We start from the raw sequence: 72089 nt of genomic DNA, 5'->3' as shown, positions 1-72089 counted from the left end.
TCAATCTCGGCACCTTTCAGGTATAAATATTACCGACATTGCCTTAAGCAAACACATGCGGTGGTGACGAGATCGGAGCAGCGAGACGTGCTGAGGAGCCCAGCAGAGAGCGAAGCCCACAGACGCTGCCCCGCCTTCCTGAAGCGCTGAGAACGAGACGCTGCCTTTCTCCTGCCGAGAAATCCAGCTCCGGCGCTTCCAAGCAGCCCTCGCAGGCAGCTGGAATATCAAGACCTGGGATAAGAGATACCAGCCCTCCATCATTCTAGATCTCAGGTACAGAACTGAATAACCCCTTGCAGAGAATTCTCGAATCAGTCCCTTGGCAAAACAAACTTAACTTAAACTGCTACTTATCTACTCCCGCCCACGTATTAGGCTTAGGTCAGGCACATTGGGGTAGGCGTGGTTAGAAGCACCAGTTGAGTACGATTAGTCAAATGTATATATGTATGTTTCTATTTTATCCATTTTAAAGTATCATATGGCTCAGAAACCATATCAATGCTTTTACAGTATTATTTTATAATTCTGTCTCTACTGTATGCACTTTACTTAACTACAAGTATTGCAATAATAGCGATTCATTTCTCTTGTATGAGAAAAGAGACTGATCAATAAATAACATCTTTTATTGAACCACGCCCATCTCTTATTTCTCTACAAACTGGTGAAACTAAGAATGCATGTACTGACTGAGTAAAATAAGTTGTCTATTGTTTTCACACGACTCTAGAGATACACTCTTGATTAGGGGAGAGCAAAGTTGTCATGTTCTATGGTTGTCAGAAACTAAATCCCTTCTTGTCTATCCAGGGAGGTTAAAATCCTCCTTGCCTATTCGAGAAAGTTTCTAGTGAACTCTGAGCTAGCTGGCAAACACAAAACTTTAAGTCTAATATCGTCGGTAGAAGACCTAGTTAACCTCTGCCCTAGGTCTATACTATTGAAGATATTATTCCAATGCGCAGAGCCTATTGGGATAATAGGAACTACACTACATGGCGCCCAACGTTTGGAAAGGCGATAAAACTAACGCAAGACATTAGAGTAACTCAGTCGTGCTTTTTCACACAGACCCCTATTTTCCCATAATACTCCAAAGACGTCTGGAGTGGGTGAAAGGTCATATCCGCCAAACCTCGCAGGAGGAAACTCCTATGTATGGTTCTTGGTTTATTCAACGTTGAAGGATACACTGTTCCAAAATATTGTGCATCTAATTTTTGTTTCCATAGAAACCTGATCTGCAAATAAATAAAATAATCTTCTTGACAATAGTATGTCAGAAACTGAAGAAGAAAGGGAGACAGCTAGACTAGCAGCTGAACTCCTAGAAGCAGACAATACTCTGCTGGAAAATGACCCAAATGCAATACTCATCCCGGTCAACATAAGGAAATCTATAACCTTAAAACTTATAGAAAATGGACTGACACCAAGAGGTGTTACAGTCATATTCGTAATTGAGGCACACGAATATCGGCAGACAGAGGTATTCTATTCATGGATAAACTTTCCAGCAGCAAACGCTGTAACAAAGGACTTCCACTATTACAAAATAGAGGAACCTCCTAGTGAGTACACTCCGTTCGAGGAAGTGGAAATACCACTCAAATTCCAAGAGCATCTGCTCTTGTTTAATGGCGCCCTAAAACATAATAATCACATCACCAGGCTCGGTCCACTAGGTAGACCAGGAGCAATGTGGCCGGTCCTAGCCGGATATACACCACATCCAGACATTGAAGAAATGCCTGCACCAGAGCTTTTAACACAGCTAAAACAATTAATAAAAATACATAGACAATTAGTCCAATATGTAATGCGGACTTCAACAATCCAACCAGCAATTAAAATTCCACAGATGACCACTCCTCAGGGGAACACAAATAAAATTACACCTCAGAACATACAGTCCTGTCTAGGTAAAGTACCCGCAAAACGGGAACAACTTCCTTTCTGGCTAGCACAAAAAATAACTCAAATAGAGGCGGTGTTTCCAGATACCACCCCTGTTGAGAAACATAGGATTCTGACTATCTGTCTTCCAATGGGAATCGCACCACATGTGGAGGACTGTGACACTTGGGGAACAGTCTTTGCTTCCATTTACACAAAAACACATGGTGTACAATCCATGTCAGTAATACCAGATGTGCTAAAACAGATTCAAGATGAATACGGTCCACAACCCGCCTTAACTCTCGGTATGAAATTACTGAAAGATTTCAAGCAGGTCTCGGCAATATTATTAGCCAACATAAAGGGAGAAGCAGCAAATGTGGCGATTCGCCAGAGGTTAAAAGAGACAAATATAGCAGACCAACCATCTGAAATTGCCAGAATCATAGAAAAATCCTATGAAGAACTAGGAAGAGATAGTTTGGGTGGAATACCAGTGAAACCCCAACTAGTTGAAAGTCCTGAAAAGGTATTTATAAAAAATAATTTAAACAATCAAAAAAAGAGATGGGATGGAAATAAACAATCCAATCCTAAAGAAAAAAGATTCCAGTCCAGAGGAAGGTCTCCTTGGCAGAGAGAAAGATCTCCCGACCAAGGACGCAAGTCTCCCCAACGGTAGCCCTCTGTGAAAAAATACAACCTTAGAAATAGGGATAATATAAAGAAACCTGATAGATATCAAGATATTGATACACGTCCCTCTAAATCTTTTCAGACTTCCTCGCAGAAATCGGAAAGAAGAGGACGATCAGAACAAAGGGAAAAGCACGTCAAGTCCAAAGACAAAGAACCTGCTCATCTGAATAAAAAATTACAATTTCCAAAAAAGAACGTAGCCAGTATTAAAGTAATCAACAATGCCGAGAATACTGAGGACACAGCTGAAAAACGGAGAATGGGCTCAGACAATGCTAGACAGCGCAGCAGAAGTGAGCATTGCTCGCAAAGTCCTTATGAATCATCTGGAGACAGTGGACACGAATGAATACATTCAGGTGGAAACTGCAGATACCAGAGTTAGCAAACCTCATAAAATATATGAAATAACATTGCGTATAGAGGGGGATAAGACTAGAAAAATAAGGGGACTATTTTGGGATAATTTGTCCAAGGGCTATGACATCCTTCTAGCTGAACAAGACTGGCCTCCAGAGTTTGTCAGGGAGTGCCCACATGGCGAAGAAATAATTATGCCTGCCTTCTCAAACCATATTCCAATTCATAAAAAATATACACTTGCAAGAAAGTGGGCAATAGCTCAAGCCCCTGCCTTATATAAAAATCATGTGGGATGGGATGAGGACTCTCCTCCTCACAAAATCCAGTTAAAATCACAACCTACTGCCCAGAGGCAGTACCCGATTAAGCAAGAAGCTTAAAAACAGGTAAAAGAGATCCTAGATCAACTTGAATACCAGGGGGTGATTGAAACTTGCACCTCACAAATGAACAACCCTTTGTTTCCTGTCTCCAAGCCAGACAATTCATATCGTCTTGTTTTGGACTACAGACACCTTAACTCATGTTGCAAAACATTTGCAGTACAAAACTCGCACAGTGCTGCACTAATGAATAACATAGTGCGCAAAAAATACAAAACAACCTTAGACATTTCTAATGGATTCTTTTGTCAAAATATAGCACCAGAGAGCAGATATTTGACGGCGTTCTCAATAAATGGCACGCAAAAGAATTTCTGTTGTTTGCCCCAGGGGTTCAAGAACAGCCCAGGATTATTCTCAGCAAGAGTAACAGAATTACTACAAACATATGATGACGAGGCATTATCTTATGTCGACGACATCTATCTAACAGACGATGACTTGGATACTCACTTGAAGAGAGTGAACACCATAATACTTGGGTTCGCAGCAGAGGGTTACAATTTCAACTTTAAAAAGTCAAGAATTGCCCATCTAACAGTCCTGTTTTTAGGATATGAACTATCAAGTGAAGGCAAAAGCCTGGCTGACAATTTCCTAGAGAAATGTGCTGTAATCCAAGCACCCAGAACACTAAAAAACCTACAATCAATTCTAGGCTTCCTGAATTTCAGAAGAACTTACATTATAAATTATGCAGAGAGAATGAAACCTCTCTATGATCTAATAAAACCAGATTTTAAAAGAATCAATTGGACTCAAAAACACACAGAAATTTTGAGATCTTTACAAACAGATATGTTAGTTAAAACAAAATTACAAACACGTGACAACACACGCAACCTTGTGATTCGAGTCATCCCAGGAAGATGCGGATTCACATACCTGACCTCTAATGAGGGAGAGAAGGTACCAATAGCATACAAATCACACTTGTACACAGAAGCTGAAAAAAGGTTCAGCATTAATGAAAACATTGTTCAAGCGGTTCAAACAGCTGTAGCAAAGGAAAAATACCAAGCAGACGGTAGACAGGTTACAGTCAGAACAGCAGAATCAGCTTTTGAGGCATTAACAACACCATGTAACTTACCGACAACTGCACTAAATCCAAAATGGATACAATGGGTAAATTCTGTTGCTACAGACAAAGTAAAATACTATTTTGACCCAGAAATGAAAGAATTAAAATATCTAGAATATGAGAGAGAATACCCTCTGCCAATCGACATTCTGCCTTTACGACAGTACGCCTGTGTAATACATACAGACGGGCATGCTCAACCCTCAGTTTGGGGAGAGCTGGCTTACAAGGCCACATGCGAAATTGTAAAAGAAGTGTGGGGCGGAGGTAAATTAAGACCTCTACTTACAAAAACACACTCAGTGGAAAATAATTCAGAACAACAAACGGAAATAATTTCATTAAAAATGGAGCTAGATAATGCCGATCGCGAATTCCCGACACTTATTGTGTGCGATTCGTATTACTGCGTCAAAACATACAATAACGATTTGAAGAAATGGATTCAAAACGATTACAAAGATGACACAGGTGCAACAATAAAGCAAAAAGTGCTTTGGGAACAAATAGTTCTTTTACAGAAAGAACTACTAAAAACTCACGTGATACATTCACTGAGTCATCAGCGTGATGGCGTTCACGTTGCAGGGAATTCATTGGCTGAGACAGCCACAGCGGTAGCAACTAAACCGGCTTCCGTAGCTACAAAAAAGCGTGCAGTAAAACACATTGACGGTGAAACTGTGCTGGCGGTGAAAACGTCATCAAAAGGCGACGGTTCAGCACTACCGATCAATTATCCACTCAATTATACATACATAATCGATGCAAACTCCGTTCCTTTTGCTCGAATCCCTGGAGTGGGGGATAGAGTGATTCCAAACACGGACAGGAGAGGCTTGTTAATAGCAGACGCACATATGGGTGAGGGTCTCAGACACCTTAAGCTAAAAGATTCTCTGGAGGAATTACAATCAGTGTACTGGTGGCCAGGCATGAGCCTGCATCATCACATTTTTGTAAAAAACTGCCCAGACTACAATAGAGATCGCAGTTGCGAGCGAGGAGGACTATTACCATGGCACTTCACTCCAGAAAAAGAACAACAATAAGAAAGTACCCATCACGAAAAAGCGTTATATTAACATAAAAAGACTGATTTCACTTATGATGTAGACCCCAGCGCTCGGCTGACGTCTGGACTGTTATAAAAAGATTTGCGAGTCTATAATGGCATATACGCTAGGAGCATGCTACGTTTTGACTAATGTATTCCCTTTAGCCCTCAAGCTTATGGGGAAGCATGGCCAAATGAGCATTGCATAGCGGGACTCTTCTCACTTCCTTCCTGAGGGATACGGGATGGTGTAAAGAAAAAACCAAGACATAAAGCAATCTATAACGGAAAAGGTATTAGGTTCGGGAGCTGGGTGGGTCAAACATCTAATAAGTGTCCAACGTAGTCTAAATAACCTGCCAAGGAATTCTCTGAAAGGGTTCACTCCGTACGAACTATTGTTCTGGACTAGAATGATGATCCAAGATCTTGATAGTCAGACTTCAGTGGTTAAAGACAAAAGCTTTGATATCAAAGATCGTTTGGCTATTTTGCAGGACTTAAATGAAACAAGAAAAGACCTGAGCAACATAAAGTTGAAACAACAGCCAACAACCACTGAAGAGAAACCACCTGTCCCAGCAAGACCTGTCTGGATTCCAAAAGTCGGGGATCTAGTCAGAGAAAAGATCGCGGTAAAGAAGGAATTTGGGCCTTCTTACAGAAAAGCAGTTCCTGTCTTGTCTGTCAATGGGACAAGATCAGTAGTACTACCGCACCTTGCTGGTAAAAAGGAGAACCGAGTTGTATCCATCGACCTGGTTAAACCACAATCATGTGGCCGATAACAAACAGTAGGCCAAGTGGACTCCCAAGAAGTAGCAGAACACCAATGTTTGCTACGAATACAGAGGCTGAAACTGGAAGACTGATCACATTTGGGAAATCTACAGTGAATCAACAAGGACTATGCAACAAAGCAATGGAACTTGAACCTCTTAAAACCCAAATTAAAACTTTTCATCAAGAAACAACAACCTATGATGATGTAACTGCAGACTTTGCTAATGAAACAAAGCAAAATCCAAAAACAATTGGAACAATTGACAGAACAGCATCCGGCTACTTCATCAACTTCGATGATTCATCTGAAGACCTGAGTGAAGCAAAGAAACAGCCATCAACAAAAACCTTTAAAGACAAAGCTAAGGAACTTTTTCAACAGCTGAAAGAAACCTATCTGATCTCTCCATGGATTGAATTTTGGGTGGCCTTCGGTGCATTTATCCTCATTCTTTGGCTCATCCTAGTACTATGTTTGGGACATTTCATTGAGGGGAAATATGCTAAAATGGACACAGCAAGCCAGAAAATCAACTTGGTCCTTAAACCACACACATCTTCACACATCGAGAAAAGAGAACTTTCTTCAGTAAACTTCACAGCCAATCCTATACCAGGCGGTATAGCATGGGACAAAACTGATTATGAAATCTATGGTCCGGTTGAAATCCTGAAGTATCCACACCAATTCAAGATCTCATTGAGTGACTTTGTAAAACCAAGCTCATTTGCGGATGATTGGGACTTTGAAAGTATCAATGATATGATGTCTGATCTTGTTATGTCTGCTAAATTCACAGAACATGATTATTTGCAGGGTTCGTCTAATTATGATCAGATGTTCTGCTACAACCATTATGGTAACCATTATCTACATAAATCTGCTCAACCTAGAAATGTTTTAAATTATAACCAATGGGAACATTGTGCTACTCCTCCAAAAGATAGCTCAAAAATATTTTATGATAAATATTCATACTTTTCAGGGTTTAACACAAGTAATGCAGAAACATTTTATTTCAAATTGTCAAATAAGACAGGTATGAAGACCATGCTTACAAACACAAACTTGATATATTCCGATTCATTCTTTGAACAAATGAATACATTTGGGTTTGATTTCTGGAACAATAATATTGAAGCAAAAACTGTTTGGGGTACAAGAGATTGGCAAGTACAAGGTATAGAATCATTGTTTAGAGCCTGCATGATCCCAGAACAAATTATATTTTTGAACGACACTATTCAACAAACTACCTGTCTTGGCTTAGCCAAAATCAAAGATTTGAACAAACCGTCTATTCCAAAGCCAACAGTGAACAGTAATAGCTCTATAGATGTTGAGATAGACGTAAACCATATATTAAACCAAAACAGAACACATCCTGAATGGAAAAAATGGTTGATCTGGCCCACAGATACAAATAACTGTCAAGACAGATTCCTGAACAAAGAACAGGGGTTCACATTGACTAGGCCAGACCCTAGATATTCCCAAAGACAACATCCAGGGATAGTAACCACCTACAGCATGGGCAAGCTCTGCCTTCAATGGCTACAAACGTCCACACTGGCTGAAATTAAGCAACACCTAACTTTACTTACAGAAGGTGCTGACTTGCGTGATTTCATATTGGAACCACGCAAACAGCGTCAAAAACGTTTCATAGCGGCCTCTATATATGCAGCTTATAACGAAGTTTGGAAAGTAACTCAAATTGAGACAGCAGAAAAAATACGGGAAATTGACCGTATTCATTTGGAAAAATCACTTTCTGTGGTGGACAATGGGTTAATGACTCTGTCCTCCAGAATATATTCTCTGGACAGCATTGTGTCTTCAGCAATCGATATAATATCGCAAGACTTACTGATGTTACAACACGGTCAGTCCCAATTGCGTTCTATTGTACAGCTTGGCTGGACGTTACAAAATTTGCGTTCTGGCTATGTGCCTTGGCGTTTAATCAACACAACGTCATTATTTAATATCTTTAATCTCACTGATAAACAAATCAGTTTGGCACAGAAGGGTGCTGACTATACAATTCTGAGCATTGACAAACTTGAGAGATTACCATTGACAATGTCAGAACGACCTGTCATTGAATGGATAATACATGGAATAATAAATATTCCGATAACTACTTTCCAGTTTCAATTCTGCCAAAAATATATACAGGCAGGCCAGTATGAAAGGTTGGGTAAAGGGTACATTAAGTCAATATGGAACTTGCCCTATACATACGAATGTGTCAGCAATAAAGGCCAGAAAGTGTTTCTCAGTGGCGATAATTGTGCAAGATCACTGAGCGGTACACTTCTGTGTCAGGATATTAGTTTGCACGGAGCCTGTGAAGGGACTTCAAATAACCTTTCATGTTACCAGCTAGGCACACCTGCAACACGAATAGAACCATTCTTTAGGAGACTCTCGAACGGGAGTTACATTCTAATAGTAGATTGCAGATGTTGTAGTTTGCTGCCCGGAAAACCTTATCTCATAAGTGTGACTAGGAAGGTCATGTGCTGTGAACATGTATTGTTCCCCAGCGACTCTGCAGACAGGGAGGCAAGGTTATGGCCCGATTTGAAAATTGCTTCTATTCGAATAGATACTTTAAGCAGAATGAAGACTGTGCTCCTACAGACGCCGACGAGGCTCACGTCATCAAAAGAAACGTATGATCTCCAAGTTGCAAGGACAACAGAAGAGATTCATTCATTGTTATCAACTAATTCCCCCATACATTTCGCAGAAATACTGAACAAAATCTTAAATATTTCTGATACCACTGGTATCTCCAGTGTATTTAAAGCAGTGTTTTCGGGTGCTTTAACTCCATTCAAAGCCATCCTGGGTATTTTTCCAGACTTTGTCCATTCCATTTTTGGCGGACTTCCTCTCCTTTTAGGACTAGTAGCGGGTATTCTATTTTTGATCCTGTTATTTCGCTATGGCAAACCGTGTCACAGACAAAACACCTGCGACAAGGGAAGAAATGATCCTAGCCATTGGCTACCGGGACCGGGTAACTAAAATCCTTGGACTATCCCGGCTTAGAGACCTGAACATGACTTGGCTTCTTTCATTTAGACCAATGTGGCAAAGTTGTGTTATGCCTGTATTAAGATGCTTGCTATGCGGCGAAGAATGCGTGTTGGACACCTGTCTGGCACTACAATCGGATGTGCCAATGGACGCAGATACCTTGTTGGGTCCGGTAACGGCTCATGCATTGTGCTGTCCCCAGCAGCTACCAATCCTGATGACGGCATTCGTGGAGTCTTCACCACTACGATTGAGGGGTAGTGAAGTACAAGATGAAAGCAGCATCGATCAGGTACGACCTTCAGTCAGCTATGCTGATCAAAACATCAATGGAGGCAATCATGCTCAAGCTCATGAATGCATGGTAACAACTTTTTCCGAATTAGTGGAACTTACGCAAGAAGCTGTTGACAGTTTTTTCAACAGTCTAAATGATATGATGTTTTCACCAGAACAGCAGGAATAACTTTGAGCAAATTGGCACTCGGAGTTCCCTACATGCTGAATTTGGCCTTCAACTTTTTAAAGAAAAGCGATATGAAAAATTGTTCTCATAATTTTTTTTCAGACTGCAAGAACTTTTTCCCAATTCCAAAATATTTACGATTTTTGGGACACTTATCTTCTGCTTAAAGTAGACATTATTCTTAGAGAACTAAATTTCTATTTTAGGTAGTCACGAGACATTCGCTATCCTCTAGCACTATTATACATAACTTTATGATTGTGATGAAATGGTCTCGCACTTTTTTTTCTGTATTTAGAGCCATTTCATGTGTAATTTTCGCATTTATTCATGCTGAATTTAGAAATATGCATTATATGTTTAGCATTATTAGACTGCTTGTGCATATAGTATACGTGACAGTATATGTGATTGTGTTTCATATATTTTATAAAATCCAATTTCCGGAATGCATATAAATGTATTTTTGGGGTGGTACGGTATACACAAACGCTACTGATATTCACTAGGCCTAGATTTGTAAATATGGACATAGTCTACGTGGAGTGGGTGTGATGTATTCCTATAGGTACTGTATCGATTCCCCTATTCCTGACCCTGGTTTGGTTAATAATTAACTAGCAGCCATCCAACGGTGCAAAAACCGTTATCTGATTAAGCCACACCACGGCACAGAAGCACGTTATCTGATTAGGTCATAACGCATGCCATCTAATTAGACAAGCGATATTCCTCCAGCCCCTGATAAGGCATACGGAGTTCTCAAAACAAATCAAACCTACAGCGACCTGGGAAATTCCCATAACCATTGTTTTGATTTCACCGAGAACTTCAGCAAAAGAATGTGCGAACGAGCCCGTTCATATGACATCCTTATTGACGTATATATGTCCATCCTTACGTCAATCTCGGCACCTTTCAGGTATAAATATTACCAACATTGCCTTAAGCAAACACATGCGGTGGTGACGAGATCGGAGCAGCGAGACGTGCTGAGGAGCCCAGCAGAGAGCGAAGCCCACAGACGCTGCCCCACCTTCCTGACGCGCTGAGAACGAGACGCTGCCTTTCTCCTGCCGAGAAATCCAGCTCCGGCGCTTCCAAGCAGCCCTCGCAGGCAGCTGGAATATCAAGACCTGGGATAAGAGATAGCAGCCCTCCATCATTCTAGATCTCAGGTACAAAACTGAATAACCCCTTGCAGAAAATTCTCGAATCAGTCCCTTGGCAAAACAAACTTATCTTAAACGGCTACTTATCTACTCCCGCCCACGTATTAGGCTTAGGTCAGGCACATTGGGGTAGGCGTGGTTAGAAGCACCAGTTGAGTACGATTAGTCAAATGTATATATGTATGTATCTATTTTATCCATTTTAAAGTATCATATGGCTCAGAAACCATATCAATGCTTTTACAGTATTATTTTATAATTCTGTCTCTACTGTATGCACTTTGCTTAACTACAAGTATTGCAATAATAGCGATTAATTTCTCTTGTATGAGAAAAGAGACTGATCAATAAATAACATCTTTTATTGAACCACGCTCATCTCTTATTTCTCTACAAACTGGTGAAACTAAGAATGCACGTACTGACTGAGTAAAATAAGTTGTCTATTGTTTTCACACGACTCTAGAGATACACTCTTGATTAGGGGAGAGCAAAGTTGTCATGTTCTATGGTTGTCAGAAACTAAATCCCTTCTTGTCTATCCAGGGAGGTTAAAATCCTCCTTGCCTATTCGAGAAAGTTTCTAGTGAACTCTGAGCTAGCTGGCAAACACAAAACTTTAAGTCTAATATCGTCGGTAGAAGACCTAGTTAACCTCTGCCCTAGGTCTATACTATTGAAGATATTATTCCAATGCGCAGAGCCTATTGGGATAATAGGAACTACACTACACTTTAAGATAAGAACTATGATGGCTTCCTTCCAGGATTTTGGTACTCTCCCATCCACGCTGTATACAAAATTAAAAAGCTCACATAATCTTGGAATCAGCTCTGCCTGAATGATTTTGTAGACCTCGCCTGGTAAGGCGTCCGTCCCTGCGGATTTATTGCTTTTAATCTTATTAATATGAGCCGAAACCTTGCTCTCGGTGATAGGGGAGTGCAGGGCAGCTTGGCTACTTGCAGTGAGACCTGATAGCTTTTTTAACTTTAGTCAATCTCTGATGCTCTCTGGACCGGGGAAGCCTCCTCCTTGCAGAGATCTGAGAATAGGGAAAGGAGACACTTCTGAATGTCTTCATGTTCGCTTGAAGTTCCTCCATTCTCATCTACAATTAACTGATTAATGTTGTTCTTAAGCCGGTCCGCCCGGACTTTCCAAGCCAGGAGGGCACCTGCTTTTTCCCCCGTACTCATAATGCTGCATATTATGTATCAGCCACTTTGCTTTAATTTTTGATTTGAGTTTGCCTCTATAGCCATGACGGAGATGTTCAAGGTCAGCCTTGATGCGCGATAGTTCATCTGTATGTATCTGTGGGGTGTTGAGTCTCATCCTCTCCAGATTCCCTATCGCCTTCTCCAGCTCCCGAAGCTCCAGAGACTTTACCCTATTTTTTTAGCAGATCAGGCTGTGCAGCTACCCCCGAAGGTTTGCATTTAAAAGCATCCCAAACAACATCTAGGGAAGCCGATCCAATATTATTTTCAAAGAAATCTATAGTGGATATTTTGATTGTGCTGATTAGATCGAGATCAGAGAGACATGCCCTCTTCAATGTCCACCTAGGCTTGGGACTCTGTCTGGAGCTTGAGTAGGAAAAAGAGAAGGAGAGAGGAGCATGATCGGAGAGGATACTTGGTAAGATAGTGATGTTCCCAATTCTTTCAAACCCTGATCTATCTGCAAAGATGTAGTCTATTCTTGACGAATGACCATGCTTTTTACTATAAAAAGTAAAGCCTGCATTACTCCCTTCCTTAGTCCTCCAAACATCTATGAGTCCAAGTTCGTGCATCATGTTGATAACGGCACGGCGAATACGTGTGGCTCTGATGTAGTGGCTAAGGTTGGACCTATCCTTTACTGGGTTAATGAGAACGTTAAAGTCTCCTCCTATTATTAATGGGGTAGACCTTCCCGTTAGCTTTACCTGTAAGTTATTGATGTAAGATGGGTCATTGAAATTTGGACCATAGAATGAAACAATAGTTAACTCTCCCCTGCCTATTTCAATCTGGGCTATAATCCATCTCCCTGAATAATCTGAATCTACAGATTTAATGATTCCATTTGCCCCGAGCTTAATTAGGATTGCCACCCCTCTGTTGTGAGAACAAAAGAAATCTATCCATCGGTAGTTAGCAAAAATATTTTTAGATTCCAGGGTACTCAGGTGAGTCTCTTGGAGAAGGATAATCTGTGCGGCCGATTGTTCAAGATATTTCAGAACTAATCTTTTCCTACGTGGGCACCTGAGTCCATTGACATTCCAGGATGTAAATTTAATTAGTTTACTCGTATTTTTCTGTTTTTCTATAAGGAACAAACAATTCCGGAGAGCAAAATCCTATAATATATAGAACGCATGATTTCTAAAACAAATTCGAGATTGAGGACATTTTTTATAATTTTCTCCCACTGCCCCCACTCCCGTGCTATCCCTCCCTCACCTACCCCATAGCCCACCCACCCCAGTGCAACTTCATACCAACTCTGGGAAACGCTCCCTAATTCTCTGAGCATAGCCCTATTGGCGGGGTCCCCTCCGAAGCAAAAAGAGCAAAAAATATTAATACAACGGCCCTACCCTACACTCTCTAGAGAGACCTGCGACAAAAGTTAAATTAAGTGGACTCCATACAACAAAAGAAACAGAATGCTGCCATAAACCTTAAATGTCCCCCCCATAACCCGTCTCCCTAAACTAATCCTCACACCTTCCTTTGATTTTGTCAATTAGTGTATCCACTTCTGCAATCTGCCTCATATTATACATGTGGTTGTTCCACATGACCCGGAGAGTTGCCGGAAATCTCATTTGAGCCTTAGCTCCTAATGATGTCAGGATCGACAACCTTTTACCCATCTCCCACTGCTTATTAGCAGTGATATGCGAAACATCAGACCTTATGAGGAATGAGAATGGGCTAGACAGAGAGCTACATTTTATCTGGCCGATTTTCAATGCAGAGGAGAGGATTTTTTCTTTTAGTGAGTAAGTTAAAAAAAATAACTAGAATCTTTCTTGTCTTAGCTTTGGCGGGGTTTCTTTTATATGGGTCCCGATGGACTCTCTGAATATCGAGCCCCAAATCAATTTCATGTGAATCCTGAAGAACTGTGTCCTTTAGGAGAGAGATTACAAAAAATGTTGTATCACCCCCTTCCAGATCTTTAGGGACGTTCAGGATTCTTATGTTGTTCTTCCGGGCATGATTTTCCAAACGTTCAATGTCGTCCTTCAAGTCCCTATTCTGCAGGGCTAGATTTCCCACTCCAGCCGATGAGTTGTGCATAGCTTCCTTAATTTTTGGAGTTTCGAGTTCCAAGAGATCAGTTCTACGGGATACATCTTCCACTTTTTGTGCCAGGATTTCACATGAGGACTGTGTGGCTGCGTGATTCATTTCAGAAGTGGTGAATCTTTTCCCAATATCTTCCCTCAGAGCCAAAGGATATCAGCCAGGGACCCTACCTCCGTTACTGGGGGTCCATCTTCATGTGGTGGCTCTAACGGAGTCACCAGAACTGGAGCATCTAATGATGGCTGAGAGGATGAGGAAGTAGGAACCGCGGCGGAGTCGGCCAGAGACATATCTCGAAGGGGGACGGACTCATCGCCCAAGGTAGGCTGATCTTCCAAGACCTCATACTTATTAGATATTCTTATAGCGGGTGGATGAGGACTGACTGAGCAGCTGAAATTTCACCCTGAGAAGTTTGAGGAGACCCAAGCACTGCTAAGGAGATATCCGGGAGTGGGAGAGATTGAGTACTCCCCTGACAATCCACATTTTGCTCCTGGGGATCTGAGCTTTCTGGGCTGACATGAGGGTTTTGTTGTGAAGGGCCTTATCTGAAGAGGCAGATATAACTTTATAAAAGGACTTCAATGAGGGAGTAACTCTTACTTTTTAGACTGATATTTTTTTCCCCTTCCTTTTCCTTTACCTCCTGTAGTTGTAGCCTCAATTGCGCCCTTGTCTTTGCACTGCCTTGGTCTCGTTTCCGTTACTGGGGGTGAGGTATGAAAAGTTTTATCAGCCACTTCTTCCTCAAAATGATCTACCCAATTTCGTAGGGTATATCTGCACACAGATCTTCTATGAGTACACTGTGGCTGTGACTGAGGCTGTAACTGTAGCAGCATAGGGGGGTTAAGCTGGATATTGCTGAGGTTTTTTTCCATGCACAGTTCTTCACACCAACATGGCTTGCATTGCAGCCAGTCAGTGTGGCCCATGCAGTTCCAGTGTTAGTACAAAGTCTCTATGGTTGAGGAAACATGGCGTCCGGAGCTGGGCGGTCGCGGACGTGCTCCCCTCCGAAGCATTTTTCATGTCCCTCCATAGCCCTGTCCCTGCACTCTCTTTGAGATGAGACCGAGCGATTTCAGATCTTTTGAGCTTTAACATATGCTGCCAAATAATATTATAACCCCCCCCCCCCGAGTGCCTCAAAATTCCTGCCGGTGCACCTGTGGCTTCCCTCCCCTGATCTGAGCTGCTCCTGCTGCCGGAGGCGTTGGCGGCAGTTCCCCCGCTGCACGGCATCTGTGTAGCCAAGGACAAAAGGCTGGCGGCGCCGCATTGTGTCGGCGCTTTGATCCTGCATTTTTTCCTGGAGCAGGGAGCTGCTGCTTAGCGTCTGCGGTGGTTTTGGTCAGCGGGGCACTCTGAATGGTGCTTCGGTCTCTGCAGTCAGGGCTCTTTCCCCCCGAGCTCTGGGTGCCACGTTGGAGTGGAGGAGGCGTACCCCCAGCCTCCAGCTCGAGGCATTCTATGAAGTCAGCACTGGTGATCGTGTAGGAGAAGCAGAAGCAGTGAAAAGCTACCAGCTGGAGTCGTCAGTCTCGGAGAGTGGCAGTACAGTAGGAGGGGACCGGGCTCTTTCTGGATCTTTGCCCAGGACTGTGCCAGTTTCTAGGCTGTATACAGTAGGCCTTTCTAAGCATTTAAAATCTACGATTCAAGTCCAGGCACAAGTTTTGGCTCAGGGATTCTGCCAGGTTGGAATGGGCCCTCTTGATCTTTCGGGTCGACTGAGAGTTAGCTCTCCCTGTACCTTAGCGGTTTGTTTGCATAGGGAGACAGTGGGACCTGCCCAAAGGGAGGGGGCCCAGAGCTGCATGGAAGGCATATGCATGGTTATGGCAAACTTGGTTCCACTCGCGGGGAAACAGCACTCGTGGCTCAGCCCGCTTTGTAAAGGCTGTTTCCTCTGCCAACCTCAATGCTCTAATGTAAAACAGTCAAACTAATCCAATCTGAAATCTCAGGGAGCGTGAATATTTCAGTTAAAAAAAGAAGTACATTTGTTTTGCTTGATATACTAAAAATATATTGATTTGACATATATGAGAGTCGCTCACTGATCATTATTTTCTATCTTAAAAACAGTGTTTGCTCGGATGTTTATCAGTCCCAGGACTTGAAATATTCTCAGAGACCCTTTCTCATATTTCCCCAGAGACGTCTGGAGTGGAAAGGGAAGTATCCACCACAGCTGAGTAGGCAAAAAATCCTATTTATTGGCTGTAGCTTTATCAAGCTTGAAGGACAGACAGTTCCTTTTGTGCATAAAATATTTATCTCAGTTTCCTTAAAACTTCTTCCTTCTTCCTGACAATGGCTAACTAAGACACTGCTGTGTGAGCACAGCCTGTCATAGTCAGGGATGAGGAAGAAGAAGGAGAAATTAACATTTCAGAAAATGTTAGAACTGCCCTTACTTTAAGACTAGCGGACTATGAGGTCTAAGCTAGGGGTGGGACAGTAACTTTCATGATTGTGGCTCACGAGTCATAAAGAACAGAGGTATTCTATTCATGGGTTAAATTCCCACAAGCAGATGCACAATCAAATACATTTCATTCTTACACTGAAGATGAAACACCAGAGGAAAACTGTGCATATGAGGATATTGAAATTCCGCTCAACTTCCAGGAGCACATGAAGTAGTTTAAAGGCTACCTTCCCCATACAAGAAATAAAACAAGACTAGGTCCACTCGGAAGAGACAGGCCACTTGGCCTGTCCTTGCGGGTGACACACCAAATCCAGACATTGACACAATGCCAGTAGCAGACTTATGTACACTTCACAAAGAAATAATTAACTCTACAGGGACATGACACAGTTCGTGATGAGACCACTCACACTTCAACCAACAAGAGCTGCACAAACAAATCAAGTTCAGAGTTCAACAACTAAAATTACTCCACAAACGCTATACGCAGTTATGGGTAGAAGGCCCACCAAATGTGAGTAAATGCCATTCTGGATAGCTCAGAAAACAACACATGCAGTATTTCCACACACAAGTCCTCCAGAAAAACACAGAATGTTAACAATCTGCCTATCAATAGGGATAGCTCCCCAAATAGAGCATTGGTGATCCACGTTATAGCGGGTCAATCTGGGTACACTCAATGAATGCGAAACAGTACCCATAACATACAAATCACATTTGTACACAAACGCTGAAATGAGCTTTGCTTCCACAGAGAAAATTCTGACAGCAGTACATTCTGCTGTATTAAGAAAAAGAGCACTGGCTCAGGGGAAACTAATAATTGTTGTGACTCCAGTACCAGCCTTAGAGGCTGCTACAAAGGCAGGCATTCCTAATGTGAAAGTCTTACATCCAAGATGGATACAATGGGCTAATTATCTCACTACAACGGATGTAGAATACAGATATGACCCAAGACTAAAAAGACAAGCATCCCTGCAATATGGACAAGAATATCATTCCCAAATGAAATAATGCTTCTAGATCAGTATGAAGATATTATTTACACTTACGGATCTGCTCAGCTGGCCATAGGAAGTAAACAGCAATACAGCACTGCTTGTGCGATTGTAAAAGGTTGAATGCAGAAAGGCAAGTTCCATCCCATCGATACGAAGACGCAGTCTCTAGGAAACTGCACAGCTCACTTGCAGAATTAAAAGCCCTATTACTGGCACTAATAAATACGTAACAAGAATTCCCCACACTCATAGTGTGCGATTCTTTTTACTGCGTCCAGTCATTCAATGAATATTTTCTCTACTGGGGTCAAAATGGGTTTAAAGACTCAAAGGTGGCACAATTAAGCATAAAATGCTATGGGGAGTTGAAAAATGAACTACCAAGAGCTCACGTGATACACACGCTGAGTCATCAACGTGATGGCATTCAAGTTGAAGGGAATTCTTTGGCTGATGAAGCTGCAAAGAGGGCAGTACGTACTACTTACGTAGCTGCAATCACTTGTTCAAAAACAAGAATAGACGGACAGACAATGGTAGCTGTCATTGCTTCGCGCAAAAACAGCACCGTTTTACAAAAGGTTTTCCACTCAAATACTCCTACAAGTTGGATGCAAACAATATTCTGAATGCTCAGATTCCATGAGTGAGGGATAAAGTAATACCAAACATGGATCGCAGATTAGGTTAAATACTAGCTGCACACGAGGGTCTAGGTTCTGCACATGCAGGGATAACAGCAACAGTTTTACTAATGAAACTGCCCTGTTGGTGGCCTGGTTTAAAAAAAACGGATGAAGAGTTTTGTCTTAAAATGTGACATCTGTCAGCAGATGAAGGGTTCCACCGTGGCATGACCAGCGCAAACACCTTTACTAATATCAGACAGACCACTAGCGTGTGTCTATCTGGAACACTGCGGCCCACTACATTCAAATGGGGCTTACAAGTATATCTTTGTGGCAGTGGATTCATGCTCGAGATTACTATGGGTAGGGCCTCAGCGCTCAGCTGACGCTTGAACTGTTATAAAAGATTTGGAAGTCTTTATTGGGACATACACAGGTGGCACATTACATTCTAACCGGGACCCGCATTTAGCTCTAGGGCTTACAAGTAAGCCATGGAAGGTTTGACTGTAGCATTGCGGTACTCTTCTCCGTACCATCCCCCAGGAAATTTGGTCATGGAGAGGGAAAACCGGGTCTTAAAGCAGTCTTTAACAGCAAGAGTATTAGGTTCAAGTGCAAGTTGTGTCAATCACCTATATGGGGTACAGCGTGCCCTCAACAACATATCAAGAAGTTCTCTAGGGGATGTCCCCTCTTATAAAGTCCTATTTGGGACGAGAATGTGGGTACCTGATCTAGATTGCAAAGGCACAGTGGCGGATGAAAAACCATTTGACATCAATAAACGTTTGTCTGTCTTACAGGATCTGAATGAATCCAGAGCACTGCTAAGCAATATGCAGGTCAAGCTCACGGCCACTGGGGAAGTCAAATCAGTCACAGCAAGACCTGTCTGGATCCCAAAAGTCAGGGATCTGGTCAGAGAAAAGATCGAGGACAAAAAAGAAATTGGGCCATCCTGCAGAAAGCCTGTACCAGTCCTGGGTGTTGAAAGAACAAGAACAGTACTTCTTCTGCCTCTTACTGGCAAAAAAGAAGACAGATTCATCTCCATTGATCTGATCAAACCACACTTGTGGGCTCCTTGGTAGCTGACGCTCTCCTTCCACCACCATTAAGGAAGTACAGACAGAAAGACTCATAACATTTGAAGAGTCACCAATTTGAAGTAATGGAATTTCCAACAATGAAAAGGAACTCCTTCCTCTAGAAACAGAACTTCAAAACACAGATGAAAGACAAATATTAATAAGTCCAAACACCGACATCTACATCAATATGCCTCAACAAGAGACACCTGCCAGTTCAACACAACCTCCTGAGATACCAAAGATTGATAGAACTGCATCTAGCTACGTCATCGATTTTGATACCTTCTCTCTTGAGCCCAGTGAATGTAAGACAACGCCAGCCCCAGTTACCCGTAAGCAACAAATGTGTGCATTTTACACTTTCTTACAAGAGACTTACTTAGTATCACCTTGGCTCCAGCTCTGGATAATATCTGCAATATTGTTTTTTCTGTTCTGGATTGGTCTAGTAACTGTCCTTTGCTTAATTATGAATGGAAAATATTCTCAGAACACTCTGCAGTATCTAACGGAACTTGGTCCTGAAACCTCATACATCATCTCATCATGAACAAAGAGACTTGTTTTCCATAAACATTACAGCTGTTCCAATCCCTGATGGTATAGTTTGGGACAAAGTTGATCAGGATGTATATGGCCCCACTGAAGGTTTAAAAATACCACATTTATTTAAGATTTCTCTAAATGATATTGCTACCTCCAGTGCATTTTCTGACGATTGGGATTTTGAAACTGTCAATAATATGTTGTCTGATTTAGAAAAATCTGCTGCATTTTCAAGCAATGAAATGTTAGAAGACACATCTGACTTTGATAGTATGTACTGATAACATCATCATGGTCATCACTTTGCACGCAAATCAAGTATTCCTCATAATGTTTTCACATACAACCAATGGGAACATTGTCCAATACCGCAAAAAGTTAGTTCAAAAACTTTTGCACAGAAATAATAATATTTTTTAGGGTTTAACACTTCTAACCCAACCTCATATTACTATAAGGTTGCACCTACATCTGCACAGAAAAATATGCTGACTCACACCAAACAGATTTATTCTGCATCATTTATTGCCCAACTGTCTGAACAGGGTTTCGACTTATGGAAGGACACTATAGACACATAATCAGTCTGGAGTTCTAAAGAATGGCAAGTTCAGGGAACAGAAGCACTATTTAGAGCCTGCCTCATTCTACAACAAATGATATTTCTGAATGAAACTCTGCAACAGACTTTCTGTCTTAGACTAGCCAAGAATAAAGAATTGAACACACCACGGTTTACCACACCTTCACACATCAATTTTACATCAAGTGAAGGGGATACAATAAATGACATCATGCAATACAATACGTCAGACCCCAATTGAAAGGGAGGGCTAGTTGGGCCCCGATGTATGTCATTACAACGCATGCCTTTACTACGCAACTTTCACAACGCAAGTCGTTACAACGACTTGCGTTGGGGGGTGCTGGATAGTGAATAGTTTAATTTACTAATCCAACTCCAGTCCCCGTAGATAGTAGGGAAGGTTTTGGATAGTAAATTAACTATTCCCTATCCTAGAGCGCCCCCCCGCGCAAGTCGTTGTAACAACTTGCGTTGTAAAAGTTGAGTGGTAAAGGTACTGCGTTGTAAAAGTTGTGTTGTAAACGCTGTTCCCCGTTGGGCCCACAGACACAAAGAGATGTCAATCAAAATTCAAAGGTACAACCAAAGGATTTAAGTAAGTAAGTAAGTAATCCACATTTGTAAAGCGCACAATCACCCGTAAGGGTCTCTAGGCGCTGGGGGCCGTCGGGAAGATTAAGCAAGCTATTGCCCAGAGTCACATGGTGCTGGACTAACCTGTCGTCGGAGCTGGGGATCGAACCCTGATCCCCAGATTCCAGCGTCAGTCGCCCTGGCCGCGGCGCCACACCTCTCCCCTGTTTAGTATCTAAAGGCCAGACTAACGAAACGTACAAAGAGAACATCCGGGGTAGTGACATCATACTGTATTGGGAAGTTGTGTCTCGATTGGTCAAAATCCTCAACACTGTCCCAGGTTAAACAGCACTTATCCTTACTTTCAGATGAGGTGGATTTAAGGGATTTTTTACTAGGCCCCCTAAAGCAACGTCAGAAATATTTCTATTATGCTGTAGATAATGAAATCTGGAAAATCTCCTAACAAGAAGCTGCGGAGAGACTTTGTGAAATAGATAAGTTTAACCAAGATAAGTACAGTCTGACTATATAAACTTTCAGGATTTATTCGCTGGGCAACATTGTATCTTCTGCTACTGATATACTAGAACAGTACTTGTCCATTCTACAACATGGGCAATCTCAACTACATTTTATTATGCTATTAAGCTAGACGCTGCAATCATTGCATTCTGGTGAAGTGCCTTGGCGATTTATCAACAGTATTCCTCTATTTTCATCGTACAATCTAACTGAAAAACAGATTATAAAGTCACAAAGGGGAGCAAAATATACAATGCTGCGTATTAAAAAACTGGACAAGTTACCTTTTACTGTGAAAGTGGCCATATAACACCACTGGTCACTATTTTCCAGTTTCAAAATTGCCTAGAACAGCACCAGGCAGGCAGATATGAAGCGATGGGTAGGGAATTCATCAAGGAATCTTGGGAATTGGGGTACAGATTTGGATGTAGGAATGTCGACACTGAAGTGTTTTCTGTGTTCCTTAAGTGGATCTCTCATACGCCAGGATATCATGCTTTACAGGGCCTCTAATGGTTCAGTTGTAAACTTATCCTTCCACTTGAAAGGTTCCACAGCTGGGGTGATGAATCTGGTGTTCGAGTTACTTTCAAATGGGACTTACTTAATGCTGAATGATCAAGGTTGTTGTGGGATGCTTCGGTTCATTGCATTTCTTGTCACTGTAAGCTCTAGGGTCCTTGCTGTATGCCAGTATTGTTTCCACCTACCCACACAATCAGGGAGGCACCGTTATGGCCTTAATTGAATGTTTTCTTTATACGGTTTGATACTCTGAGCCGAATGAAAGCCATGCTTTTATAGCAAACTGCGCCCTTAACCTCCGCCCGATAAACTTATGATCATCAGGTTGCAAGGTTGCAGAAACGGTACAACGTATCTTTAACACATCTGATATGACGGGTATTGTCCACCTATTTAAGACCAATATGTTCTGGACTGTTAAGTACCTTTCAGACAATCCTTGGAGTTGTTCCCAACTTCATACACTACGTATACTGAAGCATTTTTGGAGGATTTCCGCTGCTACTGTTTCTAAGAGCAGGTATCCTGATTGTCCTTTTTCTGCTACAAAATGGATGTCCCAGTCACCAAGGAGATGAACCGCCCGCTCTTGGAGTGCCAATACCATGATCGCATGGTAATCCATCTGGGCACACCTCGTCTTTGAGAACTAAGCGAGTCTTGGTTCTTGTCAATTAGACCAGCCTGGATCGTCTGTATTTTGCATGTATTCCGATGCGTGTTCTGTGGACAAGAATGCGTGTTGTATCTCTGTCTAACACTTCCAACAATTGCGCCACCGGACGATGATTCTTTACTAGACAAGATAACGGCCCATGTACTGCAGTGTCCTCAGCGTATTCTAATGTTGATGTCTGCATTTCTTAGAGCCACCACTGGGTGCTTTAGCTCCTGTTGGGAAGGATACTGGCTCTTCAACAAATACTCAGGCCTTGGATGACACCAGTAAGTCTACAGCAACGGCTCTGGTGAATGGACAGGCCATCTGTGCTCGATAGACCTGATCTGCGAGGTGTTACAGGGAATGCCGTCTGTGATTGCAAGCAACAGTGATGTTGCCTTGAGGGGAGGTCAGAGAACATGGCGTCTGCTAGCTGAGCAGCCGTGCGTGCCCGTGCTATCACCCTACTCTGTGTAATAGCCAGCGATATGTTACCTCGCGCTTGAAGTGTGCCTTTGTTGCTGGATTCCTCCCGTGCATTTCTGGGGTGTCCCATGGCTTGTAGGAGCTGAGACAGAGTGGTTTCGGGCAGAGGAGGGAGACGAATGCACCTGGAGATGGACAGCGCTCCCCGCCTGCCCTGATTCCCGCTCTGGTGTTCAGCTGCCCTGGAGCTGATGTGTGGCCGCAGAGCGGCGGCCCGCGGGCTCCTCCAGGTTGGCAGTGGTAGTGCCAGCATTGGGCGCTTTTTCGGTGTAGTAGGAGCAGCGGGGAGTGTCGGCAGCGATAATACCACAGAGAAGGTGGCTCCGCATTATGTACTCACCACAGCAGCATCGAAGGAACCAAAGGCGCCTTTTGGTAGAGTGGAAGCCACATCTGATAATTCCCTAGAGCTTCTAGACTCGAGCTCATGAAAGAAATTAACATACAGATAGGCGAGAGAGAGAAGATGCGGAGGACTGTGATAATCGAGGTAACCCAGGACAAACAGGGGTAAAAAAAGGCAGGAAACGCGGGAATGTGCCTGGCATCAATAAAAGTAAAAATTTAAAAAAAAGGAGAGGAGAGTGGAGGGCTAGTAAATCAGGCAGAGGAGAGGGGGGCTAAGGGAGATCTAGTAGAAAAAAGCATTACTAGCGTTATTAGTGCTTTTAGTCCACCTACCGGGAGTCCGGCTTTCCAAACCTGTCAGCCTAAGGTCAGAAGTATAATGGGGGGGAGAAATAAGAATACTTCTGTATATAGCAAGGGATTCAACAAGGTTAAGATCACTCCCTCCCTGGGATCTATTTTTAGAGTACAATCTGAGATATTGAACATCACAAAGCAGGTAGCTCAATACACAGAGAATGTTGGTATAGAAAACTTCGGCGTGTCCGGCGCATCAGGATTACCTGGCTCACCTGGTCTCTTTGGATTAACAAGCATAAGTAGCCCTTCGGGTGACACATCAGAAGGCTATCAGTGTATGATGGAGTCCGTAGAATCATTGCCTATTGAAGGTCTGCCTTTAGAAAAAGAGGTATTTAGGGAACAAGCAGAAATAGCGCTCACGTGGGAGGTAGAACCAGGTCCTCAGAGCTCAGCTGTAGCTGTTAACCTTGCAATGGATGGAGCAGAAGGAGGAGGACCAGGTGTAAGGCTACAGGAGCAAGAGCGGGATCAGATTGCCCCTCCGCAAATATCGATGCAAGCTCTGTTCACCTCATTAAAAGAGGACATCAAACAAGGCTTTGCGGTCTCAGCAGCTAATCAGGGGGAATTAGGGAGCTCATGTGAGATCCTAGAAGAAAAAGTGGACCTTCTAAATTCTAGAACAAAGTCCCTGGAGCACTCTATGGGTGATCTAAAAGCCAATTTAGAGACTGCAGAAACTAAAATCTATGACCTACAGAGAGGGGGGGGGGGCTGCCCTGCGAGAGAGAATGGAGATGCTGTAAAATAATTCCCGCAGGAACAACCTTCGCGTTTTGAATGTCCCAGAGGGTAATGAAGGGTCGGACCTTAAAACCTTCATGGTTAAACTGATAAAGGAGGCCTTGCCATTGGAAGAGGATACCGAGTTCCTGGTAAAGGACATACAAAGAGTCCATAGGGACCCCTTTCGTTTGATTCCAAGCCGGACCAAACCCAGAAAGATTCTTATCAACTTTCAAACCTATGCAATAAAGGAACAAATCTTGAATTTGGCTCTAAAAACAAAATCATTAACATCTAAAGATTTTACATTTGAAATCCGCTCGGATCTATCAAGAGATACTTTAGAAAGGCAGTGGGAGCTCGGTAGAAGGATGGAAAATTTCAGGAAAGCCGAAGCTGTGGTACAACTAAAATTACCAGCTCTTCTAAAAATCATGCATAACAACAAAATGTATAATATTAGGTCGGCTTAGGAGGCAGACGATTTGCTGGCCACTGTAGACTCAGGGGCCCTTAGGCTACTAAGTCCGGAAGCATAGGGGGAAGGAGAAGAGAGAGGTGCAAAACAGTGTTTTCATGGAACTCATAAATATACTCATAAGCTCCTAACAAAGAAAAGTCTGACAGGCCGGGCAAATAGTGTAAAATTTGCATATCTTAAGCCATGGTAAAAATAAAATAAAAAAAACTATATTAAAATATTATATAAAAAAGAGAGAAGGAAGGTTGCTTGCTTTTTTTTAGTTAGATACATTAAGCACATATGGTATATTATTTACTTTGGATTTATATCACTCTTTTGTATTTTGGATAGGAGGATACACTTTGTATGGTAATGTACAAACTTAGGTAGGGAGTAGAGGGGGTAGATCACGGACACCGGATCTGGACAACAACTAGTTCAGTTAGATGGGGGTAGGGTTCTCCAAAGGGTGGGAGAGAGGGGGGTTAGGGGAGCACGGGTGCATAAAAGAAAAAATCACCTCAATCACTGTGATTTCTCTAAATTGTTTAGATCTGCTAGCTTTATGTAGGAGAGAGTGGGCCGACTTACTAAAATGTAGGCGTTGCTTCTGCCTCAGGCAAGGAAGGACCTGGGGTATTGAGTTATAACAACACGACTTTACTGCAGTTGTTGTCCTGGAATGTGAACGGCCTGCGTGTGAGGTCACGTAGGGCAAAGATCTTAGAATACCTAAAGGATTCGTCAGCGTAGGCCATGGTCATCCAGGAGACACATCTCCTCGAGGCTGAAATGAAAGAAATATTAAAATCTCAGAAATGGTTGGATTCTTTTATTTGTACCGACCAGACGACTAACATTAGAGGAGTGCTTATTCTCTTCAAAAAATCTGCAAAAGTACAGGTCCTACAATATAAGGGCGGCCCAGAGGGGCGATGGCTAATATTGAAGATCATCTTAAGGGGTATCCTTCTTTGTTTTGTGGGCTTTTATGGTCCGAATCAGGACGATCCCTCTAGTCTACATACCATCTCTTCACATTTATTGGATTTTCCAGAGCCCGTGATTTGGGCAGAAGATTGTAACATCTCTCTCATAAATTAGATAAATCTTCCAACAGAAGTGCAACAGTTCTTTCAAGCTCTAGGACATCGCTTTTGTCAATAATGTCCCAATTGGGGCTTAGTGACAGTTGGAGAGAGAGGTCAGGACAACAATTGTGAGTGTCCTACAGAAATTTTTAATATAAACATAAGTCACGTATTGACTATATTTTGCTCAGTTATAGTCTTAGGGACAGAGTAAAGGATATAAAATATATGCCATCACATCTGTCTGACCATTCGGGTATCTTTCTGACCCTACATTGTACTCAGGCACAACAGGCAAGAACAGGGTCCTTCGATCGAACACAGTTACTCGAAGAGGAGGAAGCAAGTTTTCTCCCTAGCGAAACAAGTCTATTTTTGGAGATCAATATGGGTACAGCAGATATTAATATAATATGGGATACTCTTAAATCTTTTTTGAGGGGTATTGTAACTAATAGATCGAGTTATAGGCATAAAAAAGATAAAGAAGAGATTCCAGCTTTGAAACCAGAAATGAAGGAAGTCGAGGCAAGAATGAATAGTCAGGTGGGAATAGGCCAAAAGGAAGATCTTGACAAATGTAAAATTCTGAAGGAAAAGCTAGAGGGTATTCTGCAGGAGAGGCCAATGCAGAGATGGGAGGCTAGAAAGATTGCTAATTTTGAGTAGGGGGAAGGAACGGGGAAGTTACTTGCTTGGAAAAGTAAAGCAGGCCAACTCCGAAACCATTTAAAGGAAATCTCTGGAGGTAACGGGGCAGCCTCCATTTCCTCGGATGAAGGTATTGGAGAGGCCTTCCTGGAATATTTTCAGGATATATAAAGAGACCTCTGTAGAAGATAATACTAGGATAAGAACATGGTTGGAAACAATCACTTTAACATCTATTAGTGCCAAGCAACAGCTAGACCTTGAACAGAGAATAACGCAAGAGGAAGTAAGGAAGGCAGTGGCAGGTGGTAAAAGGGGGAAAGCGGCTAGTCCAGATGGACTACCAGTTGAGTTATATAGATCACTCTGGGAGTGTATAATCCCAATACTGACTCAATTTTTAACAGAATACTTTTGGAAGGGGCCAGTCCACCTGCATCATGGAATGATGCTACAGTAGTCCTGATTTTAAAACCAGGTAAGAATTCTTCTAGTTCCGGATCATACCGTCCCATTTTGCTTTTAAATGCTGATTACAAACTTTTTACTTCCATTTTAGCTGCTAGGTTGGGGGTGGTAGCAAAGGATTTTCTTCATCCTGACCAAAAGGGGTTTGTGAAAGTGAGACAATTGGATGACCTTACCAGAGATCTGGTCGGTGCAATAGCCATTGCTTCCTCCTACTCACTTCCCTGGCAGCGCTAACTCTGGATGCCACTAAGGCTTTTGACAGGGTTAATTGGAACTACCTGTCAAAAGTCATGAGAAAACTCAATCTGGGTGTCACAGTTGCTATAACAGGCGCCATCGGCCAAGCTTTCGGTCAATGGTAGCCTTACCAAGGCATTTAGTATTACTAGAGGGACTCGACAGGGCTGCCCCTTCTCCCCCCCTATTGTTTGATATGTATATCGAGCCATTTGCACAGAGGCTTAGAGAAGATCTGGGCATCGTGCCTTTTCGACACAGGGCTTGGGAGAGGAAGGTGGCACTGTATGTGGACGACATACTGATACTATCAGTTGATTTAGACATGACCATCCCGGCGGTTGTCAAATTGGCGGAGGAATTTGGGCGGGTCTCAGGATATGAGATAAACGCAGAGAAAACAGAAATAATGACTTGGAATATCTTGGGCACGGCACATCGTATAAGTCATAAAATGAGATACCTTGGGGTCAGAGTCATCCAAGATATAGACAAAATAGCAGAAGTCAACCTAACACGAGTTCTCCGAGATTGTCACAAACAGATGAAGACGTGGGCCCATCTCCCTCTATCTGTTTTGGGGAGGGTGAATCTTGTTAAAATGTCAATATTACCCAAGGCCACTTTTCTCTTAAATACAATACTTCTGTACTTCGATAAACGTATTATAAAAAAAGTTCAACGAGAAATACATTATTTTATTTGGGCATATAGATCCACCAGAATAGCCTGGAAAAAGCTATGGTGCAGGAGGGAGAAGGGAGGTCTCGCGCCACCTGATCTTCAATACTACGCGTGGGCTTTTCAACTTACATACTCTTGCATGTTATTAAGAATGCCTATTGATACAGAGAAGGAACCATGCTATTGGCCATGTTAATAGGGACGGATCTACTGGAGGAGGGTTTTATGTTTAAATTTGTTGACCAAACATTTTTCAAGAAAGTTAAATTGAAGGTCCTACAGAGATGTGCCAAAATATGGGCAAGATTAGGAAATCTGACAGGGCTTAACTACTTTTCTAATTTAGCACCACTCTGGGACTCTCGGGGCTCGCCAGAATGCCTTCGGGACAGGCTGGCAATGCCACTTAAAGATGCTGAACTAGAAGTATGGGGGAACTGGTTAGCTGTAATATGTTCATCTCGTGGGAAGACCTAAAGATGAGAGTGGGTAGCGTTCTCTCAAGATTCAAGTATATCCAGCTACAAAGTTGGGTACAGCCCCAGATTAGACAAAAAAAATCCATTGGTGAGGGAAACAGTCTAGAGCAACAGTTGGTGGAAAAGCCAGTAGGGAGGAAGAAGGTTTCATACTGGTATTGGGCCATAGAAGAGGAGGTGGATGGGGAGTTTAAGCTGGCTAACAAGCTCTGGGATGAACAAATGCCAGGTGTACAGTGTGATCTTTTATGGCAGGATTCTTTTAAAATGCTCTTTAGCTTAGTTAAACCGGCATGGTTGTAGAGGAACCACATTTTCACGGTCCATCAATTTACCATGTACAACAGTGCATTTCCCTGTGCCATGGCGTCGGACGAGCGAGAGCCGTCTGACACACATGGGCACTTATGCGTCAGGCGGCTCCCGCGTGTCCGACGCATGGAAAGTGTTAATATTCAAGGATTAGGTCAGATTTCAACCCAATACTATACAGATTTTTAAGAACCAACCTATTGATACATAATTCAGTTCTTTATATGTCACCAAAATATTAGCTGCAATTTGCAACCAGGATTTTGCACACCGATATTTGTGCATTTGATCCTAATGTAGTAAATATGGTCAAAGTTTTACATTTTGGGCTTCCTGAAGGAAAAGAGTTCAAGAAAGTGACAGAAGACCTTAATGTCATTCAGAGTTTAGCTTCTCAAAATTCATTGTGGCCTGTGACTAACGTGCACACATTTTCATAGATAATGTCAAAAGCACCTTCTGCCCTACAACTTTTCACAACAGTCAACTGAAGAAGTACTACGTGAGACTTCCAAATCTAATGCATTTTACTAACTTGAAATTATTATTCTCTGTTAATTACTATAAAAGGTTCCTTGACTTGTTCGGATTTTTAAGCAGGATTAACACAGTGGGTCTTAGAAGGTTGCAAGTGGGAGCTCAATTTTCAGCACTCCCATTGGATTTCTGTTTCTTCAGTGTCCTTAATCTTTGATCAAGTTCAGTGCTGGGTCTAAGTCTGCCTATTTCTTGATCCCTCATTAATAAAAGTTCTGCTTCAAGAGTTCAACAGTACATTCATGGCCCTTATGTCTGGAAAATTACATCTAATCAGACTTCATGAAATTACAGTCACTGGCCTGGTTCACAAAGGTAAACTTACACTTCAGTGTAGGTTTTCAATTGCTTGCTATTCACAAAGGGGTTTAGCAGTAGTATCTTTCTGAGTGCAGAGTCTCCGCACATAAAAAGACCTATGTTTTTATGTGTGGAAATTCAGCACCCGAAAAGATACCACTCGTAAATCCCGTTTTTGAATTGTAAACAATTGTAAATTTACACAAACATATACGTTTACCTTTGTTGATGAGGCCCACTGCTTCAGGTTGAATGTTCACCTGTAACATGTGCATGCTTTTTTTTGCCTATTACAACAGTCCTGATGAATGCCGGTAGAGACACATATTCCGGCAGAAACATGTCGACCTTTATGCAGAATGGAGGGGTGTCGGGTGCCTAATACACTTACTTCATCACCATCCTTTGGTAGGGAGTTACCTTTTTATCCTAACAAGTGAATCCAGAATTAAAACTATTATGAGGATATCCCTTAATTAGTTTTAGATGTATAATCTGCACTAATTTTTTCTTGGATACTTTTCCTTTTCGGTGTGTATGTATTGTCTTTCCCACCCTATTGCTCCACCTCAAGTGGTGGTCTGCGCTGAGGCATTGCAGCAGCCCTATGATGAAGCAGGCCACAATTCGTTGTGGGTTAGGGCAGTTTTTACAAAGTATTGCACTTTGCTACACTTTTACCTTTGATTATCACTCGATTAAAAATTGTGATTTCAATAGCCTTACTTTTTTCTGTATCTCAATATTTTTGTATCATAAAATTCAGGGAGTTGATATTCTGTAGTGCAACCATAATGCTCTATTACTAAGTTGCGTGAGATTGTCATCCCCACAAAGTCAGACATTGCTTTGAACACTTCAGGTATCATCCATGAGTTATTCCAAAAATTTGCCTCCATTGCTTCGTTTCTCTGGTGCTAATTTAATTTCCTATATCTCAAGATTGAGTTTCTCGGAATGCATATTCGATTTTTAATGCATTTTTTATTTGTCTCTTTAAAATATTGTTACATCTGCAAAGTCCATTGATTTTAGGTTTGAAGCTTTTCCATGTGGTTAACGCACCTTCTTCTGACCCACAAATATAATAGCAAAGAAACCTCAAGAAATGTGTATATTCAATTATGAATTTATTTCTCAGATGCCAAAATTCATTGGTGTCATATGTTCAAACTTTATTCATCCTTCGCCCACTGTCAACATGTGATCCGCCGATCGGTTGTCTTGCCCCACGGCTTCATCAAGGCTAGAACAAAACAAAGCCTTCATTTTACATATGCCAGGCAGATGTCCCTTGTGTGAAAACAATCACCTTGTGACATGATCTGTGTTTCCACATCAAACTTAAAAAAGGCCGTTTCATGGAACCCCTGCACAAGTATATTTACAATCAGTACGGATTATGGTCCCAATTTTGCAGAATGCTCTATTCACAAGTTATTTTGAAAAGGGAAATAAAAACACACACAACCCCATTTGCTGTAAGACATGGGTCACAGATGTGTTAACCACCACCATCAATAACTACAAGTGGAGTCACACCATACATACAAGCAATCAAATAAGATCTACAAGTATACATGTGTAGCCCATTGTGTCTCATGCCAATTGCATCGCCATCCAATAAAACCCTTTGTGTGCTCATCACTAGAGCCCAATTTTAACCAACACCAAATATCTTATTCTTCAGGCATGTATCTGAAAGCAAAGTAGCACACATTAGAACCCAGACCAAGTCTACTAGTCACCTCTTAATCACCTCATTCAAAAATCACCAATCAAAGTGTGCTAAATACCTTGACAGATTGTCAATAGCAAGCCCCACAAGGATAATATCATTACCCAAAAAGAACTTGGGGCTATTACTTGGGGAAAGCCTGCCCAGCGACCCACAACCAGGTGAATTTATGAGTGACTAGCAAGAAGCCAAAGCACTCTCCCCCGGTGTGAAACTTGGTGGTTTTTCTCATGCTGCACAATCCTAGCTGCGACTCACTGGAACATAATCCCCAAGCAGGTGATCCAGAATTGCGATGTGGATCCTCTGCCGAGATCGGAGACATGCTGCCCCCGCTTCTGAGGGGATCAGTCAGCCGGCCGACTCCACAGCAGAAGGTCCAGGGCAGCCATGCTTTGACCCGCAATGAGGCCAAAATGCCGCCAGAAACACAGCACACTTAACAGTTAAGGATTGCAACGGAAACTGGAAAGGCGGAAGACACCAAACAAAACTCATCGGGCAAAGGGCTCCCTCCCAACCCCCATGGAGACCCAGAAATCACCCAAGAAACGAGTGTGAAGGGGTCTACTCACCAGAACCCGGGAACATGGAAAGTATCTCTATGGATGCGAGAACCCAGTAACGGAAAACGCGAGGCACGCTACCTCCTGCCTGACCCTAGGATGGCGGCTTCCAACCCCTAATTAAACACCTAGCTACAGAACAACTCCCTGAACTCGCTTCACCTCCTCTACTAGACTCTTCTTCTACTCCAAACCTTCGAACAATATAGCCCAGATGTGCTGGCATCAGAAACAGGAGGCGCAGCACACCCAAGCACACCAATACAACTTGGCACCAGTCCCCAAGTTGGCGGCTCTCTGCCCCTAACATCGATAGACCGGACAACTCGCAGGACTCTATAATGACATATCCTCTCCCGGGATATTGTGAAGAATCTAATCAAATGCGCTGGCTGCCGAAACGGGAGGCGCAGCACATGCCATCACACCACTGTAACTTGCTGCCTGTCCCAAAGATGGCAGCCGGCTGCACATAACACCGATATACCGGACAGCTCTCCTGACCCTCTACTGCTGACATCCTCTCCTCTGAAACTCACATTAATCAACTCAGATGCTCTGGCCTTAGAACCGAGAGGCACAGCACACATCTACACACAACTGAATCAGGATGCCTGTCCCCAAGATGGCGGCTATCCGCCCATAACATCGATATAACGGACAGCACACCAGATCCTCTCTTCAGTACCACATCAAACCAACCCAATTAATATCCCTCGGAGCCCTACAACAATTTAACACAGACGTGCTGGCCACAGCAACAGGAGACACACTCCTTGATCCTCACTTAAACAGAGCCCATCGCCAAGATGGCGCCCGCCCGCCTATAATCATCTCCATATCAGACAAATCAACACAGTTGTGAAAGCCACAGCAATAGGAGACTCACTTCATCACCCCACTTTAACCTATTGCCTGTCTCCAAGATGGCGGCTGTTCGCCCATAAGTATCTGCTGATTGGAACAAATCAACCTCAAAGTGTCCACCTCAGTCGTGCCGGCCACAAGGGAGGCAGAGGCACAGAGCATGACAACTCAATGCCTGGTCTATAGAGGGCAACTCCTGGCCAGAAAAAACATCCTGCCCTAAATGTCAAAACCTTAAACAACGGTTCCTAAGCCACCTATGACATCCTCTCTCCATAACCTTAAAACAACCACTTGAGTTGCGCTGGCCCGAGGAGAGGCGGAGGCAAAGCCCATGAAAATGCTTTGTCTGGCCCTAAGATGGGTGCTTCCGGCCAAAAAAAACAGCCAGCCCTGAAAGTCAATACCATATTCAATTGTACCTAAGCCATCAACGAGGGGAAAGAAGCCACAACACCCCTACCTATCCTCCTCTACTCCCCAAGTACTACTCCCACTGACCTGACCTCGCCTGAGGGTCGGAGAGGCAGTTCCCACACCACCAATCCCAGCTACCTGACCCCCCCTGAGGGTAGAAGAGATAAGTGGAGAGGGAGTTCTCACACCTCCAATCCCAGTCAACTCATGACTTGGGCTAAAATGCTGTGCACATACTCACAGAAAGAGCAATAAACCCTTCTCCAAATGTTACCAAGCCACGGAGAAGGATACTAACTCCAAATTCCTTCCAGCCTTATCCTCTCAGACCAATAGACTGAAAAGAGCTCGGGGTAACCATTCACCCTCCCAACTAAGTCAAAATGCCACCTCCCACTTTATCCTCCATCGTGCTCCCTACACTGAATTGCCTGAAACCACATGGCCCGAACTCCTTCTCCATTATTTTTCCCCCAACCTCTCACCAAAAGCAAAGAGAAACTTCAAACACAGACTGCTTAAACAACACCCAAAAACACTATTCACGGAAATATACCATACTCTTCCAAAGGCCGGTTGAAAATGGATCTCATTTTCCATACCGTAAGACTTGCAAAGTGGAACACCATCCTCAGAACACATCCGCACATATCCACAACAATCAACACTCTCTACAGCTGCAAACTAACGATCTCACTCCCAAACCACCATGTACGTAACGGTAACAACTCTGCGACCATCTATACCAATGGCACAGTCATGAACCAAGCCAACATTGACAACCAAGAGCATTTGACTCCCTCTTCCCCTCGCTCCGCATTGCCCCCTTGCATTCATGCCACACCCGCCTGACAAACTCCTAATCCCCTGATAGACCGCCCCTCCAGGAGATCGCACAAATCAATCCCAAGACCTTGCCATGAATGCCAACCTACCCCCTCCAGACACCAACCTCCCTTCCATCTACCCATCCCATATAGCGCACAATACATACCCCCTTCCAAGACTAATCAGAGGAGGCTCTCCTACGCCCTACAGAGCAACACCCACCTTCTTCAGCCTCAAACTACCACTCCCAACAAACAACTAGCGAACCTAATCCACAGTCTATGACTCTTAAATTTCTCTGTCCACCGACACACAAGAGGCGGCCACTCGAAACAACGTTGTGATCTTCCACACCCCATATCCAGTACTACACATAGGGACAACATTTGCAGCACAACCACCAAAAGCCAGCTCCAAGAGCCCAGCCAACACCCATGTGTCACACACATTTACTGACACCAATCACTCAAGTCCTCCTGAGTCTCAACGGCTCAGCTGGACCACAACCCCCTCTTGAACCAGACACCGAGACCCAAAAGAACAAGAGCCGCAATGTCCTCCTAAGACGCCCCCACACCCTCCTCCCTAGAGACGACTCAGGTAGAAACGGTAATACTGGTCTTCAACAAAATCCTACTGAACCTCACCACACCCTGAAAGCCCAACCAACACCTTCACCTGACACCCACACTCACCAACACTAATCACTCTAGGCCTCCCAAGACCCAACGGCTCAGCTGGATCACAACCACCCTCCTGAACAAGACACAGAGACGCAAAAGAACAAGAGTCCAGGAGTGAAGCGATGGATTTTGCCACCTCGTATGACACATCCATTACTGTCACCCTAGCTCCAAGATCCAGGTTATCATGGGTTTCGGAAGTGACCGCCCTCCAGACCCTTAAGAGCACCAGCCTCCCTCACTAATATTCCCAGGACCCCCATAAAGCAGAAACTCACAAATGAAGGGACCAACACCAACTGAATGCTCATTAACTGCAGATCGGCCACCAAACATGCAACAGAACTGGCAGCAACCATACTTACCCACGACATAGACATTGCCGACATCACCGAAACATGGCTTAATTAATTCTCTTCCCCAATCATTAACAAAGACAGAAAAAAATAAGAGAGGGGGCATAGCAATCATACACAAGAACAACAACTCCGCGACGGAAATTGACGCCTTCAAATACAACTCATTTGAATGTCGAACTGCCACCATTAAGACGAGTGACAACAAAACACTACTCTGCCATCTTCTCTATCATCTGCCAGGAAACCCCTCCTCATTCGGAGAACACATTTCCGACCTGATAACTCACTGCTCACTCTAAGACTCCAACAACATAATCCTAGGCTACCTCAACCTACACTGGAATGAAGTAACTTGCTAATCAAAACCTTGAACAATCTTCTACTCAACAACAACCTCACCCAACACTGCACAGAGGAAACTCATAATTGAGGCTCAATCCTGGATGCCATTATTGCTCAAGCAGACATAGTCTCTATCGACCACACCCTGCCTTTTGACTGGTCTGACTGCCATATCATTCTATTCCACATCAACCAAGCGATCCAATGCCAGCCCTGTATGCAGCCCTCCCCCACCCGCTGGGCTAGAAACCCAAGTCAGATTCCTCTTGCCAACTTGGGGGAAAGGGTAAGCTCTCTCTTCCCCATCCTCACAGGTGACCTCTCCACAACAGAACTCACTTCTCACTTCTCACTACAACACTATTATGACTTCTATTCTCAACCAAATAGCCCCCCTGCAACTAAAAAGAGTCAGGAACATTCCATCTAGATCATGGTTCAACACAGGCATAAACTCAAAAGAAGAAAACTAAGAGCTGCAGAAAGACTCTGGCAGGCCACAACTCATCCACAATCGTATGAGATCAACTCAAATCAGTAAGCAGGAAATATAAAAATCACCTAAGGAATGAAAAAACGTTCTTCTTTTGAAATGCCCTAGGCAATGCAAAAAACAGGCCCAAAGAACTATTCAATCTCATTAGGCAACAAACCTCGAAGCCTCCTTCGTCCTCAGTTCGGGCCTCTAAAGACCTGTGTGATAACTTTGCCAATTTCTTTAATGATAAAATCAACAATATTCAACTCTCCTTGGATGATCACCCCAGTCCCCCCGACAGCAACTCGCCCCCACGTACAGAAGATATCACACCCAAGCACCCTCTAGACGTCTGGAAATCTTTCAACCCCATCTCCGAAGCAGAGGTCACAAAATGATTCCCAGCTCCAAACCCTCATCACATGTCTTGGATCCCATACATGCCCAACTGGCCAAAAAGCTCAAACTCACCCTCGCCCTGATTGTCTCAAAATCGGCCAAGTCACATCTCTGCTGAAAAAAACAGGCTCTGACTCAAACGATCGTAATAATTTCAGACCCATCTCCAACCTCCCTCTCCTAGCTAAAATTCTGGAAAGATGTGTTCTCCTCCAACTTACTCAACACTTAGACAGCATCAACCTTTGAGACCCTCACCAACCGGGTTTCAGAAAAGTTTGCAGCACAGAGACAGCGATGCTAAATGTAATGGACAATATGCACAAGTCACTCAATACAGACCAATGCTGCCTACTCATACTCCTAGACCTATCGGCAGCCTCCGACTCAGTGGACGACAAACTACTCATTAAAGTACTTCAAGAAGGGGTAGGAGCGGAAGAGGCGGGCTTATAGTGGTTCACCACTTTTTTAGAGACCGCACACAAAGAATAAAAATCAAAAACTTCTCATCTGACCAACTCCCTGTTAGCAGGGGTGTCCCCCAAGGATCAGTTCTCTCACCGCAACTTTTCAACATCAATATAGAAACCTTTACCAGCATACTACAAAAAAACACATTCCCTTCCACCTGTATGCAGGTGATACCCAGATCTATCTGGAAATCTCCTCCATTGATGACATTCATATACTGAACGACACTCTAAGAGAAGTCCAACACTGACTTTCACGCAACCACTTGAAAACTCAATCAAGACAAAACAGAAATCCTCCTCATCTCCAACAAGAAGAAGAACCCCAAATCACAGAATGGCTAAAAGCTATTGATGCTCTCAACTAGAATCTCACCGTGGCAGATTCTGTAAAATCGCTGGGAATCACTCTGGACTCAAAATTAGATATGGTTAAACACATCACGAACAACCGCAAAGAGCGTCTTCCTCAACCTCAAACTTCTCAAAAAAATAAAACCCTTCATCCCTCCAAACGACCTCAAACAATCTACTCAATCCCTGGTGCTGACCAGACTGGACTACGGGAATGCAACCCTAATAGAATCAGCAAAATCACACCTCGCTCCCCTCAGATCAACTCTGAACGCAGCAGCCCGAATGGTCAGTGGAGTAAAGAAATATGAACTCAGAGAGCTAAAATGGCTCCCAATCGAAATGCGTGCAAACTTCAGAACTGCCTGCCTCACTCACAAGTCTCTGCACACAGGAAAAAACCCCTACCTGGCCTCCAAACTCCAGAAGACTGGTCAGACAAGGAGGCTCCTTATCCCTCCAATAACTCGCAAACAAAAAAGCGCATCTCTATCCTTCTAAGGAAATGCGCCCAAAATCTGGAACTCCATCCCAGCGATATCAGGACTACCCCCTCCAATTTAAAATTCAAAAAGCAGCTCAAAGACCTCTTCCTCAACTGATCTCTCCCGAATGGATAGCTATCGCCCAAATGCAGAAGCCTTCCCACAGCAGCATACAGACACTTTGACATTCAGACTTCTACCTCACTCTCCTCCTGACTCCCTCCTCTATCCTCCCCTCCCTGATCTAGTCTCGTCACGAGTCATCGTGCTTTTATGGCGATAGTATGTGAAATGTCACGATTCAATGTACATACTATTGTGATACTGTGTTTTACACGTGACAAATGTTGTAAAGGGCTCCGATACCTTCCGGTCTGGCCAGCGCTATATAAAACTCATAAATAAATATAAAATCTCTCATAAAAAGTCAATGTTGGAGGGCAGTGAGAGCAAATATTGTACCCCTGTGAAGATCCTTATAGCATTCGGGAGGCCACTTACACCGAGGTACAGTGCTCACTTTTTTTAATCTGCTGAATTCCAATATTTTCAGCCATTCTTTCCACCATCCAACAGCTCCTCCCTGGTGTGATGTCCATGTTGCGGTGTTTTCGAGTTTGGAAGTGGATGAGGCGCGGGGGGAAGGGTAAGGGCCTAGCAGCAGATCTTTTGAGCTCCTTCCACCAAATTTTTCAATCTGAGTGACAGTGATGATTGTTGTTGAGAGGTTTCTAAAAAAATAAATCAATCACTATTCCTTTTTTTCCACTTGGAAAGAAGTCGCATACCAAGGGGGTTGAACAGATAGTATCTCTTCAGCCACTTAAGTCCTAGATGATAAAATGGAATAAACCCGAAGGGGATGTCTAGTACCATTCCAAACACATTTTTTTCTGTTTAAACCTGCACTGCATAATAATGATCAGATATGGAATATCTGCAAAGAGCTGGGTCTGTTCCAACATCATTATACCAAAATCATGCTCCTAATCAAAAGTATGATAACATGCAAAAATGTTCTTCTTTACTGGATGAAACTACTTGTGAATACTTTTTAGGGCCCCTTTTCATACTTTTCAGAATGATTTCTTTGGGCGTCTTCAGATTTAACTGTCCTGAGAGCTTAATTTTAAAGTCCATAAGCCTTTTTGCTCATTCCTAAATACATTATCTCTTTGTTTAAAATATTGGTTGTTCCAGATTATACAATTTCACAACCTACAGTGTATTTGACTTTGTTTCAAGATGCCTATCATCCACTTTTAGAGAAGCTTCAGAAGCACATAGTTTATAGTTTCTTTATTTGAACAGATGTCTACGCACTAATCCGCTTAAATGTATTTTACTTCAACATCAAAGTAATATGCTTGTCATGGTGAGTGGGCGGTGGCAGAGCCCGTAACTGGCGCATATTTGTATGCTCATGTGGCCGAATTTTAATATAACTACCTTTTAAAATTTAGGGAACACTTTTGGGGTTTTTAGGTTTCGCCCTGGCCGTAGCAACTGCGTAGCAGTTGCTCCGCCCAGGGCGAAATCTTATGTCCTACATATGGGGCTTTGGTCCCGCCTCTGTCTTCCATTGGCTAGCTCCATAAATGGAGGCTAGCCATTGGAAGAGATTGGCTGTCAATCACGCTTTCCCTGTGAAAACGCGATTCGGGGGCATTTCTCTGTCTTTTTTTAAGTCCCGCCCCTTTGTCCTGGGCCGCGCTGTGATTGGCTGCCGGCCCGGGACACCCCCGTGACGTCATTCCCCGGGCCGGGCTGTGATTGGCTGGCCGGCCCGGGACCTGATTTGTTTTTCTTTCAGTTTTATATAGCGATGTCAATCTTTCGGCCAGCGGAGCTATCCTTGCTCGTGCTTGCAATAGCCAATGAGAGCTAACTGTATGTCTAGTCGAACCAATCAGAAAGGGGCCTCCAAAATGGAATAAGTGAAGGCAAAAAACAAGTGGCGTGCTAAACTGGTTTTACTTGTATCGTCTTGGGAGAAAGTAATTTTAGGTCAGGCAGCATAGAGAACACATTTTACGGTCTACGCCCGAGCCTCCATTTCCATCTCTATTTGGATTTATATATGTATTGCTTTGCCTGGCATTAACATGGCTGCTTCGATAGTTCTTGATTTCCTGCCTTTAGTTTTCACAAGCAGTATCAAAGCAAAAACGTAAGCGGCTGTTTCAAATTAAATCTGTTAGTCATGTATGCGCGCCAATTAAAGAACACATTCACGATAAGGATATACGCTTTTATTACTCCTATTTCTCGCAATGGCTTAACTCCCCCACGCTGGTGATGCCATCACGCTGCGCCTATTAGTAGAGGTCAGGTGATTGGCTCGTTGAAACGCTGCGTGTCTCGCGCTCTCCTCTTCGCATCTTCTCATTCTTTAAACGCAGGCATGGGGGCGCTGGCTTTGCGGCTCTTTGAGATCGAGGCGGTTAAGTTTGGGAGCTTCCAGCTTAAGAGTGGTCTCCTCACCCCAGCCTACTTTGACCTGCGCGGTATCGTCTCTCACCCGACCTTATGAACCAGGTGTACGATCATATGTTTGGATACTTAACGCAGAGTATTTATGCACTGTCTTTCTTGGAGCGTTTTGGCAGAGACCAGAATGATTAAGTGGAGACGGTGAGCCCTTGTACTGTCAAGGTGGGGGTCGGATGATAAGCGACTGAATGCAAACCCGTTAAATGGCACAACTCTTCATTTGTGGACAATTTCAACAAGCCTTGCTTTTCATAAAACATTTTTTTTAACCAAAGCCATGTAAAACTTGTTAGGCACTCACATTTAAAACCTAATCTCCAAGTTTCAGTGTGCAATGGCATTCTATTAAAAGCCGTGACAGACTGGAGACCTAAAGTGCTATTTTCTTTTTCATCCACTGCACTAAAAGGCGAAACTGCCCTCTCTTTACAGCAGCTTGTGTACGTGCTGCCTCTAGGGGTACCAGATTTTCAAAACCAGAGCCAGTGACTTTCGTAGTCTTGGAAGTTGGACTAAATGAATGGTGGTACTGATGCGAGATGCTGAAGTGCTACAATACAGCACTCCCAACCAAAGAAGGGCCAGGCTGCAAAAGACCAGTATTTCATAGGTTGTCCACTTTGCTTTGCCCCCCCCTTTTATTTTGTTTTAAAGAAACATTGACTAGCCTAGATGCTGTGATAAGGACCAGTCTGTCCTTGACCAAGCATTACCTAGGCAGCGTGGCTGAAAGCTTATTCCCACAAAGGAGGTAGCTCTCAAACCACACAGAGTAGAGAGTCACTGTGTAATAAATACGGTGGTGTCCTTAATTCATTTCCTTTTGAATCGGATTTATCTAATTTCAACAAAACGGATCGCCTTCCATTTGATCCAAAAGTACCAGGCCAAAATGTGTTAACCCCCTTGTATTCTGAGAAGTTCATTCTACATAAGACCATTGGATTTTATTTGAGTCTTGAATGGCACTTGCTAGATCCTTAGGGAATCAGAGTACTTTACAGGTCATGTGAATACATAAATACGTTTATTAGCGGTACAAAGGCAATTCTGAATGTAAAAGTCACAAACATTATAGCTCTCAATGGTTATAGAGTCAAATGAAAAACAGTGTATATGGAGGAGAACGGCATCAGGAAAAAAGGCAAATGTGCAAGTCACATTGAGGCGATTGAGCAGGTTTTGAAACTGTCTAGAAGGTGTTAATCATCAAGGGTAACTAAGAACAGTTTGTGTGCCTGTAGAACTAGCTGTTGAGTAGTAAATATTTGAGTTAACCTTCAAAGGAGATGTTGCAGCGGAGATCTGTAGGTAGCGAGTTCCAGCTCTTCGGAGCATTACCTGAGAAGGAACGAGATTGAGATCTTTTCTTGAAGTTTAGAGGAAGGAGAAGAAGAGTATCCGTCTTCTCAGTTTTCGGGCTCTTCCAGCTCTTCAGATTCTGCTTTCTAGCGATTGGGGGGGAATGGTGCAGATGGAGATTGTGTGAAGCACTTTGTGGGTGATGCAGGCTGTCTTGAAAAAGCATCTGCCTTCAATGGGAAGCCATTTGAGACAACTGAGGGCAGGAGACATGTGGTCAACTTTTTAGGTTTCGCCTGTCGAAAGCTGCGCACCGCGCAGCTTTTCGACGCAGGCGAAATCTAATGTTTACAAGTATGTGGCTTGGGAATCCGCCCTCTGTTCCATTGGCTAGCTCCATAAATGGAGGCTAGCAATTGGAACAGAGATCTGTCCGTCAATTGCGGAGCAGATTCGGGGGCATTCCGGCCATTTTTACTCATCCTGCCCCTTTGACAACGTCATGCGGCCATGGGCGGGGTTTATTTTTTTTTGTCGTCCAGGTTTGTTTTGGCCATTCCGCGGCCGACTGCCGCCGGAGGAAGTCCAGGTCCAGGTGACTGATTGTGGCCGTTCCCGCCGCCCCCCTCCCGCTGTCCGTGTTCCCGTTCCTGCCCCCCTCCCGCTGTTTGTGTTCCCGCCCCCCCTCCCGCTGTCCTTTCCCGCCCCCTCCCGCTGTCCTTGCCTTTCCTGCCCCCCCTCCCGCTGTCCATGTATGCCCGTTCCCGCCTGCATTCTCTCTTTGCGGGAGGCTTTTAGCAGAATCCTGGCCTAAGCTGCATGGTCCCACTGTACATACATGCACAATGCAGATTGAGTGAATTTGCAGTAACTCCAACCGTGCACGTCTGTGTTCCTTCGGATGTTCACCCTCTCGCAGTGCAGCACTCTCAGCAATGGTAAGCCCGCCTGCGCCCGTCCGTGGCCGTACGGGGGCTGGGTCCAGAATCCCTGGTCTTACTGGGGTCAGAATCCAGCTGAACTCAGCACAATTACATGATATGTGCCCCGCTGTAGCCAGTGCATGTAGGCATAGCATGACGGCTAATCAGGGAGGTGGCTGTCAGCACTGTGCCTTCAGCTTTAATACTGCAAGCAAACCACAGCCAGGGAGCTTAGGGCTACACTGCGGCTTGCTGAATTGCAGATCTGTGTGCAAACATAAATTAGACATCTTTGACCTTCTTGTTGATAGGAGGTTCGATCTTTTGTTTCTCACGGAGACATGGTTGGATTCTGATTCAGAGCCCGAAATTCTTGAGGCTCTTCCTCAGGGCTATACGCTAAGTAGGATTGATAGGGTGGCAGGCAGAGGAGGAGGGATAGTCATCATCTTTAAACACCCACTCCGTTGCTCACTTGAACCTATCATTATAGCCGGCAGTGAGGTGGGATCATTTATGATCACGATCACTCCTAACCTTACAGTTAAGGGGCTTTTGGTCTATAGACCACCTGGCTCTCAAACACAATTTGTGCCCAGTTTACTGGAAGGGGTTACGCACCTTGCCTTACGTAATAACAAACTCCTTCTGCTGGGTGACCTCAATCTCCATCTGGAGGATCCCCTGAATAGGGGGGCTTCTCACCTTTGTCAGGAACTTCAGGCTCTACAGCTAAATTTGAAATCTCATGCTCCCACCCACCAGCATGGCCACCTACTGGATCCTGTGTTTGCCAACTGGGAGTTTGTAGAAGCTACCACCCCCCTTCTTATTCCCTGGTCAGACTATTTTTTGGTCCCCTTTATGGTGAAGGCACTAAAGACTAGAGTCCATGATCAACCCGTTCTGAATCGGCTCTGTCGTAAATGGACGGGCTTCTCACGTAATGAGTTTAATAAAGACCTGGCCCTGGGTGGGTTTCCGGGGGGCACAGACATTGAAAATGTTTGCCTCATTTTAGAGAGGCGGATAACTGAAGCATTAGATATTGTGGCCCCGCTACTACCTACCAAAGTCCAGGGCAGGGCACAGAAATCAGCACCTTGGTTTAACTCCGACTTGCGTTGGCTAAAACAGATTGCAAGCACCTTGAGAGGCAATGGAGAAAGGGTTTCTTAAATCAAGACAAGTTAGAATACCTGGATAAACGTAAAAAGTATCATGGGCTTATTAGACGGACCAAAGCCGCGCATTATGTGGACAGAATAGGTGCAGCAGGAAAATCCACCAAAGAACTTTTTAGGATTTATAAGGAGATCTCTTCCTTGGCAGCGTCTGTCGCTCCAATGGAGGGCTCGGTGGAATCATGTGACCGCATTGCAACCTATTTCTCAGAAAAAGTGGAGAAAATGTATACCTCCTTCCCTGGGATTGTAAATAAGGGGACGGATTTTGTGGAGCAGATTGAAGGAGCTGGGGAAAGTAGGAGACTTGATAGCTTTGCTATTCCTTCCTCTGAGCTGCTTAGCAGAATCTGCCTAAGTATTAAGTCTGGCTCGCCCAGTGACCCTGCCTCACCTAAGTTGCTTGGCGACAGTATTGCCATCCTTGAGCTATATATAAGACATCTCTTGGAGGTATCTTTTAGTACACATACGGTACTTGTTAGTTGGAAAAATGCAATTGTTCTTCCACTACAGAAGAAACCTAATATCAGCCCTGAGAAGCTTGACAACTTACGACCGATCTCGCTGTTGTCGTACCTGGCCAAAGTGGCAGAGAAGGTAGTAAATCAGCAGCTTATGGCTCATGTGGAAGAGGTCGGTCTCCTGCATCACTCTCAATTTGGATTTCGGGCGCTACATTCTACTGAGTCCGCCTTACTTATGGCCACGGAGGCCATTAGACAGGGAGCAGATGAAGGGCAAACTATGGCTCTAATACTCCTGGTCCTGAGCGCCACCTTTGATACTGTTGAACCAAGATAGGGGTCAGGCCTAAGCATGGGCGGATTTCACGGATCCACGATCCGCGAATTTTGCGGATTTGCGGATTGTTGATCCGCAAAATCCGCGGATTTGCAGATTGCGCTCGTGAAAGTCAAGGATGCAAAGGCCTCTATCCAGCATCACAGCTGATTTTCGACGGTAGATTTGGGAAGAAAGCACACCTGTCCAGCCTCGACAATGCTTACGATTGTTTTTGGGCTGATTTATGCATCACTGAATTTGAGCTTCAACTGTTCATCATAGTGGGTAAATGGCGGGAAGACGGTTCACACCGCAAGTGTGTGGGCGGGACCAAACGGGCGGGGCTTCCATGCGAGCACACATGCCTCCACCAATGTCATAATCAGCGCATAGCTCTTTGTTTGTGCTTTGGTGCTTTTTTAAGTTGTACTCATTCACAGAAGGCTGGGCTGCAATTTACTACATACCACTCTATTGATGCGCCTGGGCCCAGTTGTCGGTGGATACTGAGCCCTTGTACTTTTATTAAGCCAGTGGATTTCATACTCTGGGTTGGGAGGTTAAGGAAAATCACTTTGTGTTGTAAACATCAGACTCAATGGCGATCTATAGAAAAAATGGCCGAGCTCTTGGCCTGAATGGCAGCTGATCTAACTTAGACATTAACTTGCCATAATAACAGCCAGGGCATTGCGCTCGTGAAAGTCAAGGATGCAAAGGCCTCTATCCAGCATCACAGCTGATTTTCGACAGTAGATTTGGGAAGAAAGCACACATGCCCAGCCTCGACAATGCTCACGATTGTTTTTGGGCTGATTTATGCATCACTGAATTTGAGCTTCAACTGTCCATCATAGTGGGTAAATGGCGGAAAGACGGTGCACACCGCGAGTGTGTGAGCGGGACCAAACGTGCGGGGATTTCATGCGAGTCCATGCCTCTTGTGTGTATAAAAGGTCAGAGACCGATCAGAGCAGCAGATAAGGAAAAGGAAGCTCCTGGTCACAGGAACAGCACGGGGATTGCAGTGACCCTTGAGTGAGCTGCTGTCCATCATCCTGTAACTATTTTAGGATGGCGCCGGCAAGCTGCCAGCGCCATCCTAAAATAGTTACTAAGTGAGCACCTGCTTTATTTTATCTATTAGTGCTTCCTGTTGAAGCTAACTTAGCTGACTTAGTAATTATTTTAGGATGGCGCTGGCAGCTTGCCGGCGCCATCCTAAAATAGTTACAACTTCAAGCTTGAAGGCTTGAACTTTTGCCCCCCGAATACGCCGCTCGCGTATTCGCGGATTTTCGGTAAATCCGCGGGAGTTCGCGGATTGCGGATTTACCGAAAATCCTCGAAATCCGCGAGCGGAGCGGATTTGACGCTCACAATGAACAGAAACCAGGTAGGGCCATTTATCAATGTAAACATGAGAGGACCTGGTACCTTAATTAATTAGCAACAACAGCCACACTATATACTTTTGGTGGTGGGGTCATTTATTTACCCTATTTTTTCAATACTTCAATTTCTCTTTTTTTTCATGAGGAAACTCATATCCTTTTCGAAAAACATATATAGGACATACACACTTTACACTACATTTATCACAAATAATATTGACATTATTTAACCACATATATCATTTGTCATCATCAACATAAACCGATATGTCATATGACTATAGCAACAAACTTATATGGCATTTATGTATGACCAAAAATAATTTACATTGGTATTTCAACCATTCTGAATTAATCAATACCCTTTGCCTATTTTACAAGACAAACTATTTACCGTCATAGTTTGACATTGCCGACGCGTTTCAAGCCTCGCGGTTTTCTCTACAGGCTTTCATCAGGGCTCCTTAGTGACAATACATTGGACATATCTACAAAATATAAAAGAAATATATACAAAATCACTTATTCAGCCTCTGCCCTTCATAATTACTGTCACCCCCATCTCCTTAGGATTTGTCATATCTACTGTTTTTCATCCTTCGGCCAATCATGAAAGACCTTTCAGTCAATAATAACAGGCAGGGCAATAACTGGTGAGCACCCTATATGAACAAACCGATTGGTTAGATCAAATCTACACCATGTCTATTTTAACTCATCTGCTCATGTTTATTTCAGGAGGCATAATATCACATACCTTGAATGTGTAGGCTGGTGGGTCTGCTGCAGCAGTTTTCTGTCAACCAGCGCGCCTAGCTTTACGCTTTCAAATCTGTTGAAGGAAGCAATATCTAATGAAAGCTTCTTTCCACAATACTTTACATGTGCCTCAATTGCTGATAAACCACTAATGTCATACCTGTAGAGTCCTAGCATGAACACGGTCTAGTGTTCAGGAGTGATGTAACACACTTTACACCCACCCACCACAGACGTCATGGTGTCACATGACGCTGCCAATAAAAGGGGCCGAGCGCACGTGCTCGTGGCCATTCCCACTACCCCTAACTGGTGTCTGTGTGCACGTCATTGCTGCTGTCCACCATGCGGGCCTAGGGCCCTTCGCAATTCTACACTGGCGACGAGGCCGGTAGTGCAGCCCATGCGTGCTACCTCCATCAGCTCAACTGCAAGAAAAAGGGGAAGAGAGCTGCCCGCCTAGAGGGCATCCCCTGTAGCGAGGCGCAACGCGCCGTGAAGCCGGTGGGCACGTCGGAGCCCCGCAGCGACCGGGAGCCCCACAGCAAGCCGACCGGAGCCCACCCGCGTCGACCGCCACCAACGAGTGCCACCAAGCAAGAGCGGACCGCCCAGTGCCCACCTGTGACGGCCGCGAGGCTGAATACCCCACCGGAGAGGTGCACGGGCCGGGCGGAGCCCACCCGCCACGACCGCGACAAAGCATCTGGCCCGCCGGCCGAAGGTGAGCGCCAGGGGCGAAACGCCCACCATGAACTATGCCCAGCAGTAGGCAGGACCAGCGGAGCCCACCCGCGGCCTGCCCGAGTCGTCCCCTGCCCCCGCCGCGTGTGTGCTGGGGCTCAGAGACTGAAGACGGCGTGGGGAAGTGTGGCCGGACCCGCGACCAAGATAAACAACGAGGGGGAGGGAGCGGAGTAGCTAACCGCCTCCCGACCCCCCTCGCAACGTGATCCGGGCCAGCGGAGCCCACCCGCGGCCCGCCGGTGGCTCCCCAACGAGGAAAGAAACTGCAGAGCCAACGGAGCCTACCCGCGGCCTGCGACATCCGTGGCAGGTCTCCGCCGCGCAGCGTGTGCAAGTAGAAGCTGCTGCGGCGGGAGACCGGAGAGCAGAGTCTGCAGGGCCGGAGAAGTACCAGCATTTGTATAGGCAGAGCCGGCGGAGCCTACCCGCGGCCTGCCTCAAGCGCCCCCACCCAAGGAGGAGTGACAGGAGCGACGCGCTCCCTCCCCGCCTGAGGGAAGCATTAACATTTCCCCCCCCGCCCGCGCAAGGACTGCTAGACGCCGCCGCGGGCAGGGAGGACAGAGGGACAAGTGACTGCCGTTTTCTGTGCCCTTGAACGGGCACCACGCACTCGCCAAAGAACTGCTGAAGCGGAGCCTACCCGCTCAGCACACCACACATCGCCGGCAACACCCCCAGCAGTGCCTCCCTGACAGGCACTCCTATGTGCCCCCCCACCACGAAATGTAAAGTGCCGGTGCACCCGGCATGAACCTGAACCTGTGCCCCTCTGCAGCAATCATCCAACTGTGGGGCGCCTGTGGCTCTTCCTGTGCTTTCTGAACAAACCCGACAGGAAAGGGAGCGCGCGCCTGTGCATTTCTGCCCCCAATAGTGAAAAGGAAAGAGACTCACAGGGAGGACAGTTTGAAGCAAGTTCCCAGCAGCAGCTCCAGCCCCCTGTGCACTGAGACCGTAGAGTGCACATCAGGGGAAGACAAGACAGGCTGCTACCAAATCCAGAAACACTGCCACCCAGTGGCCAAAAGCAAAAGTGCACCTGCATCAATAAGGACAAAACAAGCATTGCACAACACAAGCTCAATCAGCAGCAGCAAAAGGGGCAACAGCCTGAGTAACGCCCCAACGAAAGAATCCAATCTCACGCAGCAAGTAAGTGCGCAACAGCGCAGGTGACACCCACATACACCAGCAAGGAGTCGGCGGCTGCCACTTCCAACGCGACGTGGGAAGAGGCGCGAACGTCTCACTAGGCATCCAAGCACTCACAGGACGTCTGGAGGAAACGACTGCCAAGCGCTGGAAGAACGTCCAGGGAAAAGACTGCCGCGATCAAAGGACGGAGAGAGCAGCGACGCCTTGTGGCCACAGGCGCTCACCGCAGCATCAACTACTCCCGCCAACGGTCCAAAGCATCAAGTACCTGACGACAGCCAAAGCAGCAAGTACCTAACGTCACGCAACAGGCGTCCCAGAACCCTGAACAGTAAGTGCGCAATCAACGCGCCACGTGGCGACGCACAGCCACCGCAAGCAGAAAGAAGAGCGCAGGCAGCGCCATCGCGCAGAACAATTGTCGCGGACAACCACACGACATGGCGCCTCCCAGGAGCCGATCCGCAGAATGATCGCCCATCAAGTGCCGACCCGCGACAGGTCCACGGCGCCTCCCAGGAGCCGATCCGCAGAATGATCGCCCCTCAAGTGCTGACCCACAGCGGGTCCCCAAAACTGTTGTAGCGCAAAGTCCGACAGGACGACCGAAGGCAACCTGCCAGGCATCGGCAGAAGTGGACCACCAACCGGTCCAGGACGTTCAACCATGAAAAGGTCTACAGACATGGACCCCCGAACGTCACCAACAAGCATCAAGAAAAGAAAGCATCAAGAAAAGAAGGTTCGCGACACCAACTCTGGCTGCTGAGGAAGAAGGAGAAAGTGTTCCCGACGGGGACAAGACCAGGCGTACACATGCAGAGTGCGCGCACTGCAAGGAGGACCCAGGTCAGGAGAGAAGACACAAGATCGGTCCAAGTGATGTCGCGATGCAGGAGGGAGAAAAGGAGAGATCCGAGTGGCACGTCTGCCACCGCGAAAAGGAAGGAAGAAAAGAAGAGATCCGAATGGCACGTCTGCCACCGGGAAAAGGAAGGAAGAAAAGAAGAGATCTGAGTGGCACATCTGCCACCGTGAAAAGGAAGGAAGAAAAGGAGAGATCTGAGTGGCACGTCTGCCACCGTGAAAAGGAAGGAAGTATATCCATGTGGCCTGTTGCCACAGTTAAGAGTGGAAGGAGAAGTCAGTGCGAAGCAACGTCCCCACAGTGAACCAACCAAGGATAGAGAGAGGAGTGCAGGAAGACCACTCACACTCCCGAAGAGAAGGAAGGCGACAAGTGCCAGGACAACGGTGCGAGGAACACGAGGCCGGAAGAACACCAGTGGCAAAGAAGACCAGCTGATCGACGATGTTTCCGCACACCCAGGATCTGCGGAGAGGAGCAAGCGAGACCGTTTGTGACATCCACCTTTGGGGTCACACGGACACTGGACACCTGCCAGCCGTGGTGACTCAGGGGCAGAGGCCTCCGGGACGCAAGTCCCCGCGACGAGAGACGGTCCTCCGACGCCCATCCGAAAGGTCCGGGGAGGGCGAAGACATCGCAAGCAAAGACAGAAACCAACAGCTACCTCAGGACGAGGCTGCGGAATCTGAGGTGAGGCACATCGTCTCCTCCCTACCCCCACTGACGGTGGCGTAGGAACAACCTGATGTGGCACATCCAGCCCAGTGCAAATCCGAGAAAGAGGACCTCCAGGATATCCCGTGGCAGGGGAACACCGACGAGAGGGGTCATCCTGGTGAGAGGGATGCCTTGCAATGGATCTGCCTGTTGCCAAGCAGGACACAGACTACAAGTAAAGCTAAGGCCGAGACCGGAAATCGTGCATCATTTCCCGGCGAACGACAAGAACTCTAACTGCACCCATCGCCATGGAAGTTAGCAAAAGAAGGACTGTGAGGACAATTTTGCCGCAGAGTCGTCAAAAGACTGGTTCCATCGAGCACCACAAACCGGTGCCACTGTGAACTGATGTTCCCCGCAGCAGATTGAACATCATCTGTGATTCCAAGCAGCGGCGGATAAAAGGACTCAGCGGAAGTTGAACACTTTACTGCATCCTGATACAGTTTGTTTTTCCCACAGGTTGATTTCTGTATGTGGGTTTTTGCGATAAAAAAATGGGAGGGATGTAGAGTCCTAGCATGAACACGGTCTAGTGTTCAGGAGTGATGTAACACACTTTACACCCACCCACCACAGACGTCATGGTGTCACATGACGCTGCCAATAAAAGGGGCCGAGCGCACGTGCTCGTGGCCATTCCCACTACCCCTAACTGGTGTCTGTGTGCACGTCATTGCTGCTGTCCACCATGCGGGCCTAGGGCCCTTCCCAATTCTACAATACCTTCTTTCACTTTCCGTTTTAAGGTAATTTACAGGCACATTGTAATCTTTTTCGCCTTTTTCCCGGTATTTCACAGTGGGGAAAAGGAAACCAACAATATAACTCAAAGCGCCCAGTTCAACGTTCGTGCTGCTTCTGGCTTAGACTCGTATCTGTACGCCTCACCTGGCTCGCTTTTTCCGTGCTTGCAATTCACACGCGATCACTCCTACGTTGACAGTGGAAGTGGTCGTCTTACCGACCTTCCGATTTTCTAGTTACTCAATATGCAATTCTGCGGTCACATGATCGTTTCAACCGGAAGTATTTAGTCAAACTTCCTGTTTGTCAAACAATGCATAACAGACTTCTGGATATTGTAGGTACAATACCAATTGCTGTGACTTAGCCCGCACGCATATGTTGCGAGCGTGCTTTATAACTACGAGCGATTTTTTACATGTGCTAAATTAACCATTATGTTGCAGAAAAGTTTATGCAACTAACCATTATGATTCTGCCTGACTTATATGTGGGCTTATTGGACTTTTAGTTCCCTTGTTCTTTAAAATTGGAAAATCACTTAAGGTGCACACCATTTACTGCCATATTTCGACTTTCATGGCCAATAAGCTATATAAAACAAGTTGACACCTTACTTATCATGAAGTTGGCACTCCTATAACCCGGTTAAATCAGACCTCATTTTTACATATCCATCAACATAGTTTTGAATAAAAGCAGATTCAAAAACAGATTCAAAAACAGCATAGGAATATCTATGAAGGTATTCCAACAGACACTTATTATTCATTTCAATATTTGTCGGATATTCACACTCTTGATAATTCGGACATTTCATTCAGTCCTGTCACAACACTGTTAAATTTCATAATTAAATATGCTTCTTTAGACAACAGCAAAGATTCAATGTCTGCCATACTCTTAGACATCTTGAGTGCAACCAACACTGTCCATTTAAAATCACGTTCGGTGTGACCCTCCTTCAGAAAGTGGTCAACCATAGGGGCTGTACTCACTTTCTTTTTTATTCTAGACCTATGCTGTGTTGTCCTTTGGTTGATTTACTGATTGGTTTTGCCTATGTAGGTTTTACAGCAGGGGCAAACAACAGCATACACAACATTTTTGGACTTGCAGTTAGTAGATGATGTATGCTTCCATTTCACACTCTTGTGTATGAACTCAGATCCTTCGATTGTAGATTCACATGCGACACAGTTTCCACACTTATGGTGGCCTTCCACGGGTTTCATGCCCCACTGTGAACGCAAATCTTTTTTTATTTCTTTAGGGAAAATATCTGCCCTAACTATTTCCTGGCAATACTCCTACTTTTTTTCATTGCAAACAGTGTCCGTGGGAATGGGACCTCAAGATGTTCTAACATGTGCCAATTACGCAAAATAATTTATTTGTCCCTGGACAAAAAGTAGACACATATACCAATTTTTCAAGTGGTGTTTTGACTTTTTTCCAGCAAAGTCTCACGAGGCGTGTACCATGCACACTTCATAGCGTGTTTCGGCATATTTTTGGGGTATCCTCTCACTTGCATCTGATTGCAGAAATTACAAGCGTAGAAATCAAAGTCGGTCTTAGGTGAACAATTTCTATGAATTCGTAACAGCTGGCCATATGGGAGGTTTTCTTTTAAGCTTTTGGGATGTGAGCTCTTAAAATGAAGGATCGTGTTTTTATCTGTTTCCTTTTGGTGCAGCGACATTGTAAGTGCCCTCGCCTTAGGAACAACATCCACATCTAGAAATGTCAGTTTGTTTTTGCTTTTCGTGTAGCTGAATTTAGTATCCGGATGTCTGGAGTTCAGCCATCCAAAGAAATAATCCAGAGTTTCAATTGGGCCAGACCATAGGCACCAAATATCATCAATATAACAAAGCCATTGCTTGATGTTACTCGAAAAAGGATTGTCGTTGAAAATAAACGTATTCTCAAATTGGGCCATGAAGAGGACCGCCATCTCTGGGGCAAAAGGACATCCCATGGCGGTCCCCTTCGTTTGGAGGTAGAAGGTATTGTCAAACGTAAAATAGTTCTTTTTGAGAGCCACTGTTGCCAGGCTCAGTATGAACTCAGTTGTTACCCTGTGAGGTCTTGTTCTCTTCTCTAGATTTAATTCAATAACCTCAAGTGCTTCATCTTGAGGTATCTGTGTATACATGGAGGTGAAATCAAAGGTCACCATCCACTGTTCTTGTTCATCAAATTCTACCCCTTCCACTTTTTGAATGAAATCAGTTGTATATCTCGGATACGATTGTACCTCTCCAAGGAATGGTTTTAAAAAAATATCGACATATTTTGATATGGGCTCAAGTACTGAGTTGCAACCAGAGACGATTGGACGTCCCGGTGGCTCGTTCAGCCTTTTATGGATTTTGGGGAGAAAGTAGGTGACAGGGACCCTAGGGTATTTTTTAGATAAAAATTCAAATTCCCTGGGTCCCAGCATCCCTTGTTCAAGGCCATCCTTCAGGATAACTATGATTTGTTCTTGTATCGCTCTTGTGGGATCTTCCTGTATCATCCTGTAGCACTCTCCATTCTCAACTTGAGATGTTCCTTCCCTCATATACATTTCTCTTGGCCAGATAACAAGGGCTACCCCTTTATCTGCCAGTTTAATGACCACAGAATCATCATTTTTTAATTCTAACAGAACCTTCTGTTGATTCAGAGTGATGTTTCTTTTAAAATACTTCCCCTCTTTCTCCAAATGAGTCAATGAAGACATGACTGCATGTTCATATGCAATGATCTCCTTGGGCATGCTGTATGTAGGTTTGAATAAATTTAGATTTATTGGCAAGACCTGTTACCTCAACCTTTCCTTTATATTCTTTATCGACAAAAAATGCTTTAAGCCGTATTTTCCTACAAAATTCTATGGTTTCCAGCTTTAATTTAGTGAAATCTGTTGCTCTGTTTGGAACAAACTTCAAACCCAATTCAAGCACTGACTTTCTGTTAAGACTTTTTGTGATAAATTGACAATAGAGCTTTCATTCATGACTTGTAAAACTGTCTCCTTTTCCGCATTTCCCAGGGTTGTTGCTTGAATCTTACTTTTCCTTTCTGCTCGCCTTTGTCTAAAAAAGTACCCTGTCTCTTCTGTGGTCTGGGTCTAGGATCCGAGTCACTTGAAGATTCAGATGAAGAGGTTTCAGAAAAAGTCTTGAATCGATTCCTGGAGCGGCCTTGAAAATTCGTAAGTACCCTACGTGATTCACCTGATGAATAACAATCTTCTTTTAAATATGGATATGCTTGTTCCAGACTAAATGCTTTGCTATCTTTTTCGAATGTAGATGTTTTAACTAATCGTATTATCTTTGAAAACCACAATTTCCTTCTCGATTTTCTCAAGCAATGCCTTTGCTTCAGTGTCTGAATGATTATTTTTTAAGTCCTGTGTCAATTTATCAAGCTCTTCCAATTCTTTTTTACACAACCGCTGTGCTGTCTCTATTGTGTGGACCATAAGGTCCCTACTACATTTTGTGCTCATACAACTAAAGCCTTTCTTATATTCTGGATCATCAATAAAGATGACCGGAGTGTTTTTAACTTGCAGTCCCCACGGGATTGTTCCCGCTTTCAAATGTTGTAAAAGGAAATTACCATGTAATTCAGTTCTGAAATGCTTCTTACTTAACCGGGTTAGACTATCGACCTCACTTTGTTGTTTCGCTTGGGTACTCAATGTAACCGCAGAGAAGGGTGAGGGGGCTGAAACTAAATTTTGAATATGTTCCTCTGTATAGGAGAGAGTATCCTTTTCTGACATTATATTAAGGTGATTGTAACAACCACCCCTTAGAGACAAGTTTTTACAATTAATGTAATCACTTCTATGTCTCCAAGACCCTCGCGAGTCAAAACCCGCACTATAGTTGAACCAAAGTATAAACATGAGAGGACCTGGTATCTTAATTAATTAGCAACAACAGCCACACTATATACTTTTGGTGGTGGGGACATTTATTTACCCTATTTTTTAAATACTTCTATTTCTCTTTTTTTTCATAAAGGCACAATACACCTTTCTGCAGTGTCTGAACAAGGGCGGCATCTCAGGTTCAGCACTAAAATGGCTGCAATCTTTCCTGGTGGAGCGCAGTTTTCAGGTCAGACAGGGCGTCCACTACTCCAAGGCCTTTAAATTGGAACAGGGTGTGCCACAGGGTTCTGCCCTGAGTCCCACCCTATTTAATCTTTATGTGTCCCCCCATGGCGGAAATAGTGGAGGGTTTTGGAATCATACACAGCTGGTGATCTCCCTATCGCAGGCCCCGGATTCATCAGCCTCCAATTTCAGGGCATGCATGCAGGAGCTTGCCTCCTGGATGGCAAACAGCCGCCTGAAACTTAATGGAGCTTAAACCGAGACGCTTGTGGTAGGAGGTGGTTCGTCAGTATGGTCGTCGGGATGGTGGCCAGCAAGTTTGTGCCCTACCCCTATACCATGCACCCAGCCGAAGAACGTGGGTATTTGGCTGGATTCTGACCTTACCTTTGAACTACATACTAGACGCTTAGTGGGGACGTGTTTTGGAGTCCTCATGGCCCTACGGAAAACAATGGATCTCCTCCCAATTGAGGCCAGGAAGACGCTGGTGCATGCTCTTGTTACTTCGTGTATGGATTACGGCAATACACTCTATCTTAGTGCTACCGCTAAATGTGTAAATAGACTCAGGTGCTGCAGAATGCTGCAGCATGGTTGGTCCTCATGCTACCTAGGAGGGCTGCCTCCAAAAGTGCCTTAAACTTGCTTCACTGTTATGCTGTTTAAGGCTCTCTGTACGTGCCATCGCATTATCCAGGGCAGTGGCCCCGTGTATTTGCGCAGTCTCCTCACCTTATATACGCCTACATTTTATTTATTATTTATTTATTTATTGGGACATTTATTGAGCGCTGCGCTTACGCACACCGGCGTGTCCACGCGCTGAGAGTGGGAGTAGACAGATGACAGGGAGCAAAAACATCACGGGCCCTTATTTGCTATAAAGATAGGTTTTTAATTTTGCCCAGAATCTGGCCTCATCTAGTTCCAGACGCAGGTCCGTTGGCAGTTTGTTCCAGTACACGGCCTCTCAGATCTAGCGGGACTGTCCTGTTGTCAGTCCCGAGGGTCAAGAAGGCCAGGATGGGTGGTAGGTCCTTTCGGCTTTTGGTGGCGCAGAACTGGAATAGACCCCCTCCTAACCGAGCTGGAGTCATCCGAGATGAAGTTTAGGAAGGATCTCAAAACCTATCTGTTCTCACAATAATAGCTATGCTTGATGCCATTTTAGATACTGTGGCTCTGCCTCTCCCACCTATTCTAGCGCGGGGACACGCCGACATGGCGTAACCAGGCGCTTTACAAAATTCACTATTATTATTATTAATATTATTATTATAGGTGTGACTCAGCATGCCTACTTTCTAAAGATTTGACATTTGCGTCTGTAAAACATCTATCCATCTATCTATCTATCTATCTATCTATCTATCTATCTATCTATCTATCTATCTATCTATCTATCTATCTATCTATCTATCTATCTATCTATCTATCTATCTATCTATCTATCTATCTATCTATCTATCTATCTATCTATCTATCTATCTATCTATCTATCTATCTATCTATCTATCTATCTATCTATCTATCTATCTATCTATCTATCTATCTATCTATCTATCTATCTATCTATTTATCTATCTATCTATCTATCTATCTATCTATCTATCTATCTATCTATCTATCTGTCTGTCTGTCTGTCTGTCTGTCTGTCTGTAAGTCTGTCTGTCTGTCTGTCTGTCTGTCTGTCTGTCTGCCTGTCTGTCTGTCTTTCTATCTATCTATCTATCTATCTATCTGTCTATCTATCTATCTATCTATCTATCTATCTATCTATCTATCTATCTATCTATCTATCTATCTATCTATCTTCCAAATGTCAGAATATGTTGGGAGGGAAGTCATCAATGGATTGTGGCCAAGCTCTCAAATTGCTCAAAGAGAAGGGCCACAGGATAAAACCCATTTTCCCTAATGATATCCTTAACTCATTTTTGGTAGCTTTTGTGACCAATGAGACTAACATTAACAAAAATATCTACAAAATATTTTGTGAAGTAAAACCAATGTTGGAAAAACACAGAAAAATCTATACACTTAAAAGTCCAAACAAAAGAAAAATTCTAAAAATGCAATTATCAAAACTCCATAACTCATTATTTGAGAATATTCAATGTTGATTTCAAAATTAAACAGAAGGTGTAAACTTTCCAAAGTAAATATTCTTCGAAGTAGTTCCAATGAAATCATTTGGAGCAGCCAAAAGAATAAAAACAAAGTGTCAGATCTGACATCTTTGGCGTGGTTTCCCCTGACTTTTTGGTTTTCTGATCTCTTGTTTTTCTGACTTCATTTTTGCTGGCTTTAGGATTCTAGGCACTTTACTACTCACAACCAGTGCTGAAGTGCATGTGCTCTCTCCCAGAAAGATAATATAGTCCCCAGTAAAGTGCACTACATGTGCCCAGGGACTGTAAATTAAATGCTACCAGAGGGCCTCCAGCACTGATTGTGCCACCCACTTCAGTAGCCCCATAAACATGTCTCAGGCTTGCCATTGCAGAGCCTGTGTTTGCAGTTTTAGACTACCATTCCAACCTGGCAAAATTGGAGAGAAATATGACAATTGCACTCTGTGTGTTTAAAAAAGTGTAATTCTGTAAATATTTAAAGGGTGAAGGTAAGTATCGCCTTCTATTCCATAGTCATAAAAATATAAACTTTGTAGCGTCCTCCCCAAATGGAAAAACATCCGCACCGATCAATCCAAAATCAATTAATATAGTTGTTTCTTTCAAAATATACGATTTAATTCATACTTGCATGGACTATATTGTATCTTTTGAAAGAAACGATTATATTGATTGATTTCAGAGTGATTGGTGGGGACATTTTTCCATTTGAGGAGGACACTATTTGGTTTCAGGTAACCAAGTTGCCAGGCCAAATCCTTCCTTTTTAATACCCATAAGTCACCACTAAGGGAGACCTTAGAAAGATCCAAGGGCTGGGTGCAGTGTATTTACAATGTAGGACATGTTATTTTGAGTTTTACATGTTCAGGCTTTGAAAAACACATAAATTCATTTTTCACTACTACACATCCTATTTTGCCCACAGGTTAACATTGGGATTACCTTATTCGGTTTTATAAGTGCCCTTTCCAATTGGGACAAGACACATGTTTAGAATTTGATGTCTGTGGACTCACACTTTAAAATCACAACTTATGGTGAAGTTGGATTTTAAATTGGAATTCTGAAAATGCCACAAACTAAGCAACCAGATTCATGCTAGCCTGGCTGATGCGGGTGATATCCTGAATCCGGTCCAGGATGCTTGTTACTGGTCCAGGGAGAACCTGGTCTGGTTTTTCAGGCTGGACTGTTCAAATTGGGAGCAGGGTCAAAACTGATTTGCATATGGCTGGGTCAAAACTGGAATGGCGTGGCGTGCAAAAAAATTATGGCTTTAACCCACATCTGTGACTGGGTCTGAATGCTTGATTTGTTCAGCATTCTGTCCATCATCTGTTCTTTTTTGCATTTGTGTTGCCCTCAGTGGAAAAGGTATACCCAAACGTGGGTCCCATGCTTGCTACATCACCAGATTTAGGCTAGCCTGGCTGATGAAGGTTGAAACCCCGAAACCAGTCCCAGGATGCTAGTTTCTGGCCCAGGGAGGACCTGGCCTGACAGTTCAGGCTCGACTGTTCCCATTGGGAGCAGGGTCAAGACTGACTTGCATATGGCTAGGTCTAACCTGGAATGTGGTGGTGGGCAAAAAATATTGGATTTAACCCAGATCTATGACGGGGTGAATGTTTGATTTATTCCGTATTCTGTCCATCATCTGTTATTTTTGCTTTCAGAAAGTTGGCACCTTTAATCAATCTGTGCCTTTGCCTGTCTCTGAATATACATCCGGGTAGGTGATAGCTGGGCTTTGTACATTCCCTCTAGGCAGTCACACATGAAGGGCGCTGATGTGTGACATTCAGATCCTGTGGGCTCATCACCATCCTGAGGTGTCTTCCATGTCTAGGTGGGAGGGAAGGGTTTACACTTGCACCTGAATAGGGCTGTGACCACAAGGAGCTGCATACCCCCATATAGCGAGTCTCAAAAAAGGACAGGGATGGCAGGGAACTTGTGTACTTCAAATTCCTCTTTGAATTCTCCCTCACTTCAAAGGCACAACTGGGTATAAGTGCTGGAACCCTGACACCACCAACTCAGTACACTATGGACCTGAGGACAGTCTTCCAGGAAGAAGGACTGCTATGCTGCTGAAAGAATTGACACTCTGCTGGACTGGATTCGCTGGACTCCTGCTCTTCGGTGCCTGGCATGCTGCCTGTGCCCCTTGCCTGGTGGTGAGAAGGACTGGACCTGACTCTCTACATCCCCAGAACCAAGTGACTCAACGGGCTTGCTGGCTAGTCTTCTGTTCTGAAGTCTCAGGGACAACAAAAACATTATTCAACTCTGCTTCAGCTGCTGGCCACTGCCTACTGTGAGTCCTGCTCTGCCACGAGGTGCAAATCCAGTCCTGGGCCTCAAAAGGAGGTCTGTCGCTGTTTTCTGCCAAAACCCATGCATTGCCTGCTTTGCGCTGGTCAGAACCCATGCATTCGTCTTTGACGCCAATGCAGTGACATTTCAGAGACTCCACAGCATCAACAGTGCAGCTCGACAATGAACCAGCACCGTCATTGTAAGGGGTTTGATGATAGTAATAAATCCGACCTCAAGGCTTGATGACCACGCAGTGTCTTTATTGTAAGGGATTCGAAAACAACTTGGGACTTGACAGCATTACTCAAAACCGACAGAGCTGCTCCTCGACGTCTGCGCAACCCCTGGAGAGGTACTGTTTTCAGCAGTGCCTGAGTGGTACTGTATCCAACTCGTGCTCCATCCCAATTGGCTTGACTTTTAGATTTTACCATGTCCAGCACAACCAGATCTCCCTAGTTGGCACTTTGGGCCAGATGTAGGAAGCCTAATACCAGTCGGTATTAGGCATTTGAGATGTAGGGGCCTAATTTAAGGATTCGGTAATTTACTGAATCGGTAATTTTAGGAATCGGTAAATTACCGAATTCTTAAATACCGATTCGGTAAATTACCGAATCCTTAATGTAGGAAGCACTCAAGTGAGTGCTTTTCACTTGTAAGGATTCGTTATTTACCACCAACTACAAGTTGATGGTAAGTAACGAAAACCTTAAAAAAAGCAATTTTGGGCATTTTTCAACAGTGCCAAGTGGCAATCATGCATGCCCTTAGGGCATGTATGTGTGCCACAGGTGCACCCATGCACTATACAGGGGTGCAACAGGGTTTCAATGTGACACCCTGCCACCCTTGTAAGTCTACCCCCTATTACCGATTCGGTATTTACCGAATCGGTATTTCTCATTCATTCCTATGGGTCTCCAGGCCCATAGGAATGAATGGGGAATACCGAATCAGTAAATACCGAATCGGTATTTACCGAATTTTACCGATTCGGTCAAATTTACCGAATCATTAGCTACATATCATTTACCGATTCTAAAATACCGAATCAGTAAAATTCGGTATTTTAGAATCGGTAAATGATATTTACCTACATCTGGCCCTTGGTCTCTCTAAGCACTATGGGCTGATTACGATGCAGTCATAAAAGGCTCTGACCCTCGATTGGAGCCTTTATGGCAGCATCGTCATGGGCCGGACGGTTTACATTACGACTGCCTCATTACTATGGAGGCGGTCATAAACTAAACCTGCCGGTCATTCTGGCTGGCTACCGACGGGTTCAGAGAGCCCATCGGTCAGTCTCAATCTGGCCTGACATCTCATTTCCGCCCTTGAGATTACAATGTCGGGTTTTCAGCAGCCTTTCCTTGCCAGCCTTTCTGACATGGAAAGGCTGTCAGAACTCAACTTTGTGGACCTCGGCAGGGCCCCCTTAGGTGCACAGCTTCCGGCTGGAGGCCGAGGGGGCACGGTGCCCCTTGTTGATTCCTGCAGGGATGAACTGCACCTCCCTTTTCTCAATGGGAGCATGTATTATGGCCGGTTTCCGGCCGAAAACAAGCACCCATTAAGAAAAGTGCAATGTGACTGAACGGTGTTCGTCGCATTGTAATGGGCTGTTTGGGACCACCAACCGGGTGTCGGTCGGTCCCAGGACAGAGTTGGTGTCGGGAGAAAGGAATTCGCCTGACATTGAAATGAGACCCTCTATTTCAAGATAATCTTTAAAAATTCATAACTCTGGCTCTTCCTATTGGACTTCTGTTGTTTTGGACTTGTGTTGTTCATTACATTAAGCTCAAATTGTCTAGTGTAGTGCATAGTATTTATGTGTGGTGTGTTCACTCTTTTTAATGTTACACAGATGCTCTACACATTGCCTCTTAAGTTAAGCTTGACTGCTCTGTGCCAAGCTACCAGAAGTGAGCACAGGTTAGGGTATGTGTCTGACATACCCTGACTAGAGTGATGGTCTCTACTTAGACAGGGTTCATACCTTTGCCAACTAGAGACTCTATTTCTAAGACAAAGGCATTAGGTTTTGGGATTCGCAGACAGTATTTTATTTTGCAAATGAGTGCATTTTTAAGTGTATTGTAATCTCATTAAAATGGAATGTCTATGTGATGAGAAATTTTATTTTTAAACCTAAGTATGATGTGCCATTTTAGGACAAATTCTGCAATCTCAACCTGCCTGTGTGCAAGAGTGCCATCCACTCTGAGATTGCATGTGTGCCACCAAGTGTATAGTCTGTTTGAATTTGTCACTACATTAGTGTTGCTTATGTGACTGAATGCTTGTAGGGGTTTTGTGTGTCTCCATAGGCACCTGCACATTCATATATATATAGGACTAATACATATGTGAATATAGGTGCTTGAAGCAGGGGTGCAGGCAGGAGGCTGAAGCACCCCCAAAATTACCACGATGAACTTCAGAAGGTGAATTAGCAATAAACAAGTCTTTAAATTCTGTTTCATCTTGCCCCATCTGCTCTCCATTCAAAAACAGAGGTCAAATGTTAAGGTATGTCTTCTATCTCATTCTTTTACCATGGAGATTGATGTTTTCTTTCTCTGACTGCAAACTGTAAGCAATTTGTAAAGTGAACTCTTTTGACAATGTTGCTGGGCTACAGAGAGTGTGAAAGGAAAGGCTCTAGAATGTCAAGTTTTGAACACACAGCAACATGTAAATGCCTGTAAATTAACTGCAAAATGTATTCAAAATATATCAGTAGTTAGGGAAGGCCAAATTAAGCCATTTTATTCAAGGCACTTTATTTTGTGATGCACAAAGATAAATATTGGTGAAACCCGTTTACCACACATTATTTGTGTAAAATATATTTTTATCAGTAAATGCAAACTTAGGGATAATTTCAATGGAAAATGTGCTGTGTGTAAATGACTGTTACCTACTACAACATTATGTAGTGATATATGCTTGACAGTGTGATCCAAATGGCATCACTAGCTATATACCACATCCTTACAACTCTCCTGCTGAGTAGGTGTAACTCCTTTTCTATATTTCTTAGTGTAACGTGACTTTTTCACAAAGCCTATGACTTCATTGATGTAACAATGATGGCAGCACACTCACTGAAAATTGTTTCAGCACGACTGTATGCTCTTGAGTGCTCTCTGGTGTGTTTATGTGTGCGTGGGGGTTTGAATGTTGTGCAGCAGGGGCAATTGATGAGAACTATTCTCCCCCAGCAATGGGACAGTGGCAATCACTATCATGGCTGACTGTGACCTTCCATAGGGGAACAATGGGAACACTGCATTCTTAACCCCTCGTGTTCCGACTATACAAGGGCAACCATGCTTGCCTTAACCATGCATATGCCTGGTTAAGGCAGTGCGCGGTATAGCTGCTATTTGGTAGAAAGACAGTGAAGACGTAAGCAGGAATACACTGCAGTGAAGTCAGTGGGGCTGGCGGGGGTTGGGGAAGGTCTCAGGGGAGTGGAAGTGTTTGGGGTAGTTTAAAGGACAGTGCAGAGGAGGGGTGTGCTATTGTAAGTAAAGGCGCAGGGTTTTAGGCCTCAGGGAGGGTAAAGAGTAGTCGGGGTAGTTTTTAGGGCTGGGGGTCGGGGTAAGTTTCAGTGCAGTGGAAGTGGTTGGGGTAGTTTAAGGGACAGAGCTGTGTGGGGGTCGGGGTAGTGTAAGTAAAGGGGCAGGGTTTTAGGCTTTAGGACAGTGGGAGGAGAGTGGGAAGTTGGGGTCGTTTTTAAGGCTGGAGCTTCAGGGTATGTTTCAGGACGGTTAAAGGGGTGGGGTAGATAAAGGGACAGTGCGGGGTGGGGGTTAGTGTAAGTAAAGTGGCAGGGTTTTAGGCCTTAGGGCAAGGGGAGGGGAATGGATAGAGTCAGCGCAGGGGGTGGGAGGCCCGCAGCAGGGTTTTAGGAACAGCAGGGTGGTGGAGGGGCGGTCGGGTGGTGGGCGAGCGTAGGGGTCATGGTAGTGGTGAACTTAGCCACACATACCCCTTTACCATTCATGCCTGTACCATAAATTGCATATTAGAGGCATGCATGGTACAGGAATGTGTGGTGCAGATGCATTCGAGATTTGGGCTGTGCGGTAGAGGCACGAGTGCTTTAACCATGCCTCTATAATACAACCCCTTCCATGTGATAACACATCACATGCTCACTCATTGGTCAATCAGTGAAAAACCAAACAGACCTACTGACTTTTCAATGCTTGCTATTTATTACACTCGTATATACAAGTAACGTCTTTCTCTTTCATTGCCAAATTGAAAAGTATCAGTAAATCACTTGAAATCTGATTCTGAAAACATATTCTCATCACTTCCAAATAAGCAATGCATTTTTTTTCTCGCTCCAAAACATGTACTTAAATGCGATCCTCTTTGTCATGTTTCCAGCTCATGTAACCTTGATTTTCATTTTACTTCTAGAATGTAAAAATATTGTTTCTCTGTTCGTCACAAATACTTAATTTTTTTAAATTAATATATTTCACCATTTCCTTTCATATACTATCGGCTATAGGTAAATCAGTATTTAAATTGATCTCATCAGCACTGTTCAGTAACAATATTTCTTTGCGTCCTCCAATGTAAACCCCCACTTTTTAAGAACATTGCTAACTTCTATTAGTTGAACTGTGTTTTGCTCTCTTTTGCGGTTCAGCTGGCTTAACAGGGAACAAAGATGCCTATTGGTAATCATCCCATTACCTAAATATCAATAGTCGGCTCAGTGGTGGACGGGTGATGGCGCCCGTTCAATGAATCATAGGCTCTAGCAGCCCTTCTAGAGTGCTGCAGTTTTCAAATGAGTTACCAGTACATTGTTATTACTTTCAATTCAATTCAATTTCAATCTTTATTCGGTTAAAAACCTTGTAAGATACAATACATTTAAAAAGATACAGACAAATGCAAAGTCACAGTTAGATTTGAGGGCAAATAGCAGCACGTGATTCTTGTAACAGGAAAAAAGTGTATTTACATGTCCAAGGATGTTTTTATAATGGAAGACAATTCATTACAGTCAGCTTGTCTCATCTAGCGGGATAACTTTACTAAATATGAAAACAATAGAATAATTACAATTTAAAAGAAGCACCAGGATCACTAAAAGCAAGCAGTACTTTAACATGTAATGCAAAACCAGTTCTATTTTCCTCTGCACTTAACTTGCGGATACTTTTCTAGCCAGCAATAATCCATGTGAGGGTAAATAGGATTAGGTTTTACAACCTTTTCTCTTTCTAATCAGGGCTACACATAAGAGGAAACGGCTCAAACTAAACACTATCGGTTGTGAGGTATCACCTTTGAATACTCTAAGCCCAACCTCAACTTGGCGGAAGCCTAACAGTTTTCATATAGGCTTTAACCATTTTTTCCTTGCGCTAGAGTAAGCAGGGCATATAAACAATACATGGGATTCATCCTCTTTCAACCCCATTTCACAAAACTCACATAAGTTGGAGTCAATATTCCCGTTTGCACCCTTATTACAATGCCATTTGGCTGTCATGACCCTCGTTTGCAAAATGCCATACCTGAATTTTAGATATAGACTCCTGGCAAACGGGGATAAATTTCATCCATAAAGGGCTCCAATTGCATAGTCATTTTTATTTGAAAACATTTTGAGGTCAGAGTTCCTATGTTGAGTTTGGTTAACACTGAATCACTTATAAACTCCCAATACCTTTGTTTCAGGAGATTTTTTGAAGAATTGGTTAGCGATTCAGGGTCAAACCAAAAATTACTCAGGCCCAATTTCCCAAACCATTTTTCGACATACACTAGCCATGGCAAGTAGGTAGTATTTTTTATGGCCATTATCTCCCTCAATGCTTCTCTATAATCCACCAGCTCCTCTGTGGACCACAGACGAACCCAATAGAGCAGTGGGCGAAGGGAGGCATAGTCATCAGTGCGTCGGAAATTTAGGTCCCACAATATGGGAGTCAATGGTGTGGAGCCCGGTGCACCTAAGAGCTGTCTGATGAAGGAGTTCTCACGTATTAGAAAAGTATCCTTCAATGCGTAACCCCAAAGGTCCGCCCCGTAGAGACAGGATGATTGTGCTTTGCCTTTGAACAGTTCAATGGCCGGAGAGACAGCTTTAAAATGACTGTTCCTATGTTTTTTTACAATTGGAAACTGGTTTTGGGTCAGCCTCAATTTAGCATTTTCAAGTTGTGTTTTCCATGTTAATTTACTATCTAAAATGATACCAAGGTATTTAAAATTGGGGACTTCTTCAATAATTTCATCATTTATTTTAAAAACTTTGTTAAAACCCTTATGGGGATTAATTGTCATGACCTTTGTTTTTGAGGAATTAATTTCCAATTTCCTGTCATGGCAATACAAATTAAATTTATTTAAAAGATTCTGAAGTCCTCTAGGTGTCTGAGAGATTAAAATCGTGTCATCTGCAAATAACGATGCCGGAACGGCTTCACCACACAATTTGGGAGAGTCATGCTCGCAGCCCAAAAGGGTGGCAGGGATATCGTTAACATACAGGGAGAAAAGGGTAGGTGCCAGATCGCACCCTTGCCTAACCCCTTTAGATATATTTATTTTCCCACTAAGCTCCCCATTTGGTCCCCATCTGACTTGTGCATAGTTGTTCTCATGCAGTCTAATTAATGGCTGTAGAATGTTTCCGGGCACGCCCAGGTTATTTAGTGTCCTCCATAGGTCTGCCCTAGGAACCATATCAAAGGCTGCTTTCAAGTCGACGAAGGCCACATATATGTGGGAGCTCCTTATCATAGTGTATTTCCAGACTAAACATAAAAATCTAAAAACCTGGTCCACTGTGCTTATTTTAGATCTAAAACCAGCCTGGTACCTCGTAAAAATGGAGTGATCATCGATCCATGAGGCAAGTCGGCTAAGAACTTGACGGGCGAAGATTTTTTGCAACACGTCAATCAAGCTGATAGGACGATAATGCGCAGGGTTTGACCTATCACCTTTTTTGAATAGTGTTACAATCTCCGCCCCCTTCCATGTTTCAGGGACAGGGGCACCACTAGCAATTTCGTTGGATAGTAGATTGATGTAGGGAGCCCAGATATAGTCCTCGTGCTTCCAGAGGTCCCCTGGTATTCTATCCGGTCCGGGGGCTTTTCCTGGCTTGACCGCTTTAATTGCTGAGATCGTTTCCTTCAGAGTGAATACAAGAGGGGGTTCTTGTAGTGCTATCTCTAAAGACGTATTGGTCTGGTCTTCGCTATCACCTGAATCGGCACTAGCATATTTGTGTAGAGGCGGTGGCAGCACCTCGCAACAACGCTTGAGAAGGCGAGCAGATTGCGAGGGCTCTCCTCTGCTCCCACCTTATTCCCTTTGATGCATTTGAATTGACTCGTTTTTAGCAATTTTTAAAACATTTTATACATTGCTGTGTTGAATACTGTGTGTTCTTTTAAAAACCGACCGCTACCTGCACTTCACTAATTTGGTCCCCCTCAGCCCCGTTCCACCGCGGCTTCTCGTGCCGTTTGTTGTGGAGGGCTAGGACGGCCGCCATCTTTAGTGTGGGTCGGACCCTGCCGGACCAGAGTTAGCGGTCCAGCGGAGGTTGTTTTTTTTTTGCCTACAAATAGAACTGATGCTCGTGGGGCTTTGCGTTTGTGTAGAGGTGGTGGCAGCACCTCGGAACCACGATTGAGAAGGCGAGCAGATTGCGAGGGCTCTCCTCTGCTCCCACCTTATTCCCTTTGATGCATTTGAATTGACTCGTTTTTAGCAATTTTTAAAACATTTTATACATTGCTGTGTTGAATACTGTGTGTTCTTTTAAAAACCGACCGCTACCTGCACTTCACTAATTTGGTCCCCCTCAGCCCCGTTCCACCGCGGCTTCACGTGCCGTTTGTTGTGGAGGGCTAGGACGGCCGCCATCTTTAGTGTGGGTCGGACCCTGCCGGACCAGAGTTAGCGGTCCAGCGGAGGTTGGGTTTTTTTTGCCTACAAATAGCCATGCCCTTTAAGACGCGCAGCGGCCACGCGCAGCGGGCGCGCCGTCTGCGCGCCGAAGGAGCGCCAAAGGAGGGCCCGTCTGTGCCCGTCCGTGTCCCGGACGCGGCCAGCGCCAGCCCCCCTGTCGGTGCACCACTAATACCCCACAGAACCAGGACTCGCTACTCCCGTGAGTACCTATTGGCACTTAAATTGGCTTCCTGCCCCTGCAGTAGCACATGGGAAGCAGCTGGCGATCCCTCGCGGGTCTGTCAAGCTTGCAACTTTTGCTATCAGCCCACTCTCTCATCCCCAACTCAGCTCCCCGGCGATCCGTCACTTATTCGGACAGGCCTGATCAATGCCAGATCACTGGTTAAGCACTCTGAGGACATTTTTGAAATACTGAGTGACAACCAGTTTGATCTCCTCTTTGTCACTGAAACCTGGCTAAATGAGACATGCGGACCGGTGGTCGAATTTGCCATCCCACGGGGTTTCAAAATTGCCAGGAACGACCGCCCATTAGGCAGAGGTGGTGGCCTAGCAGCCATATTCAGAGAACAATGGACTCTCTCTCTAGAACCCCAAGGCCCCCCAGCGGATGCTGAGATATTGCATTTTTCACTTTCACTTGGGGCGCACTTCACTCTAGGGGGTACCCTGATCTACCGACCACCAGGCCATGTTGGTAGATTCCTAAGTACATTGGAGGACATAGTAGTCCCACGGGCATTGAGATACTCGAGATACCTTCTTCTGGGGGATTTCAATATACATGTGGATAATCTGGACCTCCCTGACACGTCCCGCCTAAGTGAAGCTCTTGCCATGGCCCAGCTCAAACAATGGGTTAAAACTCCCACTCACTCAGGTGGACATGTCCTCGATTTGGTCTGCACTAATTTCGACATTAATCTATCCAATCCCGAAATTGTGCCCTGGTCCGACCACATGCTGATTAGATTTTCTTGGACCTTGACACGCCCGGCCAAGACTAACGACTCAACTGCTCATAAACAAAAAATCACTGTAGAGATCATGTCTGAACATCTTGACACCTCCCGCCCCACTCTACCTATGGAAATTGAGTCGGCCGTTAGCACATTTAATTCCTGGATAGAAGGTGGGTCGGCCGCATCAATAAAAACAGGTCGGGTTTGCCGACTGCGCACCACTCCTTCTAAACCCTGGTTCACCCCTACCCTCCGTGATCTTAAGTCAGGTTGTAAAAAACTTGAATGGGCATGGAGACAAGCCTATCTCCCCGAGGCTAAAAAGAACCTAAGGACGGCGCAAAAGAAATATTATGCGGCAATCAGATCCGCAAAAAGCCAATATTTCGAAGGGCGCATAACTAATGCCAATAACAATAGCAAAGAAATCTTTGCTATAGTGAAAAGTTTCACCTCACCCTGCGCTGCCCAACCCATACTTGCCTCCACGGAGAAATGGTGCGAAGAACTCTCCGTTTTCTTCGTTGACAAAATCTCCAAAATCCAGGCTGATCTACTTACTGTATGCAACAGTTTTCCACCCACACCGGTCATCCCGTCTCCTGTGTTACCTACCCCCACGGAACGGTTTCACCAGTTCACCCCAGCAGAAAACACGGACATTGTCAGTATCCTCGCCTCCCTACATTCAGGATCCCCTTCTGACCCTTGTCCTGCCAGAGTGCTTGCACGTCTCGCAGACACAGTTGGCAATGAGGTAACGCATATTATCAATTGCTCTTTCCTCACTGCCACGGTCCCGACCTGTTGGAAGCAAGCAAAATTGATCCCACTTCTAAAGAAAAATGGATCAGATCCTGCTATCCCTGCTAATTTCCGGCCTATATCATTGCTGCCGGCTCTAGCAAAAGTATGTGAAAAGGTCGCCTTCACTCAGCTAGACAAATTCGTCGAAAATTCCCAGGCTCTTCATCCAGCACAGTCAGGCTTTAGAGCAGCCTACAGTACGGAGACGGCGTTGGTGGAAATGTCCGAGGCCATCCGGGAGTGTTTGGACGAAGGTGGCAGAGCGGCTCTGATTTTACTAGACCTCTCTGCCGCCTTCAATACTGTCCCTCACTCCCTTCTGCTTACCAGACTAGCGGACATAGGCATCACAGGCTCTGCCCTTGACTGGTTAACGTCTTTTTTGGACAACAGATTCCAACAAGTCTGGATGCCGCCTTTCGCCTCCTCCCCCAAGAAACTTGCAACGGGTGTACCCCAGGGCTCTACCCTTAGCCCCCTGCTTTTTAATATATATCTAACCCCGCTCATTTACCTCGCTGAACAACTGGGAGCAAAAATAATGGCCTACGCTGACGACACTCAACTCCTGTTCACGTGGCCCAAAAACAACCTGGATACATCTGGAGCCCAAACCTGCTTGTCATCTGTCTTTCGCTGGCTTGCCCTCGCACAATTAAAATGCAACGAAAGCAAATCTGAAATTCTGCTATATGGCTCCTTCCCAGATAACTTTGGCAACTCTCTTTGGCCGGCCGATTTACTTTGCCCCAAATCCATCAGAGGCCCTGCTAAAAATCTTGGAGTCTGGTTTAACAATGACCTCAGATTCGAGGATCATTTAAAAAAACTCACCGGGATCTGCTTTTCTACACTTAAAACTTTACGCAGGTTCTTTCCACTCCTCCCGAGAGCGGCCAAAGAGACCGTCATCCGTGCCCTTATATTATCCAGACTGGATTACGCAAATGGCCTCTTCTGCGGCCTTCCTGCCTATCTGATCCATCGCCTCCAAGTTATACAAAATGCGGCTGTACGGCTTTTGTTTAATATCCCAAAAAGTTCAAGTGTCCGTCAACCTCTCCGCACCCTACATTGGCTCCCGGTTGCCCACAGGATTTTATTTAAAATCCTTGTCCTCGCCTATCGAGCTGTCCACCAAGCTGGTCCAGTTTACCTGCGGAAAAGATTCTCCATATATGTTCCCAACCGCCCCCTCAGATCAGCTAATCTGCACCAAATGACTGTCCCAAAATTCAAATACAGCAGGCTCGGCGGCCAATCCATCTCAGTCAGAGCGGCGAGAGCATGGAACACCCTCCCGCAGCAGTTAAGAACAGCTCCATCCATCATTCTGTTCAAGAAGGGATTGAAGATCCACCTCTTCAACATCAATGTATAGAGTCCCCCTCTGCCTTGCCTCTCACTTCCTTCGCGCCAGGATACTATTTTCTTAGTAACAGAGCGCGCTATAAAAGCCTATAATAATAATAATAATATAATAGGGAAAAATGCCTAACCCAAGTACTCTCTTCGAGAAATCTATCTTTAGTGTCTGTTGCCCCTTTAGTGCCACTGGCAATAAGGCTCCAGAAAGAGGTCTGGTCCTTGCGCTTACAAGCATCTAACAGGTCAGACCATACCCTCTCGTCCCATTCTTTTTTAGCCAAAAGTAGACATCTCTTATACTGGGCTCTTTTGGTTTTAACATTATCTGGTATGTTTCCCCTGACTGCAGTAATTAGCTCCGTTTTGGCTCTCCGGCATTCCTGGTTATACCAAGAATTACCCGTTGTTTTGCATTTGTGGGAGGTATTTGATCTTTTTACCACTCTAGTCAAGATCTCACTAAGCTGGCCAATTAAATGGTCATGGGATTCTATCAAGCAAGGGTTATGATTTCCAGGCCTATTCTCCGTCAAGGGGGACATGTGTCTGACAAAGACATGGTAGATCTGGCTAACAATATTTACATTTCCTAGGACTACTGGCCATTTTAGGGACCTGCGATTGTTTGCTTCTAGAGGCCCTTGTCCTAGGAAATTTTGTCTGACTTTCTTATTAGTAAACAGGTTCTGCATAGAGAGAGTCAAAGGGTAATGGTCACTCTCCATGCGAACATCCACCTTCAGGTCCACTACCCTAGGCCATAACTGTTTAGAAATTATGAAGTAATCTAGATGGCTAGAGCAATCCCCTCTAATGAATGTTGGATTACTAGGGCAGTCTGAAGGCAGTCGCCCATTACATGCACGCAGCCCATGCTCAAATGTTAAACTCAGTAATTGTAGGGCACTCGCAGTGCAGGCTACTTTATATGTAGTGTCAACCAAGGGTATATTATTGGGACTATCCTCGTCTTTATAGATATCTTCGAGACCAAATATCGGCTCGAAACTTCTATTAAGATCGCCACCTACAATTACCGTTGCATTCTGGTCTAACCCTGCCATGATGTTACCTAGGTGGGTTATGACTGACGATTCTTTGCATGCTTGATGGGGTCTGTTATAGATATTGATCACATAGATGATCTGTCCCTTGGGCTTCCTTAGTTCGATCATCAGGAGGTCAGGGTTATTAGTTTCAATCTGCTTATAGCATATCCCCCCTGTAATTTTTACCCATATTGTTAAACCACCAGACGGTCTACCTCCATTAGTATTTATTGCAGGAATAAA

The sequence above is a fragment of the Lissotriton helveticus genome, chromosome 7 (genome assembly GCF_964261635.1).
Source record: "Lissotriton helveticus chromosome 7, aLisHel1.1, whole genome shotgun sequence".
Taxonomy (NCBI): domain Eukaryota; kingdom Metazoa; phylum Chordata; class Amphibia; order Caudata; family Salamandridae; genus Lissotriton; species Lissotriton helveticus.
Note: the sequence above shows the minus strand (reverse complement) of the source record.